Raw genomic sequence first — 72,089 nt, 5'->3', positions numbered from 1 at the left:
TTACATCTCTGTAGACCAGGAATAATACCAGAGAATGTGGAATCCAAATCAGGCTGAAAATAAAAGAAGATACTATTATATCCACATCAAGGCTAAAGCACAGAGAATAAATGAGATCAGGAAAGCAGTGACCTGCCAGCTGGCATTTTACTGAACCTGTACAGAGGGTAACAACCTCCTTCTTGTTCATTCTTGTACCTTTTACAAGCAATTAGATTTCAAAAAAGGAGTCATAATTAGACTTCTAATCAACATAAATTTCCTCTATGTGCATTTTGATGGATCAGAGCAGACCAATGAAGCCAATGAAGTCTCTCTTTTTATTTCCCTTTAGAACTGGATTGTCAATACATGAAAAAGCTTAGGAAGTTCATATTTCTCATTTTCTAACAGACCTTTTGTTAATTATTAAAAATACCTCTGATATCTTGAAATGCTTAGGGAAATGCTGTTTCTGGTACAGCAGAATATTTTCCTAGAATTAACACTACAGTTAGTGGTATAAGGGAAATCTAACAAAAAATCACTTACAAAAATATGCCTGGAAAATTAAAATATTTTTAAGTATTTCAAGACAGATTAATATATATATGAACCAGTTTCTATTCTCAAGTACAGTTACATTGTCATACAATTGGTATCATCTTGTGGCCAATCATCCGCTTTATGCAGCACATATATATATTAATAACAGTGGCCATATAAATACAAAAAAAATTACAACCTTCAGGACAATAGGGAAGACATAAAAAGTTAAGAAAACTGTATACAACTGATACTTCCTCTTGGTAAGCTTCCAATTTTTGTTATTTATTTTAATTCCCTTACTTTCTGGAATGTGATTCTCTACACATGATTTATTACAGATAAAAGCTGAATGTAAGTTAGCAATGCAAACCATTACAGATTAAGCTAAAATTTCTAATGTCTTATCGTTAACAGACTGCCTCATTTTTCCCAATTGTCAGCTGTGATCCATTTACTTTCTTTTTTTATTTTTCAGATCTCAAAACCCTGAAGTGTTCTGCCATTTTAAACATTTTCTGACCTTCATAAAGTCATTGCTTTACATTCTATTTTCTAGCACACATTCAGCATACTAAAATACTTCAAATTCTTGTGCAAGTTACAAAAGCTAGAAATATTGTGAAGACACACCAGAAAAAAAAAAAAACAGCAGATATCATACACGTTGAAGTGCTGCTCCTACATTTACATCATATTCAAGTATAATATATCTACACAGATGGACCTAGATTCTGGACTTTTAAGGCAGGGTGCTTGAAAGGTATGGCTATCTGATAAAACCATTAATTCTTTTACACCAGCCTGCCTGAATACACAGTTTTTTACTTCAGAGCTTAATGTAGAGTCCTGCAAGGTCAGATTTAGGATCCACACAAAACAGATGAGAAACTGGTTGTCCATCAACCTCTCTACAGATTCCCAATAAATTACAATAACATTATAACTATAAATATTATGTTTAATCTACCTTAGCATAAGAGTTTATCAGCCCTTTAAACATTTGCTATCAACAGACATTTCTACCTTCTCCTGGAAGAAGGCTTTTTTATTTTCATCAAAAGGTCTTTCTGCAGCTCAGGATGGATAAAACAACTCTGTATTCAGAGTTAATGACAACCATCAAGATTCTGTGCCAGAGCGCTACTTAAAAAAAAAAAAAAACAAAAAACCAACAAAAAAAAAAAAAAACAACAACAACAACAAAAAAAAACACACAGGAAATAATCTTCAAGAAAATACCCTTGTTCATGTTGTGATCTATTGCATATTGTCCTTTCTTCTGTGATAAAAATCACACTAAAAGATTAAACTGAATCATGACCCAAAGCAAGGTCACATTCTCACAACAAATAGCCAGGGGAAACATTTCATGCAAAAGGAAAAAAATCACAAAAAGACTGCACCCACTGAGTCTCAATGACAAAGGTGCCAAAAAAAGTATATAAAAAAATTTTGATTCTACAAAGTGAAGGACAGGTTCAACTTAGCACAGTTTCAATTTCTCAACAGAGGAAAAAAAAGTGTTCTTGATCTAGTTGAATTTCCTTACTAATCAGAATAAATTTTCATTATAATGATGCCCGATTCCATTTCTGCAGTCCATCAGAGTTTCTGTTATAAGCCCTTATTCACAGGAGTTTGATTTTTTATTTTAGTAACACAAAAGGCTTGGATTTGTGACATTTAAACCATATTTGGACCAAACTGCTTCAATGTAAGATATGTCAGTGCGCATCATGTCTCATGTATTTCAAAGTCATTTTTTTTAGGTTGACCAACTCATCCATTCTTCACAGACAGCCTTCCTTTTTACATTTATCCCTATTCCTGTGACTTCCTCCAGTGAAGTTTACTAGTTTTCTACCTGTAAAAAAGCTTTGCTATGGGCTCTGTACAGTTCTTTCTGTTATGAGGAGGGATCATTAAAGAAGCGATCCTGCATACCTCGGAGCTGCACATCTACACCAGAGATCTGGACTGGCAGAACAGCTATTCAGCTACACCAGTAAAAGAACTTGTACACACTTTATAGTTGGGAAGGTAACAGGTACTCTGGATCCATCTCAACATGTCTCACAGAAGAGCAACAAAACCAAATCAGACAATAGCCTTGTTCTCTTTTTAACTTCCTTCTCCCCATTCCTCTAGAAGAAGATTCATAATGAGAGCAACAGCACCTTGGGACAAGACAGTGGCATCGCATCAGAGGGGAAAGACCAAAAGAAGTGCCAGTGGTAACATCGGTTAAGAATGGAGGGGTTTTTATTTGTTTTTAGGAGATAGTGGTTTCCTCTTTCATAAGGAAGAATAAAAGTTGGTATATGTATTTGTATTCTTCCAAGACTGACTGTAAGTACAGTCCTGCCACAAATTACTTCTGCTGCCTAACCCAACCTACAAATACGCAAGAAATTTTGCATTTCTGGTATCTTTTGCTAATGGCTGACCAATAAGACATTTTCTCCTACTGTTAAAACAATTTATCTAGAACCTTGGAAGTGGGTCACACGTTGGTAAGAAACAAAATTAAAAAAAAAGAAAAAAAGAAAAAAAGAAAAAAAGAAAAAAAGAAAAAAAGAAAAAAAGAAAAAAGAAAAAAGAAAAAGGAAAAAGGAAAAAGGAAAAAGGAAAAAGGAAAAAGGAAAAAGGAAAAAGGAAAAAGGAAAAAGGAAAAAGGAAAAAGGAAAAAGGAAAAAGGAAAAAGGAAAAAGGAAAAAGGAAAAAGGAAAAAGGAAAAAGGAAAAAGGAAAAAGGAAAAAGGAAAAAGGAAAAAGGAAAAAGGAAAAAGGAAAAAAGGAAAAAGGAAAAAGGAAAAAGAAAAGGAAAAGGAAAAAGGAAAAAGGAAAAAGAAAAAGGAAAAAGAAAAAAGAAAAAAGAAAAAAGAAAAAAGAAAAAAGAAAAAAGAAAAAAGAAAAAAGAAAAAAGAAAAAAGAAAAAAGAAAAAAGAAAAAAGAAAAAAGAAAAAAGAAAAAAAGAAAAAAGAAAAAAGAAAAAAAGAAAAAAGAAAAAAGAAAAAAGAAAAAAGAAAAAAGAAAAAAGAAAAAAGAAAAAAAGAAAGAAAAAAGAAAAAAGAAAAAAGAAAAAAGAAAAAAAGAAAAAGAAAAAAGAAAAAAGAAAAAAGAAAAAAGAAAAAAGAAAAAAAGAAAAAAAGAAAAAAGAAAAAAGAAAAAAGAAAAAAGAAAAAAGAAAAAAGAAAAAAGAAAAAAGAAAAAAAAAAAGAATCACTACTGCATGAATGGAATTAGAACATTCATAATTAAGATTAAATAGCACTATTGTTTCTGGGTCATTTTAGGTACCTTTGAAATGCAAAAAGAGTGATATAACACACAAATCAAATATTTAAAAGGCCAGAATGAAATCATTATATAGATCTGAGAACAATATATATTTATTCATACAGAGAAAATATCCTTACTGACTCTCTGTTTTTTTAACGTCTACCTCCCATTTTGGTGATTCTCCTCTGAAACAGAGTAATTCCAAACACCAAAGAGGGCAAGTCACTCATTCAGCAAATCTTGGAGAGTCAGACCAAAAAAAAAAAATTAATAGGAAAAAGGGACTACTCACGTCCATTACTATTAAATATTATTCTATGTCCAAACAGCTCAATGGCTTCCAACCACTGTTGCCTTTGTAATTTATCTAGCTTTGATTCTACTCACTGGCATCACCTTCATGTTCACTTTTTTCTGTAGTAGTTGCAAAATTTGTTGTACATTTGAAATCAACAAGTGAAATTAAAACCTGCTATGGATTTTAAAGCTAGGATTAGCAAGACACACATAAGAAAGAGAAGTGCTATTACAGTTGTGAAAATGTGATGTAAGGAATAAGCCCCACAGGCAGCAGTTTGGTGTCTTGTAATATACATTAGGCACAGTAATAGCACTGTCATCAGCCTGTAAATCCTGTGTTCTTCAGTTCTTTCATCTTACTGCACAATAAGCGACAGAATAACTCACTATAACTCACTACCCAGACCATGTCTGAAAGACACTGCTAACTGCTCTGCCCAAAGAGAGGCAGAGTCATTCTTTATCAAAATTTAATTGCTGCTCATTAAGCATATACAACATATGGTTCATATGGTAGATTTCATATAAAACAGAAATTGTTTCTTAAACTAGTAATATTCACATCAGTGTAACAAAACTTAGCTCATTAGTTCCAGGTTAACTCCAGGAACCGCTTGTTCACCATAGTTCAGGTACCACTACACTGCTCTAGATTATGTATCATTAGAAATATTTCTATTTCTTGGTTAGATGCTCCTTAATGAATACAACAAACATATTCGAGAACTAGCCTGAAAAAAATAAACACTTAAAGTCTGCTACATGTAGAACTGGTTTAATAGCTACAATTGATCTACTACATTTAAATCCTCTATGCCACACCTTTTCTCAGATGTTATTTAACTTGATTTATTATTTACAGAATGTTTCATGCAAATGGCACATAAAAACCATATCCAAAACCTTGTTTCTAATCACTTCTCTACCTATATACCTGCAGGAGATTGCCTCAACATTTCCCACAGACCATTCCTTTATCTTCTCATTTATGTCCATAGCTAACAGAATCTATTTCCATGGTTATAAAATGTGGTCCCATTAATTCTTTCCTCAGACATATTAAAAAAATATATTAGAACTACCTATGTGCCATATATCTCTGACAGCCAAGCTTTAAAGTACATCTATATTCAACATTCCAGTTTCTATCGCATTTGAGACATGAGGCTTAAACATTCTGACTAGAAAAGAGAATATGTAATTCCCTTGAAGCTTGGTTCTAGTCATGTCATATTGGGCTATGTCATAAAACTAAAAGGAATGGGAAGGAATGTGACAGTAAAATCAGACAGTGTTATTAAGCCATTCTAATATTGCTTCCAACAAAACCTCACTGAAAGCTGGTTAAATTGAGATACTCTCATTGAAGACTCCAAATATACATAGGCATTAAAAGAGAGGTTATAATGCAGTTCTTGCAGAGCTTGCTCTAGGGGTTTCATACATGCAGGCCTCATGAAGCACTAGTACAATCTGAGTAAATGAAACCACCTTTGGATAATTAATATGTAATAATCCACTATAGTGTATTTTTTTTTCAAATTGAATATATAATTTCCTTTATTAACAACCCCTTCTGAGAGAGTGTGGTTAAACATTTATATTACCACCTTGACTTTAGTTGCATCATACAGCAAAATGCAGTTCGAGTACTAGTGCAAAAAGGGTAGTGGAACAGCATGCTTCCCATAAAAACACTGCAACAGAACCTACAAGCTGATTCTAGGTCAGATAAATACAGTTAAACAGGCAAACGTGGAAGATACAGATCAGAAATTTAAAAGTGTTGCTGCTTTTATAGGCAACTGCTTCTTGATTAACAGCAAGGAAGATTCACTCTTTCAGATGGGCTTATCAGTTGCACAACCACAACTTTCTTAAAATATTCCTGCAGTGTGAAGTAAAAGTGGTTCAGAGACATTTCAGAACAACAAGACACCAACAGAAATTTTAGACTCCACTATAAAAATCAGTATTCACATTCTGAAGCAAAACATCTATTGCAAATTTTCCCTTGTGCCTTGGACATTACACCAGGAATAGAAATTAAATGCAAAGACATGAAGAAAATATGAATCTGAGATGCAAGGTCAACAGTACCCTCCAGACGATTAAAATGCTTTCATTTGTGTTTTCAGCATACACCACAGTTCCTCTGAAATTACTGCCTAGTATAATAGCTTGACAAAACTGTCATATTCCATGCACTTGAGAAGTTACTCAGCCTTTATATGGCTTATGTTAAGGAAGTTGTGCCAAGCTTGGTGACTGAGAACAGTCAGCATGGATTTACCAGTGGCAAATCGTGCCTGACAAATCTGATTGCCTTTTACGATAAAGTGATTGGATTTGTGGATGAGGGGAGAGCTGTGGATATCCTTTATTCCAACTGGGCTTTCAGCACTGTCTCCCACAATGTTCTCTCACAGGACCTGTCACATTTAACATCTTCGCTAATGGCCTAGAAGAGGCAGGGCACTTGTTCATCAAGTTTCGAGCTGGCACAAAATTGAGGGGTACCCTCAGTTGATAGACATGAGAGCAGCTCTCCTGCAAGGAGAGGGTCCAGGACTTGTCCAGCTAGGAGAAGGGATGATGACAACAGCACCCCAGTGCCCATGGCAAGGTTACCAAGAAGACATAGCTACAACAGTTCATGGCAGGAGAGCAAAAGATAACAAGCAAACTGAAGACAACCCACTGGTTATAAGTAGAGACATGTTTTCACTGTTAGGATAGTCAGATGATAGAACAGGCTGCCCAAAGGGCTGTGCAGTCTCCCGCTTTTGAGGTTTTCAGGATCCAGCTGGATCAAGCCCTGAGCAGCCTGGGCTGACCTCAAGATTGACCCTGCTTCAAGCAGCAGGTTGGACTAGAAACCTCCTGAGATCCCTTTCAAATGGAATTATTCTATGATTCTATTAAATCAATATTCAGCGGATCACTTGTACACATTTTCCACTACAGGTGACAGCTTACAAAGTGTCCTATAGATGAATATGAACCAATTATCAGTATGAATATAAATCTGGTAATCAATATACTACAAGGAACAATGCAGACAAAATAGGTCCCAGAGCATTTTAGTTTTCTTAGAATCCACTACAAAAAAACAAGAAAAGCTAGAAAAGAGGCTGCCAAAGGAGGAAATTTTTGAACTCCAATCTTTCTGTACCCATTCATTTTTAATGAGTGATCATGAAAAATTTTAAAAGGTGCTTGAAGTTTATATTCCAAGTTCTACTTTCTGCTGTCTAATGAAATTATTTTTCCCCTTTTTAAACAGAAAATAAAGGTTGATAGCTGCTATAAAAACTTAGTTTTGTCATCTAACCATAACTTTAATACACTAAATGCCTGCTGGGAAGTACAAGACTTTCCAACAGACTGAAACAATTACAGATCAGCTTGGCCCTCTGTGCTGGTTTGACTGAAAATGGATTAATTTTCTTCATGCAGTTAGAAACCTTTCTTTTTCATAGCTAGCATGCTCATTATTTGGACTTAGTTTGAGAACAAGCAGCTAACACCCCAGCACAGAGCTAATGGTTTTAGTTGCTCTGGTCTGAGAGCCAAGGACATTCTGAGTGCTCTGCCCACAGGTGTGAGGCATCGAGGAAGTGGGGCAGAGATGGGGCAGAGCTTGACTGGTATCCAGACTGATCAATAAGACTATTCCACCCCATTAGCAACATGCTAATTATTTAAGAAGTCAGGGCTTTCCGGTTGGCCCTTCTTACTCTATCTCTCTCTCTCTGGGGGTAGCCAGGGAAGTTCAGCTGGGACGTTTAGTCCGGCATTTTGCCATTCTGCAGAGGCCTATGGGCTTTTCTGCCTTTTTTCCTCTTTTTTCTCTCTCTGGGATTGGCTTTAGGACCAGGTGTGGCTTGCTAGGACTGGCTGCCCAGTTGTGGATACAGTTTGTGACGAATTGCCTTGAGTATCTTTTATTTCTATTGTGTGTGTGTGTGTATCTCGTTATTTTATCTCTGTTTAGGTCAATCCAAGTTTCTCCCTTCCTTTTCAATTCTCTCCCCTCTTTGGGTGGGGGAGCTAGGGAGGGGGTGAGCAAGTGGCTATCATGGTTGTATTGCTAGCTCAGGTTAAACCACAACACCCTCCTTCCCCTTCCCACCAAATCATTCTCCATATATCATCAAAGGCTTCTTTGAGAGATTAATTACACTTTTTTTCTTAAATAAAGGGTATCAGTAGCATCATCAAGTCTTAGAAATTCTCATGTGTTGGGTCTATTTGCAAAATGCCTGACACAGGGACTCAAAGTCAGATAGGAAATACAGGACATCCACAGGAGCCTTCCTTTAGGAAAAGCCCATAAATCCAAGCTGTTTGACAATCAGATGAGGTGGGTTTTATTTCTGAAATAGCGATATAACCCAGGATATCCCATAACAGGAAAACAAAACATTCCCACAAATCTCATCTTTAGTATGACACTTCAGTATCAACTGTTTTATTTAGCCATTTTATTACTATTGAAAGAGCACAAATGACCTATAGAGCCTCTAAAAGTTCTGTATTCTCATTTCATACATAATGTATTTATTTGACGTATGTTAAATGGAAATATCCCATAACAAACAACAATGACTAAAAAAAGGCAACCCAGAAAACAATTAAAACTGAGGCAACATTCCCAGTAAATCACACATTATACAAAAAACTTAACTATCAAGGCAAATGTTTCTGCTAATTACAAAAACAGGCCCCTAAATGAAAAATGCTTCACAGGGAAGCTCAATATTACATCTCCGTTTCCACAAATCGATTGAAAGAACAGACTTTTACCTTTTTTACCGTTTACTAAGCAGCTGCACGATATTAGTGTAACAACTGCATTCTACACTTCCATAACTATGTCACACATGGATTGTGCTATACAACTGAAGTTTTTTCGCATATTGCTGAAACAGATTGTTCACATTTTAAAGCTCTTACCTTGACAGAAGCTCCAGGCTCCACACACAGGTGAATATACCATACATGACGTGGATAAGGCAAGGAGTCAATTTACTGCTGGTCAGGTCTCATCCTACTGAACTTCACTATCAGGACAAAAATGTTTACAGAACACTTACCCACTTTGACCGGTTAACATGTACACATACACACACACACAAAAAAAAGCCCCTGAAACATGCTTCCATGTCACAGAGCTTGAAGAGAACTGGCTTTCATGACCCACGATGTATTTTGAAATGTAAGCAATTCCCACACTATTCCATAATGGACCTAAGACATGTTGACATTTTCATGCAGCAAGCAAAATACAAGAACAGCCAGGCAGAAAGGACTCCTTGTCTATCTGCCTATTTTAATCTCATACCTACCTAAACAGGCAACAAGGCCCTTATTTTGACTTTCAACATACGATTCCTGAGATGAAATAGTGTTTTTAGATAAACTTTCACAGACTGCTCCATTACCACACAAGGTCTGTGCATTTTCCAGTAGAGAAAGGGAAAAGCAAAAACAAAAAACAAAAACAAACAATTAAAAAAAAAACAAACCCACACACGCAAAATACACAAACCTCATCAGCAGCTAAAATAATTTATTGTCACAAAAAACACCAATGCACAGAAAGGGTACTTAAGGAATGGAACAGGGATGTATAATGAATAAAAATCTAAGACCTCTGCTTCACTTTCTGCAAGGGTTGAGAATGCAACGGGCTGCACTCCCTGAAAACTTAGAAGAAAAAGGATGACCAAATGGAAATTGTCTTTGAATACTGACTTGTAAAACTGTATTCTGCCCTTAATACAAAGTTCTTACATGATGTTTTGCAAATCATTTAAATATATTTCCTGTGCTGCACCACCATTTGTGAAGTACAATACCACACAAATCATAGCAATTGTAATATAGTAGTTATACATTTTGCGTATCACTCAACTACTCTTTTTAAAATTTAGAACCGAACAGTACAAAAGTGATCATTTTGAGTCAGGTTAGGCAATAAGTCCCCTTCCAATGAGGTATTTAAGAAAAAAATAAACAATATTTTGAGTAAAATGTATCTCATCTGGACAATTACATGGAATATCTCCCGTGTGGACCATATGTAATCTCTGACCAGGACAGAACATCTACACAAGAAAAGCAATCGTCCTCAGTAACTCACAGAAGGTATTCCCAAATATCTGAGGATTTGTTTTACAAGTCTGTGAAAAATTATGGTAAGGAATTTCATGTTCCCACATGTCAGTAGAAACATCAAACTTGAGTGCTGCATTTATATTAAAACTAATGTAAGAAATTGACTGAAATTTCCTACTATTGGCCTCAGTGGTGCTGACTTAGACCTCAAACTTTTTATTTTTCTTTGCTCGCTGGCACTGTGTGCTCACCATAAATTTGAATAAATTATTGCATGCTCAATATTCCACATACTTACAGGGTGAACATCTACCAAGAATGAGTGATGGCAGGAATCCCTGCATAGTATTTCTCCTGCACAGTCCATCAAAAATTTTGACATTTTCAAAAATTAAAACAAACCCCAAAAACCTCAGTAAGTGACAGAATCAGGTTAACAGCCTTTGCAAGGTTTAGCAAAATGATGCCTAGTGAGGTAAAATAAAGGTACTGATGTTCTTGACACCACTGAAAGTAAAATACGATGAAAATGAGGAATTGGTGAGTCAGTCTCATGGAATAAAACATGAAATATGCCAACATGTTTGGACCAGATGATCCTTGTGATCCCTCACAATCTGGTATTCTGTGATTCTATGCCTTCGAAGATACTCACCACAACCAAAAAAAAAAAAACCAACCAAACACAAACAAAAAACTAAGAGAGCACTTAGTGCAAAACAGTAAAAAACCATTAGAAAACACTGATAAAATATTATTGCACAGTGCATCTAATAATTTAACAAATTATTTATGACAAAATACATTCAAAGTATTAAGTTTGGTACAAATTCACTGCAACAAAAGTAATTAAGATTCCTAAAGCTTATAAAATATTCAACACATTATATGATAATCGCAACAAATGTGGAAACACAGATTAAATCGATGTGCCCAGGAAGGTTGTGGAGTATCCCTCCTTGGAGATACCCAGAAGCCACCTGGACATGGACCTGGGCAACCTGCTCAAGAAGGGGGCTTGAGCCAGATGACCTCCAGAGGTCCCTTCCAACCTCTACCATTCTGTGATTCCATGATTCTATATCAATTCATGAGCAACTGAACAGCAACCAAAAAAAATCCTAATTTATATTTCTATGATAGCCACTTTACATTATTTTAGTATTGGGAAGAATAAAATTGTAAAATTCAGTGAGGTTTACTTTTTCCTAAGCCTTTGTTCCACTGACAGAACAACATAAAATGCACTTGACTGGACATATAAAAGAAGATGGTCCAGTCCAGACAGACAACCACAATTTCTTTCTCAGAAGAAAATATTTCTCTTACTCAACTAACAAAACAATAATGATCTCTAGCAAAGGAATTTGAATCAAAGATCTCATACACAGACATTCAGTAGCATTTACCTAAACAATTGTCTAGTCATCACTTTGACTGTAAGTCAGCTCCCAGCTCCATTAACATTATATTCCTTAAAAATGATCAATATTGATATCAAGTTAGTAAAAACTATACACCTGTAGTTCTCCCCAGAAGAATACCACATATTGTTCTGTACAATACTTATCTAAAAATATCAGGACAACATGTATACATCCTCTAGAGAAACATTGTTGTTTTGCTTTTAAAAAAAAAAAATGTAGGAAAAGCGTGTCATTATCCCATAGACATCCATTTTCTCCTACTAAATCATGACATGCAAATGAATCTATAATTAGTAATGACAATTAAGAAAAAGTAACATCTTTATATTTGATACTACATGGCAAATAAAAGCTGTTGAAACGTGGCAGCACTCACTACCTGAAAACAGGGCATGGTACTCTCAGGATGAGATTATAAATTAAGGCAATGAATGCTGTATAATTTAAACATCAGTATACAAAATTATCAAATATGACATCATAATGAAGTTAAAAAAAAAAAATCAATCACAGAAGCCTTTACGATAATGCACATGGAAATTATTGCACTTCCTCAGCAAAGCCTGTGGTGTTACCAATAATTGTTGTCATTTCAAAGACTTTTTAATGACTTCTTGTTTAAAGTTATAACCAAAAATAGAGGTATCCTTTGTCACTACATTAATACAGAGAATGTTTAGGGGATGCACTGGATCTTTAATAGTTAACAGTATTCTCAAGGCACGTTGCTCATGGTATTACTGCCTCAACATTTTGTTTCAGTAAAGGCTCTTGTGACTGGAACTGGATGCATATGTTCTCACTTACCTTATGTCTGGTGCAGCTATCAGCTCATTACCACTCACTGCCTCCTTAAATCATTCCCTTAGGTTTAAAACACAGACCTATTTCCATTCAAAATTACAAGTAATATAAGGCAATGTTTTGAAAATCTGTCAGGGGTGGGGGGGGACCTTGCCTTTAATCTGTAATTATAGCAAGGGGTGTGAATATGAACTATGGAACACTTTGAAGGAATGTTGTTTTATGAATATCAATCCTCAGTTTATTGGCTACAGAAAACAACATTTCAAATTGCAGCCAAGTAGCAGGAGGTGGGGTAGGGGGTTAAACACACAGGAGTTTCTCCTCCCTGGTACTCCTGACAGCAATAGCATTTGCTGTTTATTTACAACAAATAAATGACATTACTTTGAATGCTTACACATACAAAATAGGACTTCATTCTAAGGCAAAGTGAATAGGTCATAAATCACACCTTAAAAGTACATCTCGCATGAAGTCTGACAGTGCTTAAACACAATAATGAAATAGTTACTCTTACTTGCACAGATCAAGGAAAATACATTGCTTTTTGACAGATTTATCACTGATTGCTAGAAACATTATACAGTGCTCAATCCAGTGAAGTATTCAGGCATTTACTTTAAGTATATGTTTAAAATCTAATTGAAAGTGCCCAGATATTCATATGTAGGAAATAAATCATGTGTTGACTGTACAGAGTTTTCAAGTTCTTCCAAAAAAAAAAATCTTCAAATATCCTGGGCACTTCACTGAACCTGATCTTTGGGACTGCAAGCAAGATAGCATGCCTCCTATACATCCAAACAGCAGTGTTCTCACAAGTAATTAGTATTAGAGGCCCATATCATCAGGAATTCATTCAATCTACATAGTCCTACTACTGAAAGGACTAGAGACGGTCACATGTGAAAGTCACCGTTTGCCATGGCCTTTGTCAGCGGAATCAGAGCTCTGAGAATCTATTGAGCACTGAGAGCACGAAAGTGCTCCTGGGATGGCCGGAGTAGCAGGTAAGCTGAACGTGGGAAATGTCTGTCTGTGTGCACACATGCTGCAAAGATGACACATCACTAGTAATACACATAGAACCACAGAATAGTTTGGGTTGGAAGGGATCTTCAAAGCTCATCTAGTCCATCCCCCCTGCAATGAGAAGGGACATCTTCAACCAGATCAGGTTCCTCAGAGACCCATCCAGCCTGGCCTTGAATGTTTCCAGGGATAGCACAAGAGATTTGTCAGGAGAGTTAGAGCCATGTACTTATGACAGCATTTTTAGATGCAAAGGTGGTGTTTCACAGTGACTTTAGACTTATTCTAAGCTTTGTACTGCCACTTTATATGATCTTTGCACCCAAAATGGGTACATGCATCTCCACTAGATTTTGCTGCAAGGCAGAAGACATGAACAAGTAAAGAAAATGTGTTATGGAAAGGCATTAGGCTAGCACGTCCTCTAGGAATCTGGGGATAGCTGAAGCTGCTTTCTTCTTTAAGGTAAGATACAAATACATGTCCACAATGTAAACAAGTCTTTATTTTGATCCACATTAATACTTACCAGATGCAAGGAGATCAGAGAAATGCTCTGAGGCTACTGTTGTGGCCAAGTCTAACCTCCCAAGAGACTGTCTGAGAAATCTAATCCTTATGTTCATAAAACAAATGAGCTTGTGTGAACCTGCTCCCAGTAGCTGCCAAATTTAACTGCTGTGCAACTCTCAGCTACTCACACTACAAACAAGCTGAATACTGTTCCACCCTTAGTTTTTACCCTTAAAATAGTATCTAGATTTTCCTATGGGTATTTAAGTGAAAATAACATAATTTAGCATATTTATGATGCATTACTCTATTTATTAAAAATAATGGAGTTACTAATGTTTTTCTGAATGCTTATTTCACCTATTTCAGAAGTCAAACAGGCTTCTCTTTGCAGAGAGTTAAAAACCATAAAATGACAACAAAATGCCCACCACCCTCCAATTTTCAACCTTGTACTCATTTCCGGATCAGTTCCCTAAACCAACACTGACTCACAGACTTAATTGTTTACCACAGACACATATTCAGGCTTGGCATGGGGCCAGAGAATGAAGTCTCAGTATCTGCACTGAAAAGTGTCTTGTCCAAATATAAGAGAAAACCAATGTTCTTGAGCCTCTGTAAATCTGAAACCATGGAAACAAGGAGATCAATGCATTAGCAGCCCAACACTTGTCATGTTATAACATGAACTAAAGGGAGCAATTCTTACCATTCTAACTCACATTTCATTTTATTTCTTAGCTACACTCCTGTGGTTGTCCTATCCAAATACCTTTGAACTCTTCAGTTTCAGCACAGATTTTTTTATGCTTAATATACTTCACTGGATAATGAAGTATAATTATTGACTTCCATCAAAAAGCTAAAATTATACATGGAAAAATTAAGCAACTTTGGAAAATATCAGTACTGGAATACAAAGAACCATCACGAGGTCAGCCATTGGAGGACAATATAAAGGACCTGGATAACTGAGCACAGCAAAGAAAACCTCAAAGCTTGTATGACCTTGTGTGCATGACCCTAACATATAGCAGGGAAGCCAGCAAAGCAAGCAGCAGCTTAGAGAACAGTACAACCTTCATGCAAATATTGAACATTTTTATTTTAGCATTTTTACTTCATAATTGCTTAATGGCCTACTTCATTTTACTTTCTATGTAAAGAATGATACCTGAATAATAAGAGGCAACTTTAAAAAAATGGCATACTACATACTCGTGTTGTTGTTCCATGGGCTAAAGTTGAAAACAATTTTAGCAAAAACTGAAAACGGAAGTGCCAAGTTCTGGTTTCAAAAAAGGGGTCTGCATAGAGAACAGTGATCTTGAAACACACACACTTACAGACTAGAAAATACGCAGAAATTCACTAAATTCCCTCATCACATTTCTTCTACGTAGTCTTAGGATTTCAAAAATCTGACTCGCTAGCAACAAAGTAACCAGCTATTAGACTTTGCTTTCTCAGCAGTGAGTTAATGTTCAGCTTGGCTGACACTCATCTGCTTGAGTGATGGGCATTCAAAATACCTGCTCACCTGGAGCTTGTAAAACAGTTTGCTTTACGGTACATTTCCTTTCCTCTCTCCACGCACATATGAAACATAACATGGGGATAAATGGGGAACAGCAACTATTAACCAGATGAAAACAAAACATTTGCAGGTTAAATCTTACCAAAAATTTCTACTTTGTCATAATCACAGGGCTTTTTCATTCTAACTGGGCTCATTTTCAAAGAAATGCTTTCTGAAAACAATCACAATGATTTCTTAAGTTACAAACAAGAGAAAAACTAGTTGCTGTTTACTGTAGAACAGTCTCAGGTCATCCCCTAATTCACTATGTTTTAAAGAGGAATGAAAGGATTTTTCTAATAAGGAAAACATAGTCTCGACCAAGTATAGAGAATTGCAGCCAAGATGAGTAATGCCCTAAGGTTGGTTTTATGAAATCAAATATACTGAGCAGTCTTCCAATAAGATCTGTTATCACGAAGTTCTGCTTCTGTAGTCTTCAATCAATAATAGAATTGCCATCTTTGCCATGTGAGGAGGTGAGTATTATTCACACCTGCAACAGCCCTATTTGCACACAATATCTATGAGCTACAAAAGCTGCTTCAGTAGGCAGCCTCTCAAACTGTACTTCTCCAAAAGCGATGGATCCTACACCTGACAGGAGTTTTGGATCCAACTGCCAAATTCTCTTGAAAGATACCTCACCCACATACTGTTATTATGAGCCTGCTCTAATCATTCCTCCATCAGTCCCGCCTTCAAACCAGACACTGCTCCTAGTGCATTATCAGCACTAATACATGAGTAAAATGCATTTTCAGTTTACATGAGGTGTTGCAATTATGCAACATCATTTCAGGCAAGTTGACTGACATCTTGCACTGGAATGATTATCCAGGACGCCCACCACAGAAGACTGGCCACTGAATAGACAATCTGCACTTTCTTACTATGGTGGCCCTCTGGCTTCCCAGTGTGCCTGTTCATAACACCAACTGGCAGCCAAAGTTTTGTTCTATGCAGGCTTGATGTCAGAAATTTCATTTTTGGTTTGTACCAGGAGATATAATATCAGCAGGTCTGGATTTATGGGTGAAAACAGTAACGGCATATCTAGTTGTACAATTACTAATTAATTCTGTGCCCACTGCGCACAACAAATATTTTCCTAGAAAGTAAAGGATGATGATTAATAGACTGTTGATATCCTAATATCTTGCATAACCACTAGAGGGAGAAAACAGTGGCCTAAGGATAAATATCTGATTGTCCAGAGAGACAGGACTCACTTTTCCTCCACAATGTCACTGAATAGTGATTATACACACATTAGGATCAAGTATTATTCATGAATGTCTACATTTCCCTGACCTGTACAAAGAAAGGAAATTTTCACTTGAAGAAATAAACAATGAAAATTAATTGTTTACACTTGGATTGCATGTTTTGCCATAAAAAACTATTTTTCTTTCTCACCACGAGAGGAGGATGAAGATAGACTAACCCACAAGCAGATCAGAACAAAATTGTGCTGTACCACTGAAACAAAGATCCCAGAGCCTGGGTTCCACAAAGCAAGGGTAAGCAAAAGGAAAAAAACAACAACAAAAAACCAAACATTCAGTCTGAAAGGCACAGACATCTCTGCATAGACAGCTAGGTAAGAGAGTTTAAAGGAAAATAAATACAGAGATCCTAAATAGTCCCATAATCTCACAATTTCAGAGTAAGTTTGGGAGATTCTGTAATAAATACAGACATGACACTTAAGTGATATGCTAGACCTATACAATTTGCTGATTATGTAAAAAAGTTAGGATGTTTGAACTATATTCCAAACATTCTTACAAATACAAGTATTCCCTGCAATCACATCCGCTGTCAAGTATACTGAAGGAAATCAGGCACAATGGATGATTTTTAGAATAATAATCAGTATGGTAAAATAAGTCTAAGACATTGCCCAGCATATTAATGAATCATTCCTATTCTACAATATTTATTGCAAGAAGGAGGATTCCTACACTAGAAGCAATTTAGTAAGGTATGAAACAGCATTGTAAGTTAAGTCTTTTTTCTCTTTAACCTTGTTTCCCAACAAATGGTTCTATATCCTGCATTCCAGCATAAATTTCTCAGTCTTTCTAATCAAAGGAGATTTTTTTCATTTATTTAGAAAAAGAAGCCAGGCAATCAGCAACAAATATAGTTTTGATAGAACTACAGAAGCATCTGAGACTGCAGTAAGACTGCCACAGCAGTCTTTATTCCTCAGAATGATGCTCTCTCCATAGGTCCTTCAGGGGACCATGTCTTTCCAGCACAGCTTAAAGCTGCACACTAGAAACTTTGCAGGCAGCTTATAGGGCACTTCTTGCTCTTCTGCTTGTATTTTCAGGAAGGCAGTTGTTGTCTTCCATTCTTCAGGTTTGGCCTCAAAACTTCTCTTTGTGTATCAAAGACCATCAATCCACATTGCTAGTTTTTTATCCCACTGTTGATCCCTTCCTTAACTGTTATTCTGCAAAGAACTGTTAACAGCAGTCGATCTAAAACAACCATCCCACATCCCTTCCTGCCTAAAGCAGAATTTTATTTACAGGTGCTCGGACAGTGGTGCTTGGTGGCATCAAGTGCTCTAAAGTCTCAGATCTCTCTCCAGAACCTTCATTCTGCAAAATGCCAGTTCTCTTCCTTTATCCTCATGGTCTATCCCAGGTCAAATACTGAGGATTTAATTATCCCGTTACTCCTCACAATGTCTCCCAGTCCTGTTGCAGGTTTCTTTTCTTTCTTCTCAAAGAACAGCATTCCTACCAGTATCTGTCACTCTTTTTTTCAACCCCCTGATTTTATTACCCTTTTTTCTCCAAACACATTTATAGATTTGAGATACCCAGTGCAACACTTTATAAAGCAGCCACCACTGCTGCCAACTTTGCTATCTTACCTGAAACATGAGACACAACTATCATTTTTCTAAAGGTCACTCTTACAAGCAATCCTCAATGCATCATAATAATGTCTGGCTTATGTAGGAAAGTACAAAAATATTGCTTATAACTATTTTACAGGAAAGCACACTGTTACAGAAAGAATTGTTTCTATATCATGAAATGGCTGTAAGCAGAAATAATTCCCAGTGAGTATATGGAAGTGACCACAGAAAAATAGCTCATATAAAAAAAGTACAAGTCCTCATATTTTTAGACCGTTTTTTCCTGCAATTGTAAAATTCTAGCTGTAGATTTATTTCATTTTTTTCATTTTAAACCAGCCAAAATGTTTCAGCACAGCAATAACAAACCAATCATTTTTAAAAGTTAATTAGGTTGCATGTTGCACCAGCATAAAGCTCTAAGCCAGAGTAAGGCAAGTTTAGGTGGCTTAAGGCTTGGGAGGGTTTAGACACAAGTTAGGTCTCTGGAACACAATCTCTGTGCTCCATTAAAAGAATTTCCTGCCATCTTTGAAGATGAGCGTGCTGTAAACTGAAATCCAAGGTTAAGTCAATAGGACGAGTTTCTGGCTAGAGTGCAAACACACTCTGCATGAGAGCTACAGCTTGGGCATGAGACACTGATAAACAGTGCGCTGCCACGAGTATCAATTCTAAAGAATTGTCACTGTGTGCCCTGACGTAGCTAACAGTGGGCTTTGTGCCTCCTAGTTAAGAGACCCTGGGGCTTCATTACGCTTCCCTATGGCAGCTCTCAGCAACAGCACATGCAGAGCCACGACCAACCTGTTCCTTTTTACTTCTGTACTTCCAAAGGAGTTCTTAGATGCACAGATACATCACACAGTGTCCAACTCCAACAAATAGTACCAGAACAAGGTTTTAGTACTGCCATCTATTTCACCCTCCACACAAGATATTCAGGCACCATGAAAGCAACAGGGAAGAGCTTGAAAAAAAAAATCTCACCTAACAAATAAAAGGAATCCAACTCTAAGGTTTGAATGTAACACTGGGCAATACCAACTAAAGCAGAATAACATATGAATAGGTAAAAACATTACTTAATCACCAAGTGTAATCATAGTTAGCAGCCTGTACACAGGCCAAAGCCTCAACCACAGCCAAGGTGCACAACTGTCCCAGTTCAGTGCATGGTTCCAGACAAGGGGCCCAGACACAGCCTCTAGCAGGGAGGCATCCTTAGGGAAGGTGAGCTGCACCTTTCCTACGAGTTTCCTCTACCTTTGAAAGTTATTTGAATAAATATTACCATCCAATTGCAATAGTATCACCTTTATCACAAAACAGGCCAGTCCTGAAGTATTAAATTAGCTTAGAAAATACTTATTAACCATTTGACTTGGAAGCACATTTATACTGCTTTTTTGGATCTCATTGGCTGGGCACATAACAAAGTATAATACAGCCCAGCACAAAGCTGCTGAACTGAAACAGCCATGTGGAACACATGTCACTGTCACAGCTACCAATGCAACTTAACAAAATGGAGACAGCACATACCAGGGACAAGCAAAGAAAAAACAAAACAAAACACCATCCAAACAAACAAAACAAAAACAAACAAACAAAAACAACAAAACAACAAAACAATCAAAAACCACACCACACCTACAGCTATAAATTCCTGCACAAAATACCTGCAGTTATTGTTAACTGGTCTCTGTGTTCATGGAGAGAAGATGGAGTGTCAACACCTGCAAGATATTAACTTATAATGCACCAGCGCTCATAGTTTTGCACCAAGGAGCTGTTTTCTCTTTCAGACAAATTTCTGGTCTATATCCTCCTTTGGTCTGCAGCATTGGAGTGGCACATTCTTTTTATCAGAAGCTTTTACAAAGTGATATTAGTAACCCTGTCTGTAAACACCATTTAATTGCCATGGGACTGTCTGTTTTAAATTTACACTGAATTCCAGTAACTTACTCCTGTCCATGTACAGCCTTTTTCTAACCTGACCTTGAGGTAAAATTTCAAAGCCAAGAAAAGAAGAAAGTAACAAAAAACCCCTTCACAATTTACATCTATGAAGTGTTAGTTTACATTTAGATTTTAAAATGTTGAGCTTAAGACTTGCACAAGAATTTCATTTAAGAATTATACTTCTGAAATACAATTACAGTCTGAAAAGCTACTAGAAAGATTTTGCCCTCCTCCCCTTTTTAGCTGATAAATGCTTAAGAGATAAAATAAATATTTTACACTTCTGGGCTGCTCAGCCATGGAAAAATAACATATGTTTACAATCACATTAAAATCTTCTCACCCTGCACTGTCTTTGTGAGATTTCATATGGGCACTATTTGTTATATTTTAAGGCTTTATTTTACATAGCTTCAGTTCTGAAGTGTGTCTGTGGAAGTGGGAACAGGGGAAGGGAGATAATTTACAAATTTCTAGTTTGCTGCTGCCCTCAGAAGAGGGTATATTATTACACTTTTTATTTTATTCAAGCAAATAAAAAATAGGGTGGTTTGCTTGTAAGTGAGAAAGTAAAAGGACAAATATAAAAAGCCTCGACTCTGAAAATATAAATGGTACCCTAGCATCAATTAGAGAAGGTTGAGAGCTGGACAGTGTAGAATTAGTGACCAGTCACAGCTCATTGCAGGATGCTCACATTGAGCTTCACGTGCTGTAGTTGTGACTCACTGCACTTCCCCTATTTCCTACATGCTCAAACTTGAGTTACAAAAAGGAATTCAAACGGTCAGGTATAAAAACATGATACCAGTATCCCACTCTTTTTCTTGATCATCTAACAGCCAATTTTCTGTAACTATTTTTATTTCTAGATCTCATTTTCTGCAGTGTCACCATAACTTTCAAGTTTCACATCTCCAAACTTCAAGCCTCCTACTTCGTGGGCTGTGGAAAAGCAGGTCCTTGCTCTGCTGAGCTGTGCTCCAGGCAGCAGGAGGTTCAGATGCAGCAGGTGCTTCCCCCCACCCAAAAACCAACACTGAGTTTAAACTGTGGGAAGATTCAGTGCTCTGTACAAGCACTGCTGAGTATGAGTGCACTTACCCAGGTGGTGTATAACGTGGTCACCTCAGCAAAGTTAACAGGAGCAAGAAAGCCCTTTCGAAAGCCCCAGCACTGACTTACACCTCTGTTTGAAGATGCAGAAGTGAGTATTTTAAATGAATTTGACTAGTTCATAGTACATGAGTCACCAAAGAGCAAAATTTTAAACCAATCTATCTCAGAGCTAGAAAGTTTAGGTCCAACAAGTAAAATGGAGCACAGACGATAAATAGCAAAGGATATACAAGGTACCAGCAGTATTAATTTCTTTATAGTAAATAGCTTTATCAATCTCTTTTATCATTGCCTCTCTCATAGATCACATTTAGACAAAGGAAACCAAATAAAAGAATATTCTTAATCAGTGCTTTAACTACATGATGAATGTCTTATTTAAAACAAATGTCTATCCTGAGGAAAGAAAATCTCATTAATTTGAAAAGCTGCCTTATTCTACTTGATTGCTCCATTTAATAGGAAGGTAAATTAAATAACATACCATATAAAACCCATTTATCTTACAATTTTTACATGAAAAACAATCTTGTGTTATAGGTTGCTGCTAAGTAAACTTCTAGTAATGAAACAGCTATGCAGTACTTTCAGTTACAAATCAGTAGCAGCTTGTTTTGCAACATAAAGGATAACAAAAATACAGTTTGTGTATCAAAGGAACCTTTACAGCAAAGTACACAAGTATTAAAATGCTGGCCAGGACTACAATGCTGGATTACAACCTCACTAATCATATGAGATATGCAAGTAGATTCACCCGACACAGAGACCATTTCATTTTAGCACTGCAGCATTCCTAATGAATACCCTAATACAACAAGCAACATCAGTGCTTTTCCTTGAACAGTGGCTTTTTGCACATATGAATATGCTCATAGCAAAGCTTTTCCCAAGGTAGCTAATATTTCAGAGCGAAAGGAAATTGCATCCTTAAAGATGTTACTATCACAGAAATTTCTGTTAAGTGCAAAGCAGGTGGGGGAGTCAATCGAAGGTCAAGTAAGCTAGAGGTCAAGTTCCTTGTAAGAACACAGTTCTGAAGCTTAATTATTTTCAGGGAGAACTCTGCTGATAGGTCAATAGCATGAATTTTATAGCTGACAACACTCATAGAAAGAAATCACTTCCAAGGCTGAAGTGGCTATGGACCACTGAACAACAAGATGGCAGGAAAAAAAAAAAAGCAACTCTAGAAGTAACTATTTTTAGGCTCACCATTTAGAAACTTTTTAAAAAATGATACTTGCACGACTAGTAAGTAAAGCAGCCTAATGCATCTCAATCTCAAAAGCTGTTGAAATACACGGCAAGAATACAACGTTTTACAAAATACAGAAAGGTTTGAAGAAAAATTGACAGTAAAAGCAATCTAAAAGTTCAGCTTCATTCCACTGGGGGATTGACTTGAGCTTCCTCTGCCCCTTCAAATCAGTATTGTAATGGGCTGGACAAGGTATCTGGATTATAAAACATCCACTGATCCATGGTCTTCTCACACAAAGTGCTGCTGGACCTCACCTCCATTGTACTTAAATCCCCCTCTTTAATGCCTCCAAAGTCTATAATCCCTTAGTGTTTCAAAGATGCCTAACTATCTGGAACAAAGGCAATTTTCCCCAAATAAAGAAATGAGTTACAGTGCATAAAAATAAAGAGCTTGGCCTTTCTACCAACATGAAAGTTAACAGACTTCTTCATAAGGTTCTAAAGTTTATTCTTAAGATTGTACAAAATTGTTTGGATATTTTTCTAGATATTCCTGACTGTGCAATTCCAGACTTACAGGATTTTACTTTGAACATTTTAATCAGAGCAATAAGCTGGACTCTTCAGCTCTGATAACCAAATCAACTAAACGTGCAATCAAGGTGTCACTAATAACTGAAATTACAAAGAATCAAGATCAGTACATTTTCTCAAAAATCTCACGATTTTGAACGTGTATACATTACACAGTTCTACAGCTGTTCTACATACTCAAATTTGGAAATAAAAAGAGCTTTCAGCTTACTAATTATTTTAAAAGGCTGAACATGTATAACAACATACAGCACAATGGAGTACTCTTTGGAAAAAGTGGTGTGCTGTTCAGTTGCAATTTGTCAGTTCCCCTATTAACACAGAATAAAAATTAGGAGAGAGACAGGAAAAAGGCAACTGAAATAATTGGTTTTGTCTGAAGACGGACTTCAGATCCATCCATATAGATTGTTTAACTGCTAACAAAACTTATGGCAATTAGGAAGCAAGAATCAATTACAGTGTTATAACCTCAATCATCTTTTATGGAATACACAAGACCACGTGGGCACCTTCATGTAGTGAGCACAGAAACTTTTCCTTTTCACAGAGAAAGTGAAAGACTGATCAAGGGGAAATGCACTTTGAAAGTACTCTGAAACTACTCCTTCCATTCACTTGCTCCTCAGTAAGTGCTAAGACTTTTATTACTCTTGCAGATAAAGTTTAAAAATAAAAAATAGGGATACAGAGTTGGAGTCAGTCCTCAGCCAATTTGTACTTTCTCACCAATACTTCTTCCACATATTAACAAATTAGCAAGTTCTTACAAAGTACTAATGAAAGAAACCTCCCTTCCTCCACTTTCATAATCACAGGAGATGTATTAATAATTTTTAATTCCAACTGAGTAGTGCTCCCAATCTGCAGCTTCACAGCCCTTGTTTGCATTGACAATGTACTATTTGTGTATTCAGATCGAAAATCTGATTGCCATCTGTATGCACTGATTAGTTAGTAATCAAATAAGGTGCAAAATATATTCAAGTATGCAAATAATTGCATTGCCCAAATACTGAAGGCTCAATTAAGCATGGGCACCTGATATGTGTCCTTTATGTTCTACAATGAACAAAGATTGGGAAGACTAATACATATAATTGCACCAGTACACAGCTCTAGCAGCCTTATAATGAGACAGTAGTTTCAATTTTTTTCTAAAAACAGAAGAAAAATATAACAAAAATTCTTGTTGGAAATTAAATAGGAAATAAAGTAATCATTATATTTACATCACACATATATTTATCAATAGCTATATAGACAAATGAGCATATGCTGTGAGTTAGTGAGGCCCAATTCCCCACCCAGGACAACAGCTTATTCATCCTCTACACTTACTTGATTTAATGGAACTCAAAATAGAACGTACTATAATATCTCATAAGTAAAATTCAGGAAGACAGGCTCTCAGTGTTTTTGTGATTTTTTTAAGGCTTCTGTCTACAACAATATTTTTTTTTAAATCATAGATTAAAGGAAATACAATTTAAATTGAATTCCGTGTGTGTCAGACATATTGTCCTTTACAAAAAGGACAATGTTTATCTAAAAATCAAAAAGGTTAAAGTTGCTAAAAACAATAGAAAAATCAGCTTGTTCTCCAACCATTTGTTAAAAGCTATAAAGGTTCTCCCCAGTTTCTCAAACTATCATCATCTAAACACTTTCTCAAAAATTAAATGAACAGCCTAACCAACATCTTTCAGATAAGGTTCATTTCGTTAATCTTCTCTCCTGAGAAAAACGCATCCAGCCATGTTTAATGACACTTCATCTCTTTGTGACACTGTGCAACAGTACGTTTTATTTGTCTGGCCTGATAAAGCCCTACCCTACAGCCCTGATGATAATGTTAAGAGAGAAATCCAAGAGAGATACTATAACTGCTCAAGGGAAAGAGAAGAGGTAGATTTAAAAAAAAAAGAGAAATGCAAATGTTTTAACAACAGTAATAGAGATTGTCAAATAGACTACATGGTATGCAGTACAGAATTTCCTTGCAGTGCTCAAAATTCAAGCCTGTAAAAATAGGGGTTTTTTCTTACCATGACATAGGAAAAAGGATTAAACATCAGGTTACTACAACCCAATCCCACAGAAAAGTCTTCTTTCAAACACAGGCCCAGATTCTGCAAGCCATCCCTAGGTGTCAACACAATTGCCTGCATGAAGAAAGGTAGATTTAAACATTTCACTGAATTGAAGCCAAAGACAGCATAAGCCATAACCAAAAATAAAACATTTGCATTCCTCTTAATATCACACTGTGCTGCTTCGTCATCCTATTTGTGATGCAACAAGTCTTTTCAGAATGGTTAGCAGTGGATGGAGGTCTTTATATTTATTGTTATTTTATGGTTTTATAATGCTAAACATAATCAACTACCAAAGTAGCAAAATATGCTGTTGCACGGTAAGTCATTTGGATGGTTTTAGCATTAGTTTTCACCATCTCAGGGAATCATAATTTAAATTTTTACATTGATCTTGGACAAATGGGGCACTTTTAGCAAAATGAGACATTTTAGCTGGTTTAGGTTTCTTTGCTTGTTGGTTTGCATTCAGCAATCTGGAGAGGGACACGATGAATTAGTCTTGAATTACAACCTGTTCACAGAGACAGAAAACTGCAGCAGAGAGAAATTCAGCAAATAAAAACCAGGAGAAATATTAATACTAAAGTCAACAGTTCTGGGCCACTTGTACTCTGTGCTTTACTTCTAGACCTCTTGTACAGTCAAAGTTATAGATTAATAGAATGATTTTTTCCCCGTACATTCATGCTATAAACAGCTGGCAAAACACTGCTGGAACACACAACGGCTTAGTGATGTAGGAAAGAGTGTTTGTGGGAGATGAGAGAGACTAAAACCAGATGGGGCCAAGAGACTATTCTCTGCATTATGGCCTTTACATCACCGATATGACATTTTTTTTTCCGAGGATTTCTAAAAGTCCAAAGCCAGAGCTATAAACATCCTTGAATTTTCCAGCTCATTCAAACCAAGTAAAACTTCATTCTACCATAAAGTGGATATTCAGGTAAAAACAAAACTTCATGCACAGAAGCACAGCATTTGATCCATTATTTTCTCCCTTTTCCTCCTTTGGTGTTAGCACTTAGGCAAAGCCAGGAATTCTTCAGTGGGTTAGTTCTAGGAAAATATTAATAACTTTTTTTAACCTCCAACTTTAATGCACAGCATATGTTGTTTTGAGAAATTCTATGCAAAGCAATATAATATTACACATAATCACAAGTGAAATTAATGGAAGTGTAGAATGATTGGGGTTGGAAGGGACCTCTGGAGATCATCTAGTCCAACCCACCTGCTGAAGCAGGTTCACCTAGAGTGGATCACACAGGAACATGTCCAAGTGGGTTTTGAATGTCTCTAGAGAAGGAGACTCCACAGACTCTCTGGGCAGCCTGTTCCAGTGCTCTGAAAGGCCAACACAATGTGAATTGCATGTCTACAAAGCATGAAAATTAAACATTGACAACTAACATGGATTTTTATGTGAGAGAAGTAAACAATAAAGCTGAAAACAGTTCATGACTATCCTTTTTTTAAAAAAAAATTGCTTATTGCAGTTCCCTTCTTATAATCTAACACATTTTCAGCAAGGAGGAAGACTTTCAGGCAGATGTCATGTTTATAAGCTACACAGCTGGGATGGAGTTAATCCTGTACAGGCTGTAGGTGGTGTATTTTGGACCTATAACTAAACAAGTGTTGACAACACACTAGTGGTTTGGCTTGCACAGCATTGTGGTTTCCTTTTTCACTCTGTGTGGCTCAGCAAGTAGGCCAGAGGTGCAAAAGAAATTTGGAGGGGACACGGTTGTGACAGCAGACCCAAACTGACCAAAGGGACATTCCCTGTCATACGACATTGTGCTCAGCAACAAAAGCTCAGGGGAAGGAGGAGGAAGGGGGTTGTGGTTATGGCTTTAATTTTCCCAAGTAACCATTATGTGTGCCCTGCTCACCAGGAAGTGGCTGGACTTCTGCCTCCTAGTGATGCACAGTGAATAAATTCCCTATTTTGCTCTGCTTACACACGCAGCTTTGCTGCTTCATATTGACCCAGTTCTCAGCTTTTGCTCTTCTGATTTTCTCCTGCATCCCACTATGTGGGGAGGCTAAACCAATGGCTGGGCAGGTGCTTAGTTGCTGGCTGGGGTCAACCCACTACACCTAGGCACACTCAAATACACTGTTTTCCTAATTACACTCCCTGTGTTTCTTCTTACATTTGGGAATTTTGAATAAAGACAGATTGTGACATTTCTGTTCATTCTCATCTAACATACTCAGTTTAAAGAGCATGGATGATGATACAATTTAGAATCTGAAAAATTAGATAAATGTCTCAAGAAACCATGAAGCATTTATACCACCTGCTCTCAGCTACTTAACAAAAGTCAACACTGTAAAGTCATCATACCCAGCAACTGATTAACAAAGCTGAGGAAAATTTTCTAGTGCAGACAGTATGAATAACCCCAAAGTGTATAGTGCTTTACACACTATGAAACTGTTAGAATTTAACAGAATTATTAATGAACAACTGAGACCAAATAAGTGCAGATATGTGAAAAGTTTTAAAACTTGGCCTAAGCCTGCGAACCTGTGATCTAAAGCTTCCCCTCTTGTGTTTGATGAATATCATAGAAAATACTAAAATAAAAGTAATTGCTAATATGTGAAAAATATTATGGGATCTATACTTATTAGCCATAAGCAACTTAATTTCTTTATACTCCTTTCACATAAATTACTCTTGAAAGCCAAATTCTTCTCTAGTATATATATTTGCACAAATTGTAGCATAACAACATAAAGTTGTCCATACCTTTCCACAACATTATAAATTAAATTCAGGTATACTTTGAAAAATTTTACATTTCCAAATAAATCGACAGAGGTGGGGGCATGATTTGGCAAAAAGAGCTCATTTTACCAATTTGCTTTGCAACAAAAGAGACTGAAGTTCTGGGAAACAACAAATTCTCAGTTAAGTCTCCACGAAAAATATTTTAGAATACGCAAGTGAATGAAAATGTTATAGATTCCTGACAGTTTAGAAACAAGGATACTGAGAATTTTATGAGTATTTCAGTCCTAGATATATAAACAAATTGTTTGCCTTCCCTTGTTAAACCAGGAGTTATCAGTTAGCTACACAGATACGTAATGAGGCACAGAGGCTGCAACCTGTACCAAGTAAGTATAAAACAGGCTATTAGTGAAAACATGCAAGCAAACAAACAAATAAAATGCGGGATGTGGAATCCCTAGATGGATACACACTTGATATATAACAGCTCTACTGCCCCCTGAACAGCTCCAGATGAAGAGCTCCCTCTTAATTACAATAGCTTCTCTTTTCCTGTGCAACATGAACAAGGACAAAATGAATACAGAATTAGTATTCGTCTTGGTTACCAGACAAATTGTTCATTACATCAGATGACACTGCGATAACCTGCTCACTAACACAGGTTTAATTACTTTGCTACAGTAAGTTAATTAATTTTGTCCCTTTTCTCATTTAGTTTTTCTCATCTTTATTAGATTTGCTATCACAAGTAGAAATGATGTGGACATGACTTCAGTCTCTATGATGAATACCACTACCTTCAATTCTCTTCAGAAAATCATGTAAGCAAATAATTAGGGAAAAAAAAAAAAAAAAGCAGTAACAGTCACCTGTCTTTTAGCTATTCCCTGCCCTGATTTCAACTGATGTAAAAAAAAAGTAACTGAAATCCAAGATGTGCATATGAAAGCTGAATAAATAATCCAGAGTATTTAATGTCTAGCTTTAAACAACTATTTAAGTAATACGGTAATTGTTGAAATGTACTATTATTATTGAGATGACCATTAGAAAGCATGAAGTTGATTTATATGCAAAAAATTCATCACTTTGTAACACTGGAATCTGGTAACTTTTTCACTGAGACTGCAGTCTTCACCAAGAAAGGCACTAGCACACAAGTCCTTTCCTGTGGGGAGCAGCAGTGAACACAGGGGAAGAAGCTTCTGATGAACTGAAGCACAGTTACATGACAGGTTTTGCCATCAGCCTACTTGTGTTACGCATCTCTCAGCTCACCACTGAATAAGGTCACAAGAAGCGTGATTTACTTCTGTGCTTGCCAGTCTGAAAATGACAACCCATGTATTCTAATTCAAACCTCACATTTTTATCCAGAAAATGGAGAAAGGTTTAAAAAACTATTATTTTCTTTAGTGTTATTAATACCTTATTACGGCAAAAATAAACACTAACAGAACATCTTGTTTGATAGAAAATTTTAATGCAACACATAGTAATAAAATCCAGTTGGTCTGTTGTACTACCAGAACATAGGTTGATGACAACAGTACAAATATACGTCCCCAGTTTGGGGGAAAAAAAACCCTTTATTTTCTTATACAGCTAAATGCTAGGAGTTCTAAGGAATAACTGCCAGTAAGAACAAGTATGTTATCCAATTCATAGACGGGGGCTGACATATATATATATATATCTATATCTATCTATATATATATAGATATCTAGGACTGAATGTCTCTGGAGACATTCAAAACCTGCCTGGACATGTTCCTGTGCGACCTCACCTAGGCGTTCCTGCTCCAGCAGGGGGATTGGACTAGATGATCTTTTGAGGTCCCTTCCAATCCCAAACATACTGTGATACTGTGAACAGACAAGAACAGATCTTCTGTTATTCCAAGGAAGGGCAAGGCTTCCTGTCTGCATGCTACACTAACAGGAAAATCACACTTCGTGTGTGCCAGAAGACATAACTTTTTAATTTGAGATCACATATATGAAATACAGAACTCATACTACATATGTGAAATGTCAGTGGATGCACAACCTGACTGCTATAAAAGTAGATGATAGTGAAATCCCTCAAAAATATAAGTGGACTGATTCCAGTTCATCTGGAAACTGCATATATATATATGTATATATATTTGCCATCTCAAAGGTGTATCACAAGGGCAAATGAACCCACTTACTTTCTGATGGAAGCTGAAGTTTGAAGGGATACACAGAGATATGCAGCATTCCTTCTGAATATATCCAAGGTTAGTAAGTAATTTTCTGTCTCATGCCTATCTGGAGAAAACAGAACTGTTGGCTAGGACAACACTGACTGAACATGTTTTCATTCTAGCATACTCTGATAAAAAAAGGCCACATTTAAATGAAGTAGAAATCGGTACGTCCCATTGCTTTGAAATATCCCCCCAAGGCAAACCTCTTGCAGAATAGCATCTTTTGAGTAAAACTTTCTACCACTTCTGTCAGACTACAAAATTAGAACCATAGATTAATACAGACTGAAAAGCTCTCAGGAGATCACCGAGTTTAAGGATGTACGATTAGCAAAAATTCTCTTCTTGAGTTTTGAATATCTTCAAAGATGGAGATGACACAATCTCCCTGGGTAACCAGTTCTAATGTCTGACCACCCTTAATGTAAAACAGTTTTCCTACTATTTAGCTGGATTTACCTCATTGCAACTTCTCTCTGACGCCTCTTGTCCTATGACTGTGTACCCACCAGAAGAGTCTGCCTTCATCTTCTCTGTAACTACCCATCAGACAGTTTAGAACAGCAATATAATCTTCCCTTGGCCTTCTCCAGGTGAAACAAATCCAGCACTCTGGACTCACTCCAATATACCAACATAATTCTTGTACTTGGTAGCCCAAAATCAAACACACTATTTCTGATGCAGTCTCACAAGTGCAAAATAGAGGGGAATAATCACTTGCACCAACCTGCTCTCTGTGTCCTTGTTATTCCAGCCCAGTACGTACTTTGCTTTCTTTACTAAGAGGATACATCGCTTTCACATGTTTGGCTTATCTATGGGGACACCCCGATTTTCTGCAAATGTTTCAAGTCTCCAGACTGTACTGTTGTAGTTTGATTCCTGTAGATAATAAATTCATCTTCAATGCATGTTTTTAAAAGCACTTGGGCTACACCAGTATGTCATGCTTGAGCACTTCATACTGTCATACCTCCTAACAGCAAACCAGACTAGTTCTGTTTATTGGTATATTCTAGCATAAAATGGAAGCACAAAAGGCACACTGAACCGTCTAATAAGCCAAAGAAAAACCTGGATTTTCAAGTCAGGCCAAGACAGTACTGACAGAAAACAAGGTTACCATGCATCATCTCATAACCCCTAGATTCTCTTCGTGCTGGTAGGAAGCTAGGGGAAGATTGCTATGGGTTAACTCTCAAACATTGTAAGGTTACACCAACTTGAGAAACCTGGTACCATCACCTTAGAGCCAGGAGCTAAAATAAGCATTTGGGGCTTGCTTTTTTTTTTTTTTTCCTCTTTTCATTCTACTGGTCATTTGATATGGGATGTACAGAAAGTAAGATTTCTTACTCTTCATTTGGCTCAGATGAGTAATTTATTTAATGCTACTAAATGTCTTACCACTAAAGTAAGTCAAATTATTCTGTGGTGGAAAGGGCTGGAAGTAGTATTTCATTATGAGCCTCATCTCTGTTTCATTTGCTTTGTACTGCTTACCTAAATATAAATATCATTGTATTTGCAGGCAGAAGTTGGAATTATATATAACATGATATACTGGAAATTTTGTTTTATAAAATAAAAATATGCTGCAAAGTATTTGATACTGTAATTCTCCACTCCCTTACATCCTGTCTGTTCCCATACACCTGTAAGCAATGGGAGTGAAACACTACCATTTTAGTAGCATAAGTTTCCTATTGTTAGCAAAGACATAAATCATTCCCATGTCCCAAGGAGAGTTTCCTGAGATCTTGATCTCCATGCATTCCAGCCATTAGTCTTGAAACTGATTTTTAGTGCTAAAACACAACATTTTGTGAACATAATTGAGATTCCACAAAGACTGAGTAAAATGAACCTAATATAGCACTGTGGAATAATCAGAAGAATAAGCTACAGACACATCAACTATTGAAAGACAGCCAAATGGTGACATGGTGCTGACTCCTACTTCTTGCCTCCTCTTCTGCTAATGCATTTAAAAAGGAAAAACACATCACTCTTCCTTAATTGCAATTTTATGTATAATTGTGTAAGTTAATGTAAGTTCTGCATTAATTATGATATGTTACAGAATCACAAAAAGCAGAAAATCCCAGCATTGAATACTCTGAAATTTATTACAGTTCGGTGACATATACATAAGGATTTGAAAAGAGAGTTTCAGAAGAAAATTCAACTGTATACACATACAAAATTATAGAATAGCCTGAGCTGCAAGGGATCCACAAGGATCGTCCAGTCCAACTCCTGAATCCACATGGGGTAACCTAAAAGTTAAACCACATATCTAAGAGCATTGTCCATACACTTATTTAAAACCAACAGGCTTGGGACCATGACAACTCCCCTGGGGAGTCTGTTCCTGCACTTGACCACCCTCTCAGTGAAGAACTTTTTCCTAATAGCCAATCTGAACTTCCTTTGATGCAGCTTCAAGCCGTCTCCTCGTCTATCATTTTTACAAACATACACTACATCCATTTTATGTGTTATAAAGCACCTATAAAATGCCAGCTGTTTTTGTTTCAATATCTGCTTTAGCTAACAGAGTTATACAGATAACCACATTTCAACGAAGTTAAATACTAATAATCTCTATGGTTTTCTTGTTACTTTCACCTTCTGTTGACTTGTTTATCTATTTCAGAACAATGTAAATATACACTTCTATTCCAACAGAAAGGAGAGTTAATGAGATTACAACAGTGGTTAAGACTCTCATTTCTGTGGTGTTGATTTAATGCAAAGAATCCATTTTAAGAACTGTGGCACTGAAAAGATAATGCAAAACATTTATTGGTGCAGACACCGCAGTACTGCCAGCCTGACTCAGACGGTTGCCCTTATGGAGAGACATATAAACTTAGGAACTCTATTCATAGCCTTACCAGAATAATAGCAGAACAAGATCAAGTGAAACAGATGAATATGGAAAGGGATAATTCGGACAGCATCTGAGATGTGACACTCCAGACTCTTGAGTCAGGAGAGTCTTCAGAGTTCCAGCCCACCCAGAACTCTGTGCATCAGCAGGCAGCATGGGGAACAACAAAAGTAGAAGTCACAATTGACACCTCTTGGGAAATAGCACACTAAGAAGCTATACAATTAGATTAAAAAAAATCATATTTACCTGTGAGATTGAGGAAGTAAAACCAGAAACAGCATCTTCTGTCTCTTCTTAATCTGTACATATTTGTAGGCGCATGAGTAGGTACAATATAGGCCTAGGACAGGAAAGAACAAGTGCATTTTAGTTAAATCTGAAATTCAGATATTAAGCATAACACAATGTAAGAAACACTGCCACAAAGCTCACTCGCTGATCACAGAAAGTGGGTAAAATCAACTTCTGCAGGACTCAGGAGTGGGGAGAGGGAGAACCCAACAAGATCAGAATAAAAAATAAAAAGCCTTTAGCGTTTAGTTTGGTGGTTGGGGTTTTTCTGGTTGACCAAGCAAGGCTTTTAAAACAGAGAAAAGTAGGTTTTTGCTCCACAGAGTACTGAAAAGCAATCAAACCAGAGCTGCTGATTGCCAGTGCAAGCATTTTCTAATCTTTTCTGTGAAATTCCTCTAATCAAACGGCAAGTCCTATCTGCCAGGAAGGGTAACAATTTGATGCTCAGTCTTGCTTAAACAGCTAGAGTACAGCAAACCCTTCACAAAACAAGTGCTTCTATCATTTAATTATTCCTAGCCTGAAAATGCATTCTACTTTGAACACAAACATTGAGTTAAACGTGGAAAAATACAATATAACACACAAGTGCTCCCCCTGCTTTAGCTCTCCGGTTAGGTAACTGCTTGCAGGTAAGCTAACATGTAACAGAGAAGAACAACGAAACCTTTTCATTGATATTTCCACAGCCACGCGTTGGAACCTCCCTTTAACCTGCTGCATTCTTACATGGTGCAGCGGATTATAATTGAAGAAAAAGTACTGGAAAATAAGATTAAGATATCATACCATTATTCCCTGATATTAAGTCATATTTGAATGTAACCGATTCACTGGCAGAATGGTTACACAGAAATCTATTTAATGAGCACCTCTCCTGCGCACAGTATTCTGCAGCAGCAGAATAACCATTTTCATCCCTGCAGCTACATAAGTGGGGCATACATCATACTAGACAGTTTAAAAAAAGTAATATAAGATTGAGGTTCAAATTAACCCTTGAAAATTTAAGGACAAATACATGCCACTGTTACTGCAGTTCATTCAGCTTAATACCTCCTGTTGATGTATTTTGTCCCCAACTCCCTGTCATGTACAAAGTGCCTGCTTGGCTCTTGCTGCGAGATATATTTGCAGATAGTTTCCAAACAAGAGGATCTTAAAAGCTGAGATCACCTCTATGCCTATTAATTTCAGTGAAGTTAACTGTAATTTCATATTCTAGCTACAGATTTTTAGAGTAAATTTTTTTGCTCACATTTAGCATATTGCTTGACTATTCAGCACTGAGAGATTTCTAAGCATTCATTATCCTCCCCACAGATCTACAGCATTTGACAGATCAAAATAAAATGCAAGAAAAAGCTGTGCACCTTCTTAAATACTTTTTACATCGGGGGGTTCTTCTGACATTGAAATAGTGGCTACTATACTAGACTGAGTATGCCCCACTCTATCTTGGTAACTGCAGTCTGGAAAATATAGGTATTTCCTCCTCGCCGCCGCCATCCCCACCCCCAGAATCTCTCAGCAAAAAAGATGAAACCTGTTGAAATACACACTGAACACATTTTAACTAAAATATTGTCTCTCACAAATAACTGTGAAACTATTTGTAAAACACTGCTTAAAACATCTGAATTGCTGTTTTTCAATTCCAAAAATGCCTTTTTAATAATATATTTGTATATATTATATTATTTTGTATAGAATACATTTTTTAAAATAATATGCACTTCATATGAAGTTACTGTAAGTCAAGCTTATAACTTCAGGCAATTTTAGTTATGTCTATAAAGTAGGTATATATTCTATAATCAAAAACTATCATATGTGTTTAAGACTGTACAGTGTTAATTATATACATATATATGCCACTCCCGCACCTGCAAGCTTTTTCCATTCAAAACACACTTTTCTTCTACTACTATACATAATATTAATTATTTTATTATTAAGTCATCTATCATTAGTTTACTTTCTAGATTGGGAAAGGAGTATCTCGCAGCCAGTATGAGCTGGCATGGACCACTCAGAAGTGAGAGGACCCCTAGGAAACAACAGCATCTCTGCGTTGCTCCCTCCTGTGCTTTCCTGGAGAACTTCTCTTCTTGCTCACTGCAGGACTTGAATGTCTTCATAATACCCAAGGTACTATGCTATTAGCTGAGCACCTCATTAGCTACTGGTTAATGAGAATTAGCTGGCAGTTGATGAAATATTATACTGTTCAAGTCCTCTTACAATAATCTGACCTTTCATCCTTCTTGGTTTAGTTCCATTAACTGATAGTAAAATAATTCCAGAGTAAACCACTAGTTAGTCTTTTTGTTTAGAAAAGATGCAAAAGTCCTCAAGACTAGAAATTGGTGGTAAGAGATACAGGGTCTCCACAGGCTTTAAATTATGATTTCCAAAGTGCCACTCAAACAGCTACGTATGGAACTCTTTAAGGTCAAATGTTATTATTCAGTCCCCACTCCAATGTCATATTCAAGTGAACCCTCATCAACAAAATTTTGTTAATTTCTACCGTAAATTAACTCTTTAACACAATGAAGCTATTATAATGCTTTATATCCCTCCATGGGATTTTAGCACATCACTTAACTATTGCTATATACCTGTAGTGCAAAAAAAGTAAAATTGCTCATAGAACTTTCAAACATGCTAACTGAAATATTATAAATAGTTCACTAAATCTATTTTAATCAGATTAAAACTATTCAGCAAAAGAACATCTTTTGTTCATAATGCACTGACTCATTGTGGTTTAACTCCAGCCGGCAACTAAGCACCACGCAGCCACTCTCCAGTGGGATGGGGGAGAGAATCAGAGGAGTAAAAGTGAGAAAATTTGTGGATTGAGATAAAGACAGTTTAATAGGTAAAGCAAAAGCTGTGCACACAAGCAAAGCAAAACAAGGGATGCATTCACCCCTCCCCATGGGCAGGCAGGTGTTCAGCCATCTCCAGGACAGCCGGGCTCCATCATATGTAGCGGTGACTTAAGAAGATGAAACATCCCACCCTTTCTTCCTCTTCCCGCAGCTTTTATATCAAGCATGACATCGTATGTTATGGAATATCCCTTCGGTCACCTGGGGTCAGCTGTCCCCGCTGTGTCCCCTCCCAACCCCTTGTGCACCCCAGTCTACTTGCTGGTGGGGTGGTGTGAGCAGCAGCAAAGGCCTTGACTCTGTATAAGCATTTCTGCAGTAACAAAAACATCCCTGTGTTATCACGGTGTTTTCAGCACAAATTCAGAACATGGCCCTGTAGCAGCTAATGTGAAGAAAATTAACTCTATCCCAGCCAAAAGCAGCACACTCATACATATGAACTGTTCTCCCTGATGAAATAATATCAGGTAAAAGTTGCACTTAATTCTTGGACAAAACCCTCAAACAGTGAAGAGAAGATAAATCACTTACAAATAGTGTTTATAAAACCAGTTGCAGGGAAACTTGTTTATCAAAAGACTGTTAGAAAAATGTATTACTAACTTTAATTTGAAAGACTGTACTTACCCCAAATAAATCTAAGTCTTTTCTGGACCACCACAATTCATCAAGTTAACTTATTACATGGGAAGAATTTCCTAATTGCCTCCACAGTAATTTATTTAAAATGAAAGTGAAAAGAAATCTCAAATTAATCATCCTTTTCAATTATTTATTTCCCAGCTTAGTGGGACTACTTATCATTAAGATTTTGTACTTACTAGTACAAAAGACTGTTCAGTGAAGGCCGCTAAGCATCAAATTTAGTACCACATTTTGGCTATTGATACAGCTGTTGCCCTGACATTTTCAGTTTTCAGAATCATTACAAGAATCAAATTGAACTGGCAAGGACGAAGTTGTGAAGTCAAAATTTGAGTCACCTCTGATGACTAATCAGTATTTAAGTGCTAAGCCTGTATTCAAACCACTTTATCTTTCTTCTTTACAATTACTGAAAACTACTTCAACAATATGTAGTTTGATGCTTCAATGAATCAGATGCATTTGTAGGGGTATTTCACTTGGCAAGCAATGGAGGCATTTTTAGATTTTTATCATCTTGTTAGACTCTTTTCCTAGTCCCCAGAGGTGGTAATTCAATAACTGCAGGATTAATCCAGAAAAAAGCAGTCAGAGGCTAAAAGCCACTTGAGAGTTTAATGAATTTAAGGAAGGCTAAGCAGGCAAGCCAGAGGGATGTGCAACTTATCAGTGACTTATCAAGTGTTCACGGTCCAGTAGTTCTTGCTATTCTAGTTATGCACTATATCCACACTTTAGGAAAGAGCTATGCTTAGATTTATGGCAAACAGACCAGTTACTGATCTTTGTCTTCATATTTTGATTTGCAACAGAGGTTGGGAAAAAAAAAATCTTCCCTTTCTAAGATAACTGGGAAAAAAGGTGATCAAAACACTACAGACTGATGGGATATTCTTGTAATTAGCAAGGAAATTGCTAATTAGCAATTAGCACAATGCATACCTGGCTTTCAAGTGAGATGGCATTAAGGTTAAGTTTTAACTTTGTGATCCTTAAAATGGTCAGCACTGACAAAAAGGAAAATCTATAAGGAAAATGAGAAAGTATCAGCATTTGTCCCAACATCCAAATAAAACAATTAATATGTCCATGTCACCTGATATCTTTTGAGCATGAGATGGCTGTACCAGCTGCTCACCAGGGACACAGGCAGCTGCTGCAGGGTACACCTGGAACTCCTGAGTGGCCACATGCTGCCAGGACAGGCAGAAATCTCTCTCTTTTCAATGCATTTGGCTCCACCAAGAAAGTATTTTTAATGCTTATAAAGGGATAAAATCACTCCACCCTAACGGGTTCATTTTCTTTCCTGCAATGCACTGGAGAAACATCCAGGCCAGGCCTACCTGGAAATCATGGCTTTGCGGTCATTTCCCTGGTCATGCTTCCCTGCATTACCTCCCTACCCCTGCCCAACTGGCCACCCCTGCTGCAGGACCCAGAGGATACTTTGACTATGCAAAATCATGCTCAGAACAGGAGAATGAGAATTATTAAACCCCCTTTCATAAAGCTCAAACAAAGGAGCAAAATTAAATCTATACAGACCCAAACTCTAGGATCTCTGAATAAAATTCTTCCACAGCTATTAGACCAGGCTTAAAGAAAAGCGCACTCCCAGCCTTCGTTTTGCTGATAAGCATTCCACTTCTGCCACCTACCACATGGGAAAGAGGAGTCCACCGGTTATAGCTAGGGCACTGTGGTTGCAAGCTCCAACCTACTATACCCGTCTTTATAAAGAAAGTGAAAGTCCTCTGGGAGTTCAGGCTCAGCACTGAACCCTCCCTAGCACTGCTTAAGGCAGGTGGCCAATACAATCAGCAAGGACAGGATGTCATCAGGCAGGTCTGCGGGGGGGAAACGAGCTCCTGCCAGCTCTTGAACCTGGGCTTCGGTGAGCACCTCTTGCCACAGTAGTCAGTTTTCCATTTTAATTGCATGCCACAACATTGGCTCCAAATTACAATAAATTGTTAAGGGAAATAACACTTCAGCTATTTAATTGCTTGGGCCAGCCAGTCCGTGCTTTAAATATGGACCACATTTCAGGTAATGTAAGTTCTTCCCAACACTGGACCACAAAGGTACATAATAGCAAACTCCTAAGCACTCATTAGTGCTCATTTCCTTCTGCGGTCTACAAATGTAAAATCTAATTTGGTTGCACTTCATATTCTGCACTCATTTTGGCTGGGAACAAATGCTCATGTTAACTGGGGAAAAAAAAAAAAAAAAAATTCCTCTCTTCTTACCATCAAAACTGAAGTACATTGGTTTAAGAAACATACTCCAAACACATCCACAATTCCTCTCAGCTCAAACTACACATAATTTGATTTCACTTAGTCTTCAGTCATCTCAAAATACTTAAGCATGAAAACCTAAGTGAGTTGAACTGTCTGTGTTTCGAGCACAGAAACTGCTGAAGTTGTTGTTTTATGTTCATGGTCAAACAAATGAAGAAGCAAGCCTGGTGTTGGCTCTAGCCTGGTAGCAAGGTTACTGCAACTTCTTTAACCATCCCAAAGAGAAATTCTGATCAAGTGAAAAGGACAGATAAGCATCTCAACCTCAAAATAAAAATGCTATGTATCTGTACATAGTAGCCTGTCGATAAATATCAGCACTCTACTCCAAAGCAAATGGCAGCACACCATGAACAACTCGCAGAACTAGTTGCTTCTCTTAGTCAGAGAACACAGAGCAGGTACCAATCTCAGCCACACACCCTCATCTGTCCATGCATGTCACACCTATATTCCCCAAAAATGACCACACAAAGACAAAAAACAACATACTTAAGATGCTACATTTCACCAGCACTAGTACAACCCAGTGACACTGGTAACTTAACACAGACATCTAGATGAGGCTGACATGCTTCAAGTATAAAAAGCTACAGATACAGCTTTCACACAATTTTAGCTTGAATGTCTTCTAAATACATATTAATTTCTTCAGAGAATATGTTCCCTTATGAACTACCTCTATCTATTTAACAAAAGTTGTTTAAAACAATATTACAGTAATGTTGTTCATTTTAACTGAGACTTAAACATAGATGGTAAATTAGATGTTAAATACTTTACATGTAGTATTAAGTAAGGATTACTGTCCCTCAAATTCTACCACATTGTGTTTTTATACTCTTTGGATACTCAGCTATGGCAACAAATGCACTATGGATGCTGTGTACATGGCTAGCCTCATAACTAAAATGCACTTTAAAAACTATACGAGAAAAATTAAAATATCAAACGCTTTTTGTAAAAGCAGAATGTACTTCTTGAGTCCTTTTTAAAGAATGACCTTTACATTGATCTCTAGGATGAAGGGCTTCAAGCTGAGTAAACTTTCAGCCTCCCAAAGAAAAGGCTGAGATACAAGATAGTTTCTCTTTAGAAGGTAACATGTAACACTTGCCATGATCAGGATTTTCAAAAGAAACTGCCTCTCCAGTTCTCCTTTGTGCTTAGCTATATGTGAGAAGCTATGCGGTATAGAACAGGGAATGCTAACCTCATCATTAAGAAACCACTTCATAAAAATACAACCTATAAAGTTGCCACTTCCTGGGCAAATTAGAAGAGCAGTGTAGTATCCTCATGAACCAAAACAAGCCAGACCTTAAGACCCAAAGACTTGGGCAGTATCCTTTTAAAACTAGGTTTAGAGTTTTGCTAACAAAGGGTGAACTGAGCTGTCATGTTTTAAATTACCCCCCAATACAATAAATTAATGGAACTTTGTTTCTTTGTGCAACAGTTCCTGACATCATCTAAATTTTTCAAAACAATGTAATTTAATCATCTGGGAAACTCTACTTGCACTGCCATGTATGGTCTTACACAGGAGGCTGACAGTACTGGTTCGTAAGAAGAAAACTAGAAGCTGTAACAAGATTTCTCCCTTTGCCTTGACAAGCTGTAGATGCAAGTTCAAGGTCCATAACTAAGATAAATATACAAGGCTCAGCTGCGCTCACCATGGCATTAATTTTGTATCAGTGTAATTCCACACACCTAAATGGAGCTCCTCCTGGTTTACACCATCTGAAACTACTACTAATACCACAGAAGAATAGTGGAAACATACTTTTGTTTACAGTCCTAAAAAAAAAAAAGCATCAGCTTAATCAAGCTGTCCACATTTCTTTGAAATTCTGTTAAAATAAGATTCTAAGTCCAAAAATCACATTAAGTATAAACAACTATAAGCCCAGCATCACTTTGCTTCACTGACACTGAATTTACATAGGCATAATATCTTTTCCTGTGACACCCTAACTTCCAAGGATGCTCAAATTCTGATTCATAAAATGATTATTAATTTCAGTGAAAGGAAACCTGTATGAACCCCAAAGCATTTTGCCTTTCTGCATAATGAAAGCATTTTTGCCTTTTCCTTGGCACCAGATTTTTAATCAGCATAATAACTATATATGATTCATTCCTACTGCACTTCTTTCCAAACAGCAAAATCAGTTCTCACAACTAAATAGCAAATAGCACAGAATAAGGAAGGGATTTCAGTGGAAAAACAATCATTGAGTCACACAAATAAAAGCCAAGGGTCCTTATCTGTCATCCAGTTAATTTCCTTGCCCTTCAGCAAGTGAACCTTTTCCAACACATTGTTTATAAATATCCAGTGGATATCTTCTTTGTTAGCAGCTCCATGTTCTAAGTGCATTCTATATTAATTTAAATATTTGTAAAGTCTGCAATATTGATTAATATTTACTGTCTTGTCTGAATGTGTTCATATATATAAATTCACATACACATCCTAACCAAAGCCTGTAGAAGGCTGCATAATAAAGAAAAAAAGCCTACAAGCAAACAGATATTAGAATACACCGTAAAGGTTAACATGAACAGAAGTAAAATGGATCAAAAATGTAAAAGCTCAAGCATTGCTCCTCTAGTTTGACACTGCATCCATAGGGAAACTGGATTAATAGAAAGATGGAAATTCCCCAGGTGTGTTTGCACCACCACTTGGGATCAGAGAGCTATAATACCAGGACAATGACATAGCGCTGATATACTGGCTGTAGATGCTGACTGACAAAGATGATCATCATGGTAGGTTGTGTGCTTCCAAAAGAGAAAACCAAGGGCACGGTCCTATTCCTCACTTTTTCCCTAAATCTCTTTTTCTGCATATTAATCCTCCCACTCACAACAGGCAGCTGGGTCCTACTCAGCTTGAAAAGCTGCAAAACAAGAAAAGCTCAGCACCTTTGGCAGCACGAGCAGAAACGGTGACAACGCAGGGGTGAATTTCACACAAGCAGCAGTAGGGAAGACAGGACAGTCACTCCTCTTGCATAATAGCCTGCTGTTAGAAAAAAAGCCCAAAGCAGCAACAACCAAAAAAAGCTAACCTTCCACCAGAACTTCACACAATAATAGTATATCTGCTTGGAAAGATTTTACTTTATGCCAGACCTTAACAGCAAGTGGCACATAAACAACAAAATCCGAGCAAGCCTGAAGTCAGCCACTGATGCAAAACAGAGCCCCTGTTTCTGTGCACAGGTGAGTCATGGACACAGACCTCACGCTTGAGGTGCAAATTTGACATTAGTTTTACATTGCTGACCTTCCCACAAAGAGCACTGGAAATCTATGGATGTAAAGCACTACAGGGACAAGGCATAATTTCAATAGTCACAACTGATTCATGTCAATGTAATTGGAAAAACAGTCCTTTTGAGTACCACAGTAAAACAAAAACAGAAGATGTCATATATGAAACAGAAACAATATAAGGTTGGGATGATTCAACAGCATTTTTGAGTTGTAATCACCAGTGGAGAAAGTCAGTAACCAGATCCTCTAAAAATGAGTGTAAAAATCTACGTAGGATAGAAATATATGGCTCCCTGAAAGGTACTTTCTTTTTTAATTTTGTTTCTCCTTCTGTTGGAATTTGACGAGTCCTCCTACCATCTTGCTAATTTCCTTTACCAACAAAGTCACTGATGAGTTCATGAAGGATGTATAAACAAATTAACTGGAGGATTTACAGAAATTTGCCAAGTAGATTCTGCAAAACAGCATTAATTGCACTTATGAGCACTTTGTCCACCTCCTATAATAGAAGATGGAAGAAATAAGAACATTTAAAGTGAATACATGTTTATGAATGCTTGTGCCCTTTTACCAGGCTGCACCCAATATTGCCTGAATTTCATCCTGAAAAGATGCCCACTTACCCCACTTTCTGTGGATCATTAAATATTTAAAAAAAAAAAAAAAGCCAATGGGAAAATAAGATTTGAATTATCTGGATCTGCGAAGTTTTCTCAGCTGAGAATACTTAATGACAAGCTATTATACACACTGACAAGTGGGATTTTCAGTGAAAACAGAGAAAATCAGAAATGGCACAGTCACCATCTTAAAAGCCAATTCTCAGCTCCCTAAAACTGCCAAGACTTCTTACTTCAGTCTCACTCAGAACAGGTGTTTCTCCTAACCACATCATTCTGCATTTTCAAATTTCAATTCACCATTTGATTTGAATTATTAATTCCACTGCCAGCCATCTTCATTCATAATACACCCCCTACTGACAAGACTGAAGAAAAAAAAAAAAAGAGCTAGAGACTTACTGGATATTCAGCTTACTGGATATTCCTTACTAGGATATTCAGCTGAAATACAGAAGAGTTGGGTTTGAGAAGCAGTTCCTACAGTTATTTCATTATTTGCAAAGGAAGATAGGTCTACCAGGAGAGGCTTCCTGGTCAACACAAGTATTTATCATGATCTAGCTAAGGCAACTCCTTGCACAGCTTGGTTATTCCTGCAAACCCAACTATTACCATTTATAATTTTCACTGCTTCTCACAAACTTCAAAGTCTATCTTGGGGCTCAGAAAAGACAACATCCGAACATCAGCTTCAGCAATGCGGCTAACTGACCCTCACATTGGCTTGAACATGAACAGATTTTATCCCAAAATTGCAATTCTCACTTGCTTTGCTTACATTTAATAACTGTTACCAGTGCATCTATATTAGCAAACACCACCACTGCAAGGTCTTAAAATAAACAAATCCTTAAACTTACCCTGAAATAATTTTTCCCAAGTCTTTTTAAGAAAAGGCACTCAGCTCCATCTGCTGCCAAATTCAGAGCATTTCTCTCCAAGAGCAAGGACTGCACTACACAAAGGGAATTGTTTTCCACTTGTTAGACATCTTATATGCATGCAAAAGGCAAAAGTCCAAACTGCTGCTATGCAGGTGCCTATCAAAGCAAAAGGCATCCCTCTTCCTCTCCTCCCCACACATCCATTAATGAATCCCATTACTGCCCTTAGCAGCAGCAGTACCCATACTTGGAAGACTTGCCTTCAACTCAGAAGTAATGTATTGTACTTTGCCCTTGTTTGCTATGATAATTATAAACACAGAGGATAAAGGACACTGAAGCTAGGCTGTCCAACAAGAGTCAATGTTTTCAAACAGCCATGCAAAAATCAGTGGGGGAAAAAAAAAAAACAAAACCAACCAGTCTACTAAATATTAATCTGCTCTCTCACTCTGACCCTGTAATATAATTAAAAGCCACCAACTAATTACATTACTGTAAGTTACAAATAATTTTACAAATGGGTGTTTTGTACCTGATGAGGAACAAATTTTCTTAATACAAGCGTATTTTCTTTTATCTTAATGAAGCAAAGCTAGATTTACAGTGGAGTAATTCAAAACAGAGCAGGGACTGCATGCCTACAGACAGAGGTCTCTTTATGTACTTTGGTGGGGGTTTGTTCATCTAAGCAGAAGTACAAAATGCTTTAATAGCATGGTGGTTTAGTGGAAAAATAGAGCATTCTGAAACACTTCAGTTGCCAGCCGCCTACCTTTTGCTGTTTATTACGCTTCTGTTCTCCCTAAGCCAGGCATCAGAGGAGACAGACTTTTCCAACACTTTCTCCTCTTGAACAAGATGAATTGACACATCTACTTAGCACACAGTGAGGACAAATCCAGAGGAAACACACTTTTTCCTCTTGCTCTGCTGCACAGAATTTTTAACATAAATAAACCTGGGGTATATCTATTTTCCTAAAATAGGAGAAGATTTTGTTTGTTAATTTGGCTTTGGTTTATTTTTTAATTAAAATAAAAATTAAAACTGCATAGTTTGCAACCACCTTTCCAAAAGTCCTTTGCTGCCCTCACGTGTTCCACAGGAAAAGTAACTCTTAAAGTCTATATACAAAATAAAATAGCTTCTCCAAGAAGACAACAGCTTGTCTGTTATGAACAAGACATTGTCCATGGAAATAATTAACTGAAGAATACCTGAAAGGTTATTTCTTTCTTCTAGTAAAGCTGACTGGTTTAGAATATAATGATGATAAATTAAAAATATGGAAATGTATTCACCTTGAGATAATCATAATTTCCAAGCAATAGATTTCAAAGCTAGCAGGCCAATTTATTGAAAGTTGATGATGTTACCCTGGTGCAAAAATCTGAAATGGCTTATTTTATAACTTACTTTTCATTACAGCTAATTTCAGCATCTTTCTGCTGTTTACACTGACTGGCGAAACAACTTCTTTCCTGTTCCAGTATACTTTACCATGCAGAATAAAATCATGTGACTGTTGCATTAAGGCTTCTTTTACTCTCATGATCACACACCCAAAGCTACGGTTCCTGTATCAAGCTCTCCTTCGACACTCCTACCAGCCACTGTCCTGCGCTCCTCCCAATGGTCTCGCCCTGACACGGACACTGAGGCTGCTGAGGTTGAGACTGTCCTTAAAAAGGCTTCACCATTCACTACGTGTGTTACTGTCTTCATCCTGTCCACTCCCTATGCTGATCCCAGACCTCATCATATCAATATGAGTTTGCAATAAGTTGTAATAACATCTCTTATGCCAATCCTGGGTTTACAGTGACAAAATATGAGAACAACCAATAACATCTGCTTTGCTAACAAACTTTTTCATACTCTCACTATAAGCCATAAATAGCCTTCTTGTACCAAAACTGGTGACAGTTCACCCAGCCCTCCAAAGGGCATTCCACAGGCGAAGGAAGGCAAAACTAGAGCTGGATCACGATCCCCACAGATTTATTCAACCCTGGACATGAGCTATTTGGTAGGATCACATCATAAACTTTCGTTTATACTGCCAGTCTGTTCCTGAACTGCCATGATTGTTTTATGGTTAATCTAGCTGCCACCATGAGTGCCTTTAAAATGCCTCAAACTCTCAGTAACATCAGCATGTTAACTTCTCTCTTCACTACAGAAATATGTAGAAATCAAGGCTATAATGCAGAATAATGAATTTTCCTTTCCATCATTAAGAAAATCTACCTGCATGAGAAGTGTTCTGTAAATAAAGGCAACTGCTGTGGGGTGGACAGGAGTGAGCTGTTGTCATCTTATGAATAAAGTCTTGCTTTTAATTCTCTCTTTCCCTGACAGCTAACACCTCTGGTACTGTAGTCTCACTCCAGAAAGCCATTGCTGTTTAGTTGCTCATTAAAAAAAAAAAAAAAAAAAAAAAAAAGGCAGCATAGATACTGCCAATATGAAAATACTTTTGCCAGTCTGGTCACAGAAAAGAGCAAGATGCCATTCTATGTGAAGGGAGAAAGAGGTTAAGTTTTAAATGCTTATGTAATGCAGAGGACTCTGTAGTGCTGCTGCTAAAAGTTATTTAAATCCTTCTCCAGTCACCAGTGGGGAGATGCCAGACATCAGTCAAGCACTCGAACTGCTGAAGGTACCTGACCCTCCCTCCCCAAACAGGAGTTACCAAACACTACAAAATAGCCAGTTCTCAGAAGTCAGCAAGCCCAGGCACTTGAACAGGGGCTGAAAGGACAGAGAGGGGCACAGCTCACCCTGCCAGAGCCCACCTGTGGGGCTGCTCTGACCCACCCTCCACACATCTCAGCCAGTAGTTTCATCCTTTGTCTTTTACTTGCCAGCTCTGCATGTACCTACCAAACTAAAAATGAAAAATACATGGATTTCTTGTGGTTCATAAAGTATAATTTCTCTTTCAAACTCATATTAGCAGGTAAAATGCTACATGCCAAAAAAAAAAAAAAAAAAAACAAAAAAAACCCTGCATTGGCATGATTTTGCACCTCGCTTTTAAGGAAGCGCGTGCTCCGACACGAAGTTTGCTGTTACAAAACACAGCGACGGCAGCAAAACTTCACACCCAGTAACTTTAGACTTCAGTGTGAGGAAAACCTCGTGTTCCCCAAACACAGCACTGCAAGCTTTGCTGCTGGTGCTGTGGGATGGGAACACCTGGGCTTCCACATTATGGTAAACAAGTTGGCAGGGGGGAAACTCAACAGAGAAAAGTGAACATACAAGAGGTTTACATATACAAATGTTCTACTTATAAACATCAAGTGTGTAAAAACACCTGAGTAAGGATATAAACAAAAAGGATTATTAACTTGGGCCTGCATAATGGAAATTTTAGATGCCAAACACTAACCTGCTTGCTCAAGTATCAGCACATGACTAGTCTTTAAGACAACAAATGACCTACATGAGTACATACAGTTTTCTTCCAAACATTTTCTTCCAGCTGAACTTAACCAGACTGGACACCAGAGGCTGCAGATACTGGCTGTGCAGCTCATGAAGGCTCTTCTCTACCCACCAAAGCCTCCCCGTGCTACACCCCAACAACTGTTTCTGCCACCTGAAGGAAGCAGCTGCACCTCCTCTTTCCTACTCGCTGCCCAGTTTGTAGGTACCAACAACCCTTCCTCTCGGGGAAAGCCTGGCATTAACTGTTAACCTTGCAGTCAACTGAACGTTCAGCACCTCCTAGCCCCTCGTTTACAGCTCCGCGGCGCATCTCCCGCACCGAGACACACTGCCTGAAACACGGGCTTTTTCCAAGGGCTGCCGGGCACCCCAAAACACCCCAAAACCGGCAGCAGTACACCTGGAGGAAGCGGAGGCCCCCAGCTCACCGGCCGGCCACAGCACTCCCAGGTCCTGGGGCGGGCCGCCACCATTTCATGCCCCGCCCGGCGGGGCAGCCGAGCGAAGTACCAACCCCGGACCCGCTGGAGGAGGAAGCGGGAGACTGGAGAGAGCTCCGCAGCGTGGGGGTGCGGCCTCCAGGCCCCACCCCGGCATGACACGGCGGCCAGGGGAGGGGCGGAGGTGGCTGGGGACCCGCCAGGGAGTGGGGTCCGCTCTGCTGCGCGGCTGCGGCGCGACCGGTCGCTGTCCCCGGGCGATTGACGGGGATGCTGGTGCTGGTGCTTCTCTGCTGCCTGCTGCGGGCGGGCAGCGCCACCCTCCTGGCGCCTGCAGGCACCCGGCTTGGGGAGGAGGGCGGCGGGCCGGGCCGCCTGCCGTGGGACGCAGGCAGCCGAGAAGAAGGAGCAGCAGCGGCGGCCCTGCGGGTAGGTGCCCCTGCCCGCACTTACACTCGTCACCCGCGCTGCACAGCGGGCCCTGCGGCGCCAGCGGAGGAGGAGGAGGGGTGGCGGGCGGCGCTCTGTCGCTGCTGGCCGGGCGACTGAAGGGACAGAGGCGGAGGAAGGTGGGGCGCCTTCGGCCCCGAGTACCGAAACCCGCTCCGGCATCCTTCGCTGTTTCGTTTTCTCGGCCCTGGGGTGCAGTCGCTTTTCTCTTCTTCCCCGTTTCTGACGCCAGGTGTCAGCCTCGCGCGTTCCCAGTCGTGTCCCCAGTCGTGTCCCCAGTCGTGTCCCCAGTCGTGTCCCCGATGCTCTGCCCGGCGCGGTGGGGTGGCAGCCCCACGTCCCGGCTGCGCGGCGCTGCTGTCAGAGTCTTCCCGGGGAAGCGGGGCGAGAGGCAGCAATCGGGCAGGTCGGCGAACCCCTGTCCCCGCCGTGCCGGGGCGGAAGCCTGAGGGGCCGGGCGGGTGTCGGGCTCGCCGGGCAGCAGGGACTGTCCGAGGCTGAGGGACCGCGCCGCGAGTCCTGATAGCTTAAAGTGTGAGTTTTTTAGTGTCCTTAAGCCATAACACTGCTCTTTTGCTTTATAAGGACATAAAGCAAAACTGAGTTAACTCTTATCGGAAGTCATTTTTACATATCTCTGAACCACAAGGTTTGTTTTGCTGTCAAAGCACATCACATGAGTGACACAGTTTGTTCTCAGCTTGCCTGTTTTGTCTGTCTCATTTTTTTTACCCACTATGCACTTAACAAATGTTTTTGGTATCTTCCTTGGAGGTGAAATTAGTCTAATGCCTTTCCTATTGGTTTGATAGGAATCCACAATTAATCTGAGGTGAAGAAATTAAGAGATGTCTTTTATCTAAGTTCATGTTTACTGCTGCTAACCTTTGCTTTTTCTGCTCTTATTATTTGTCACTACTTCTAACTTAATAATGTCCACAATATTTCTTTCCTTCAGGAAAGCACTAAAAGAATTAGATTACTGAATTCATCTTCAAAAGATAATATGACTGCTTTCTATGGAATAAATCAGTTTTCTCACCTATTTCCTGAAGAGTTCAAAGGTATGTTTTCTGGCTGCTGCTAATGCCTTTTCTGTTATTTTTCCTATTATTTCCCAGAACCTTGTGTCTTTCATATTTACAGATTCTTCCAGTGCTGATAGTCAGCTAGTTTACAATGTCTGGTACCAAACTGTAAGTACTTCTGAAGGCTACAACAATCTTGTCTATGTTGCCCTAGTTTGTGAGGTTGAATTGCTCAGAGGCTGAATATGATTTAGTATACAGACTTTTCCTCTTTCCTGCTTTCCTTATTTCCTTCTTTCTTCTGACTGGGCCTTAAAGCCTTCTTCAGTTGCAACAGTTCTGAAATTGGAAAATACACAAAGTTCTTGAGTGCTCTTAAGTCTCTGTTCTCTACCCCAAAACAAAATTGACTACAGCCCAAACAATGCTATGACTTGCAGGAGCAATATGAGACAGGGTTTTTTTTACCAAGAAAATTTGTCTGGTACCTAACCTAATTTTCCCTTCTTGCTGTTCAAGTCTACTGTTATACGTTCTATTCACTGGGGGATTTCACATCTTTTTTTGGCTTTAAATAATTAAGCAACCTTTATTTTAGTGAAAAACTAGCAATTTGCATGTGTTTCAGGTTCTTTACATAATTCTCTTATTTTTCCCTCTTTGACTAAAATAAAGTCATATTTTTCCAGCCAGTAAAGTGTTCTGAAAACTAAAAAAAAAAAAAAAAAAAGGAAAACAAAACCAAACACAAAACAACAACAACCAAAAAAAAAACCCAAACAAACAAACCAAAAACAAACCCCAAGCTTGTTTTTTGGAGTGGTTACTGATCAGTAGGAATAAATCTCCATGCTTTTTACCCACATTCCCTTCATAGAATATTTTTCTTCTTTCTAGAACTATAGGAATATTTATATTCATTCTGGAGTGTAACTATAATTTTAAAATACATGGATTTTCTGTGGATTTGAGAATGAGATGTAATCTCATGATCATAACTACAGACCAAAGTTACCTCTATGGCTTCTAGTAAAACAGTTGTTTGTGGGGGTTTTTTTAAGTTAGTGGATTTATAGATGTTTGTATTCTGTGTTTAGCTATTTACTTAAGAAGCATACCTCACAAACTTCCCAGATACTTAAAAGTGCCAAAGGGAGAGGAAAAACCTTTGCCAAAGAAGTTTGACTGGAGGGACAAGAAAGTAATTGCAGAAGTGAGAAATCAGCAAACAGTAAGTACTGGTGTTTTCCTTTCATGGTTCTCAAGCACTACTGCTCAGAGGCAGTTCCAGCAGGTACGTTGTAGAGCACAGTGAAGGTTTTGGAAGGGACCAGCACTGCACCAAGGCTTCTTGGAGCGCTGGCACAAGTATGGACAGTTGAACATATACAAAGTCATGGAGCATTTTATGCAAAGCGAGATTAAACTTAAAACCATGAGATGTGAAAGTTGTGCATTTAGAAGTTGTGCAAGTATAAACCATGTGTAATATATATTTTTTGATCTAGTTAGCTAAATCTGGAAATATTTTGCATCATGTGTAGTTTATATTTTCATGAAGAGACTGAGGTAAGTTTAGTACTTGACCTCATCCCCCCATTTCACCTGGATGACTGTAGATCTTTTGCTGTTGTTTTCTCTCATGACTGAATGCTCTTGGCTGGTCAACACCCGTATCTTTGTCATCAAACAACTCAGGGGATGCATTCATGATAGAAAGAGAACCAGACCCCACATGATTACAGTTTATCTCAAGGTTGTTATGGCCACTGGTAAGAAACAAAGAAGCTGTTAAATCCCAAGTGGTTTTCTGCGCTTCACGTAGTATAACCTGGACCTTGCCTAGGAATGAATTCCACTTCCTATTTTAAATGCCACAGTTTAAAGAGCCTAGAACTGGAGTACAGATTCTTACTGTCTAAGAATTTTTCTATTATGTTTGATTTCAGTTTACTGTTTCTTAATCTGTAATCAGATATGTTTCTATAAAATTCTTCAGACTATAGGAAGTTGTAGACTGTCTTCTTAAGTGCATCCTTTTCAAAAACTTACTAATGTGGTTAAAAAATAATTTCATCCTCAAATCCTTCTTTAAGAAAACAGGTATCTCACAGTAAAAAGCATCCTCAGGCCTATATTAAAAGGCAAAAATGAGTCAGGAAGGAATCCTTAAAATAAGACACCTATAATGCATTTCTGGCTTTCAGAGAGCAGTACAAGGCGGGGAAAGGAGTTCAATATTTTAAATTGCTGAATAAATTTCTGTATTATTACCTTAAAAATGAAGTTCAATGATGATGTAGTAAAGTAAGAGCATTAGAAGACCCTTTTGACTCTTCCTGTTGGGCTTCAAAGACAAAGTTGACTTTTTCTTTCTCCTGTTTCCCTTCTCTTTGTACCAGTGTGGAGGCTGCTGGGCTTTCAGCGTTGTGGGTGGTATAGAGTCTGCCTATGCAATTAAAGGACATAATCTGGAAGAGCTCAGCGTGCAGCAGGTTATTGACTGCTCATACAATAATTATGGCTGCAGTGGGGGATCCACTGTTAGTGCTTTGAGCTGGCTGAACCAGGTTTGAAACTTTTCATAAATCTTAAACCCTTCCTTAACTTTCATAATGAAATTCTTTTTTACTGGGAAAAAGTGGTGGGTAAGATGAGTGTACAGCTCATCTGATTTTATTTTTTTTTAATGTATGTGTGTACATGTATGTATATATTCATATACATTGTGTGTGTATATATATATGTATGTGTACTTAGTCTGGAATCAAGAGACAGTTTTTTCAAGCAGAACTTAAACTTGATTGGAGTTTTACAGTCTCTATATGTTCTTGTGAATGTAAAAAATCAATCTGCAGGGATTGAAAATAATGTTCCTTGAAAGCTACAGTATTTCCACTGATTCCAATTGGAACTGCAGACATACCGTACCAGTCGAGAAAGATCCATTTATCCATGCGTTGTTTTGTGGATTTGAGTGTCCAGTTTAGTCACCATATCTGGGGAAAAGGAGAGATGTTGAGATTTTTCTGCCTTCAAATGTCACTGGTTTTTGTTGCAAACCCTGTAAAATCATGCAGGAGCGTGAAGAACCTCAGGATGAAATTGACTTTGTTTCACTTGCCACCTGAAACAATGTTGTAGCTAACACATTTCATTCATGAAAAATGCAAAATGTGTGTTAATAATATATGTAAGCAGAAACATTTTAATATCTTTGAATATCTAGGACAATAGTTTGAGTTGCAATAATATAAAAATAGTTCCATAGTTTTCTGAAGTTTTGAAAAAAAGCTGATTGTCCCTTTTAAAAAACTCTGTAATTCTACCCTTAAAGATTCATATAACCGCAGCTAGTAACAGTCTAGATAACTTGCTTAAGTTTGCGTTTCAAGAAAGACAGAGGGTATCCATCTGGAGTCCTCTGAAGCAAAATTCTGTCTTGTTTGACAACAGAGGGACTCCAGATGAATTAGACTGGAGGAGACACTGTCACAAGCAAACCACTCTGCAGAAGACAAGGAAAGTATAAAAGGTTGACGCAATAGCTTTATAGATGGACTTTGAACTGTGTCAGCCATTATAATACTTTATACACTAGCATGAGGATTTGATGCTAATAGCAGAATTGGACTGAACTTCAGTGTTTTATATACCTGTTCTAGGGATATTTGTGGTTCTTCAGCTGTCCCAGGGAAGGGATAATTTTGTGTGTGGATGTCATTTGAAGAGAATGAGTAGTCATTCATTAAATGAATGCATAGTCTCTGTGTCTTGAAATCTATGAAATTGCTTATGAGGCTAGTTCAAACCAGAGATACCTTTTACATTTTTTTTCATTATTTAAAGATTTCTGAATCCCTTCTGGAACTTTCTCTGCAAAAAAAAAAGAAACTAGAGATAGTATATATCTTATTTCCCAACAGGAAATTGTTATATCTAGTCTCACCAAGAACACACTGAATTTCGAGTGAGTTCTGTGGTCATTTTCAATGTGCTTTGATCTGCATAGTGTTAAAGTCAAATGCATTAAATTCTCATTGATTTATCTTCTTGCAGACAAAAGTAAAACTCGTGAGAGATTCCGAATATGCTTTTAAAGCTCAGACAGGACTGTGCCATTATTTTGGTCACTCAGATTTTGGAGTTTCAATAACAGGATTTGCTGCATATGACTTCAGGTAGCTGTTATTGATTCTTTTTATTTACTGTACCTTTCCTTCTGTTTTCGCTGACTGTGGCGTAAGCAGGAGCCAGTAGTGCATTGATCAGCCAAAGGTCATGAGGTTGATTGCGTCAGTGTTGTAACTGTTCATTGCATTAATACATAACACTTTTTTGGGTTATGACACAGTGAATCCACTCAACACTGCCACCACTAACCTTGTGCAAATTAGAAAGCTTAAGTCAGTGTTTTGAAATTAGATGTTTTCAGTTGGCTGTGTTTAAAGTAGAACATTGAGTTAGTTACCACTTTAAATATATGCTAGGTGAACATTACATTGCTTAAGTATCAGAAAAGGTAAATCCTACCAATAGTAACTGGAATTTGTCAACAAATTTAGAAACTATTTAGTTACTTCAGTATTCATCCATTTACATACCCACCCACATCCTCTTCCAGTCCATGACTTAGCAAACAGTGTTGTCAACTGTATTTTGTAAAGACAACTAATTGATAGTTTTTAAGATTTCTGTACCAAGAAAGTTTGTTCCTAATTTTTATCGGTACAATAAGCTGAACTTCAAGACAAGAAATTTAATTTTGAGTAGGGATTGAATTACTGCCAGATAGAAGTAACTTAGATCAATTACGTCTTTGCTAGTCTGTATTTGCCAAGTTTAGTCATTACACATACCATGCAGTGATAAAGATTTCCTGTTCCAATATATTAAATAAGTAAAACTCTATGAGGATGCTAATGGTGATGTCTGATAGTGTAATGTCCTGTGCTTTGATAAGTTTGAGACACATATTTTAGTCCATTATTATGTATGATATCAAAGGTACTTCTGCATGTCGCAAGAACTAATAGGAAATAATAATACAGACTAATGTTTTGTCCAAAGCTGGTTTTTAATTGAGTGATGGATAAAAAGTGCATAGTGCTCACCATTGCCCACTGACTTGACCCAGAAACCTGCTTCTTTTTAATAGCACTGTATATTTGGGTCTACACCTTTCCCATAGTCTGCATGTCCTATATTTGTATTTACTGTGTTGTAGTATATAAAATACGTATTTATTGATGTATGTTATGTGGTGTGTAGAACTTAGAAGAAACAGTTTAGTTATTTGATCTTTAAATTATATGTAACAAGTAGATTAACACCTCTTCAGTTGCTTTAGTGTGCTAACATAAGTCACTTTGCCTTATCACTGACTCCTTTCACAGCGGCCAGGAAGAAGAAATGATGAGGATGCTCGTTAACTGGGGTCCTTTGGCCGTAACAGTAGATGCGGTCAGCTGGCAGGATTATCTTGGGGGGATCATACAGTATCACTGCTCCAGTGGAAGAGCAAATCATGCTGTTCTCATCACTGGTTTTGACAGAACAGGTATGTTTCCATCAACTGAACTTTAACATGTTTTTTCTCTTACTTGAAACTTATTTCCTGTGGGGCAAGTGACTAAAATCCAGATCTGGATGTTCTATTGAGAGCTGTTTGATTTGGTGTCACATCAGTTCTGGAAGTGCTCTCTGATCTCAGGAGGAAAACTCTTTGTATCTGTGCTTCTTCAGTTCTGTGGGACACAGCCACAAATACGGCTTTACACCGGCAGAGGATATATCCAGTCCGTTCAACACTGGACTATTAGCTCTGTTCTCTTTGTGAACAGCAGTAGGTTTCACTGTACTATATCATCAAGCCATCAGAAACTATGAGATATTAAAATGGTAATTATCTGTGTAGAGTGTTAGAAGTTTTTTATGATTCCCATATTTCATGTTGTCTGTTGTTTATGAAAATGTCTCTTCCAGGTAGTATCCCTTACTGGATTGTACAGAACTCTTGGGGGCCTACGTGGGGAATAGATGGCTATGTTCGTGTTAAGATAGGGAGCAACGTCTGTGGTGAGTCTGACAAAAATAATTCAGGTGTTAAAGCGCATATGCTGGGATCTGTTCCTCCATATAAGTAAAGCAATATAATGGGATCCTCAGAGAGGAAATATGAATCATTGCAGTGTTTTGAAAGAGGTTAGATGAGTCCAGGTGGAAAAATACATATGGCAGTTGCTAGTTCACCAGGACATATAGTTGAATAACTGAAAAACACCATGCAAAGGTAGAGCCATATAAGGCATAATAAATAAAGTGCTCTTGTACCTCACCATGTGGAGGTAATGGCACTGTAAAGTATACGGTTATGTATCACGGTTCTAGATTAGTGCCATTGCTATACTCAAGTGTAGGTAAACAGCTGCTGTCCTTTTCTGTTGGGTGCAATTATCTCTGGGCTCAATTTAGCAAACGAAGGTGGAAAGTGGATTTGGCCATGCTTGGGAATTGTGTACCCTGTGACTTTTCTTGTGGGATACAGGTATATACTTTCAGTGCTAGCTCTCTCTCCCACCCTATTACCGTTAGCATGAGACTTTTCTTGGTGTTTGAGGGCGTTTTGTAGCATTAAGTACCCAGTTTCTTCTGAGTTACTGAATATGGAGGTAAGGCAGGTGAAGCTCCTGTTTACCAACAAAGATTGCTGAGCCAAATTGCTGGGATTGGACTGCTAGATAGTGAATGGTGTGTGTCCATTGAGTTTTTGTCTGTTAGATTAACACTGTAGGTCCTCTGTTGGCTTTTCCCTTCCATGGATGTTTCGCAGTAGCTCTCGCAGTAATTGTAAAAGGTGTTAGATGTTATAAATCATCTGCAGATAAAAATCGATAATATTCAGTTTCCCTACACTCAGTGAAGATCAGGACAATGTATCCAATCACAGCTTTCCCATGTTGCTGAAAATTTTGTTCTCGTTGTTGTCATCTAAACAAACTGTTTGGGAAGAGAAATTTAGAAGTAGTGATAATTAAAGTAAATTAATTGTAGAAGTAGTCTGGAAGAACAGCTGTGTTATTTTCAAAAGCCATTCTCTCAATAAAGCAGGATCTTTCACATTTTCTGTAGTGTGTCCCACAAGAAGAATCCAGGAAAGGCCAGTAGTTGCTGTTTCCTGCACAGATGTCTTCTGATTTAGATGTGCTCTGACAACACTTTTGAGGGTATAAGAGCCGTTGCCCTTTGATACTGACACAGGCTGTAGTCAGACTTCGCTTTTAGTGCTGCAATGAGCACACCAATGCAAAAAGAACTGAGCATGAATAAAAGCCCAGTTCACCCTGTGTCTGTGTGCCAAAATGCGTCTAGTAATGGGATTTGTGACTACTAGTCTCTTGCTGAGCTTTCAGAGCTGCATAGCTTCATGTCATCTATCCATTGCTAAGGAATATGATTAAAAGGTAAGAGTATATTAAGGTTTAGGTTGCTTTTCAGCACCAGATTGGGCCAATGCTGTATCTTCAAAAAGGATCTAAAGTTTTGAACATGAAAGCAGGGGAGGCAGGATTGTAAAGCACAGGTAAAATGCTGCGAGGCAATAAAGAAATAGAAAGGTTGCAGCTGATTCCATACCCCACCCCCAGCAGTTCACCTGCTGTCATGGCATGGAGGAGAGAGGCCATTGTATGAATGTGAACTCTAGGAACTTACTTCTGGCAGGTGTCCACTTCCAGTATTTATTAATTATTTTTTTCTGTTTGATTTGTAGGTATAGCAGATACAGTTTCATTGGTATTTGTTTGACACTTACTGGCCCAAGACTGATTAACATTTGGATAATAGTTTGACACGCACTTTATGTGAAGATTTACTTCAAAGCAACATTTTCTAAAATAAGAAAGGACTGTAAGGGCAATTCCTGCTTTTAAGCAGTACAGGAATGAGTTGGTGGGAGTTTTTAAATGTGGTTTTATTTGGAATGTGTGTTGCATATCAAAGCTCTCATGGAATCAGAAGACTCTGAATCAACTGCAGAGTACACAAAAAGACGTTACAAAGATGGACTAAAACTGTGAATGTGAAGTCTGTCCAAGTGTTGAATACTACTCCATTAAAAAAAAAAAAAGGAAAAGGAAAGGAGTGATGAAAAATAAGGAATTGGATGAAATAATCAATAGTATGACAGAATATAATCAAAATGCTTTGAATATAAGAAGAACCATGATTAGGTCTGCTTTTATTGGCTAGGAAGGAAGGGCAGGTGGAAGAATATATTCTCTCTGTTTTGCTTTGATGCCTCTCTTGGCTTTTCTAGCACCTCTGACAAACACATTTTGCCTCCTTTTTGTGAAATCCTACTTTTTCTCTACAGCTAGAATAGTAGAAGAGGGAAATAGAGAGTCAAAGTTGTTTCCTGAGCATCCACTGTCTCTGAAGTGCCGCAGTCCTTCAGTTTCAGTCTTCAGACCTTCATCGGGTAAATACAACTTCAGAGCTCTCCAGAGCTGGGAGTGTGTTTTGCAGAGTGCCTGAAATGTTTGTTAGATGGATAGAAAAGAAGTAACTGTATTTGAGACACACTGAGGCAGTTCTAGTGGTTTAACATCCTGTGTCCTGGGAGGATGTATGTGTTTGAAATCAGCCTTTCCGTGCTTTGAGAGCTGTGTCAGGTCCATGCCTCTTCTCTTCTCTACTTCATAACTAAGTGAAGCCAGTGCAAAGCAGAAATTAAAAACCTTATTTATTATAGAAAAAAAATGGTGAGGGTGGGGTTTGTTAATATATATTGAGCACTTTTAGAAAATCAGCAGTTATACAATACTCCAAATAGAGTGGATGTTAAATTTCCATACATTAATTGAATTAATATAGGTGGGACTTTCTGGCAATCAAAAGGCCCTGTTGACCTGTAAATTGCATTTACAGGCAAATGTAACTAAGATTCACAACTAAACATGTAATTCCAAAATGCTTTGAGTCTTTCATCTTGAATGCTTTACCTGTATCCTTTCTAAAGCACTACTATGAAAAATATTGAATCAATTCTGTAGTTTTTTGCATTCAGTTACTGTACCATGTCAATAGATCACTGCATTATTATCTTTTTATGACAAATGCAATCATTGTAAGTATTATAATTTTAGTCCTTCTGCTTCTAAGTGTTAATATTTTAAATTAAAGGAAGACCAAGTGCTATGTTCTCACTATTTCACGTTCTGCTACTTACTGAATTTACTGGGTGAAAACTTCAGATTAACAAGAGGGGAAGTCTTCTGTAGTCTTACAGTCTTCTGTAGTATGGCCTTCCCTTAGCAGTTTACAAACAACAATAGCACGCCTCCGCAACTGGAAAACAATAGCCAAAGGTCCTAATTGACATTGTTGAGAGTAATGTTGTTATAGTAGTATCAAAAACCGACGTTCCACCAGCGTTTTTGAGGTGGTACTACTAAGTATTAGTACCTAAGTGCTAAGATAAAGAACAACTCACCAGAAATTAAGGCCTACAGTGTATTTCCAAGGGAAGCATTTAAAAAGACAAGAGTCCATCAATAAGAAGACAATACAGCTTTATCAATATTCTATGGCCAAATTTGCCTTGCTTTTATCATGTATCCATTTTATCCTTATTTCAATGAAATTTTTAATAAAAAAACACTTTAAATGCCTGTTGTATTGTTGTTTGGACTTTATGCTTGCTTTAGAAGAAGACTTAACAAACGATGAGCTTTAATGCTGCTTTATTTGAAGTGCAAAGTAAGTACTTATTTATATCTGCTGTTCTTAACAGTATTTCTACAGAAGGGATTTACATTCACAGGTAACATAGCAACATGATTCCTGATGTATGTAAAAGTTCAAGCTTTGGTTTCTATGGATTCAGGACTTACTTTTTCAAATGTTAATGATAATTCTGAGCAATCTTCTCTAGGTGTAGCTTTTAAGAAGCCAACTGAGAGTTAATTTGGTCATTGGGTTGAATTAGGGTATCATTTTAGTCTTAGGGTAGGCTAGCTCAATACAGATGATTTTTTTCCTACAATTAAGTTACTTCTATAAGCCAATCATTCTATTCACATAGCTGTCATACATAAATACATATTTACACACCCACCCTCCATGAGAGCAGCTGTTGTATTTGAGGGTCAGCACCACTCAAGGTGAAAGTCCTGAAGTTCTTTGCAGCAACCAGTCTAGAAAGGCAGGCTAGTCAGAGTCGTCACTGCTAAAATAGGAGCTGTCACAGTATTCCGCTGTGTAAAGGAATTTGTGAATGGTTGGATTCATCTTTGGTATCCAGTGTCTGGGCACTAGAAATGTTGAAAGATTGAACAAATCCACAAACACCTTGTATCTGTCACTGGAAAAGACAATCAGAACAATTAATATTGTGATAACAGCATAGAAGGACATAATTTCAAAATCCTCAGGAATCATTCCATCTCTTATTTCTTTAATAAGGTTTCTGCACTAACTCTCCTCCTGAATACTCCAGAGCAAAAATCCAATCCTAACTGTTTCTAGGCTTTAGCAGTTCAGATGTAAAAAGGAAATATGGTTGTCGTAGTCACATCTTTCTTCTGAAAATGCAGAGTATGTAGGCTATGATCTCCTGACCTCCATTGTTGTGGTAGATACAAAGCATAATTTAGGAAGAATGTTAACCTGAAATTAAGGAAGAATGAGAAGCCTTGCTGGAAAAAAACAAACAAACAAACAAAAATCAACATTGAACCTTTAGTCTTCAAATTCAATCTGTCTGCTTTCTCTTCCACCCCCTATTATGATGTTTGTGATGGGAATTGTTGCCCATAGTCATACATGGCAGTCACCAGCTACATACAGTTTCTCTTTGAAAAATAAACCTCAAAGAAGCTGCTCTTAGCAGAAGATTCTTTAAATAGCCTTGTGCTTTTTGACACAGTGTTGTTCGGGACTGTCAGGACATAGCTGCAGCTAAAAGGCTTGAATTGTCTAACGAGCTGAATCCTCAAACTTTATATAAAAAAAGTTCCACCCATTCAGAGGGTTCTGTGCTCAGGCCCCAACCATCCCTTTTAGGTTCCTTTTCTGCTTCATCCAACAGAAGGAAACGTGTTTCTGATTGTTGCCTTGCACAGCTTGACAGTGTTAATTACTACCAGCTTCGAGAATATATTAAATCCTAAATTGAAGTAGCTTAGGTTGTACAGTTAGAGGTCATGCTAAGAAATAAAGAAAGTGTCATCACTTGGACAGTAGAAGGGACTCACTTCCAGCCTGTATCACCTCATTAACTTGGACTATCCTGCACACAAACAAAACAATGCAGGCTTAATATTATTGCTGTTACAGTCATGCCTAGATCCTTTGACTGAGAACTATAACTGGCACTTGGCATCAGTGATCAAAAGGAGTTCTTTTTGCCCCAAAAGGCTTGGTATTTATATATGTCAACCTGGTAAGTAGAAGTACAACAGCCAGGAGGAGTCCCAGAAGAGAAACAACAGCCCTCCAGCCTCCAGCGAGCTGCCTGAAATCTGTTTCCTGGCATTAAGAGTATCTACAAACTGCATTAATTGAAGGCAACGTATTAATCTTACCTCACTGTTGAGCGCAAATATTGGTAGCCTGAGGAGCCTCCAGTGCCAGCCTTGCTGCCAATCATTCTGTGCACCATGCAGACGTGGTTATCTTAGCAATGCAAAAAAAGGACAGGGTGTATGTTCAGTGTTAAGTTATAACCAAAGGGTAACATCAAGGTGTATCACTGAAATATTAAAGATCGTACAGAGATCTTTACAGAGATAAAGAACTAGTAGGTCTTCAGCAATGCAGGAGTTAACTATGCCACTCTTCAGTCAACTAATATAAAATTATTGTTAATACAGAATGAATACACTAATTATTATACACGATTATGCTCTGCTAATACAGAATTAATACATTCATTTATGGATCCCTAGATATGGAAGAAGCAGAAGGAATGTTTGCATATGAAGAGCTGTCATGATGATGTTTTGGCAAACATCGAACTAATATAGACCTGTCCCTGAAATGACATTGTTCACCTAACTTAAAGCATGTCATAGAAGTGTAGCTATAGCTATGTATGTAATGATCACAGAAGAAGCTGCTCATCTTTCCTCCTGGTTGAAGTACAAACACGAAAAAGTCATTCATAAAGGATGATCTCAGAAGCTCAGTTCTAAAACTCTGGGTACAACTTGTCTAAAAGAGGGTGAAACAGAACAGTTCAGTTGCATCTGAAAGAGAAAATGTCACAGTCCAAAAGGGAAACTTACATCTCCATTTGGTCATGAGCACATCGATATCCATAAGGGAGGTAAGAAGCTGAAAGGGAACCTGAAAGCGAGGCTCCTCCCTTGAAAAATGAAAGAGAAGACAGTGAGATCTCTTATGAAACGCTGTATTTTTCAAAGTATTGCTCCACCAATGCGTAACAATGACTTAATATATATTTTCCCTTAAATAGTATTGAAGTGTCATTAGATATCCTAACACATGCTCCTGCCATGTAAGTCTCGATCTCTGCCTTTTCCCTCATACTTGGAAAAATACTCTAAATCTTTCTAGGACACTTTGTAGAACAGCGTGAACCAGGCACTGGCTGGTTTCAGTCTGAGGAGCAGCATCTGGTCAGACACAAACCAGCTGCCTGCAGAAGCCACGTAACCTTCATCCTTGAAAATATTCAAAACTCAACTGGATGTAGCCCTGAGCAGCCCGATCTGACCTTCAAGCTGAATCTAACTAATCTGGGTTTTCATGGAGGATTGGATTAGATTACTTTCCAAGGCCCCTTCCAACCTAAATAAACCTGTGCTGCTGTCCTTAACCTTCACTGCTCCTCCTGTCAGTAATCATTAAAGATATAATTTCTAACATTACCTGTAGAAGTAGATCATCAAGGCACCCTTCAGTGCTTTGTAAGACAGTCGTCTGTCTCCTGCAAAATACAGGTGTCCTTATTTGTTACTGATTCTCCTGCAAATTTAATGCTATTATGTGATCATAAGTATAAAAAATAAAAAGTGCATATTGACATATATTAATAAAATCTACCTTTACTAAGCAGGTGTTCATGGCGTTTTTCATCAAATAATGAAAGCAATACATCTTTATGTTTCTGGAATTCAGATAATAAGTCATCTTTTTCTTCTGATTCTGGTTTGGCCTTTGATATTTAAAACAAAAACTTCTTTTAGAATTCAACAGGGCAAACTAAAGCACTTAAATGATCCATGACGTAACTTCTATTTTCATCATAAATACTCTAAGTTTACATCTTAAATGTAAGAACTGTATTTTCAAAAAGGATTGATGAGTCACTGAGTCACTGTCCTTTAAAAAACACAATTAACACAAAATGTACAATTAAATAGTTGTCAACACAATTCAGATGAATGAATGTTCAAACAAACTGGCAGCTTATCACTTTTCTTTTGGTCTAGAGGCCTCAAAAGCACTTAGTCTTCCCTTGTTTGAAATCTGATTTTTTTTTTTTCAAGGCAAAAAAGAAAGTATCCTTGCACAGCTATGGGTAAGAAAGTTGTAAATAAAAGAGTTTAGATGAGTTTACAACTTTCTGAACAGATATTCTCAGGAAATCAATTTAATTCCTGTGGTGGTTTTTTCCATTAAAAAATGTAGTTAAAGCTACAGGCCTTACAATATTCAGGGATTTTCTTGTACTCATTTGCCAGTGTAATTGATTGTAAAATGATCACATAGCAACAAAATGTCACATACTGTTAAACAGAAATGGACTGTTTATAGTGACACCCCATACTCACAGCTCAGGGGCCCAACTTTGTGTTTACTGTGAACTGTAGATGCAAGTATCAACTAAAGGTGAAGTTAAAATTTATTTCAACCTTTCCATTGCTACCATCTCTTTAGTTTCGCAATCAAAATCACCCATGTATCATGTTTTAAACTGTCTAAGGTGTCAAATTACAAGCTTATATTTCCTTCTTGCAGACAGAGACTGCTGAAGATTGAGTGGGAAACTGAGTGCACCAAAGGTCAAATTTATGTCAGGGTGTCATTTTGCCATCTGTCTTTGTTTATGGCTAGATGAAGAGTACACTATATACCTGCACCAAGGCAAATTCCTCTTCTAGACCTTTTAAAACATTCACTTCAAATTGTCCCCAGAAATCAAATCCTTCTGCCTCGAGTCCTGGAGTTCTTTCCAGCCATGCCTTTAATAATAATAACAATGTGTTCAAACATTAACAATGCAAGCACGTTACCCTAGAATTACATGTTATAGCAACATAAATTATACTGGTACAATTTTTCTGGTTTAATGTCCCATAGAGCTTTTTATTGCTGGAGGAAGCACATCCACATAGAAGATTTCTACCTGCATAACGGTGCTGTGCAAACACACCCACAGGTTGCAGATTAAATAATCAGTGTTGGAAGACAAAAGCTGGTCCATTCTAGCAGTATCTTTAAAACCAACTCCCTCGTAGATACAGAAAAACAGTCTTATTCCAGGTATATAGGATAATTGTAAAGATACATCTCAGGAAGAAGATATAGATGCATCTATGCAACCAGTTTTTATCATGTCAGACAGGCTGAATACTGATCAAGCAGTCTGTCATTAATTTACACCACAGTATGTGATGATACAAGACACAGATTTATTTGGCAGATAGCAAATCATTCTCTTTGATTTCCTTTTAATAATGAGACTGAAATTAGGAAGGAAAAAAATTAGGAATCTTTATGGTCCAACTCCCTTTAGAGATCACTTAATTTAGCTCCTCATCTGAAAGATACAAGAGCATGAAGTCTTAATCAATGAAGAAAAGCTAGAGAAATTTCTTATATATTCTGCATCAGGTGTCGTCAGGCAAATGGATAGGACTAATAAGAGTGGATGCTTTTATTGAGGTTTATACTGCATTATTCTCCAGAAAGTTATGTTAATTTTGTGTATGAAAATGACAAGGGAGTTAGACAAATTACTGACTCATTCATAACTCTAAAATGAAGTCATTCAGTCAAGGTAAGTGATAATGAAACATTTGTTAAACATCTTTTCTTCTTTCCATTTTGCATTGTCATTTTTCCTTTTGTTTTTGAATTCCCTGGTAGCCATCACTAACAGTGGAAATATTTTTAGTTTTCTTCTAAAAAGGGTTCAGCATCATGAAAAACAATGCAAATGAAACAATACATTTGTATTCTTAGCTCCTATTTCCGCAGTGCAATTTACTAGTTTAATGGACTTTCCAGACAAGAGGAAATGCTGTGAAAAATCAGTTGGTTTACTAATGACTAACTCTCTTTCATTCAAAATTTGGTAAAAATCCAAAACACAACTGACTAGGAAATTGCCAGCACTCTTGATTCTCTCAAGGAAGAAGAATTGGTCACTGATACCAATGAAGGACATTCTTGGGAAACAGGGGAAAACGAAGCAAGGTCTAAGACAGACATTGTTACCTCCACAAGTTGCAGTAGCGTAGGTTCTTGCTCTGATTTAAGCAGTAGTTCATAATCCTGTCCCTTGAAGTTATCACGATAATGCCTTCTGTTATAGGGGACTCTCAGACTTTGGGGAACACCAATTTTGTTCTCTAGCAAGCGAAACTGCAGGCTCTGGAAACCTGACGCTGGGCTTAGGTAGTATCTTTGGGAACAGAAGAAAATATGATACAAAAATGTAGGATATTATTTCACAATTATGGGGTTCTCTGGCTCTCAAAAAATACAGATATTTCACATTTGAAGATATCAGCTAGATATCTGAGCATTTTTAATATGGTTACAATTAAGAAAAAAGAAGCTATTTTAATGCAGCTACAATGTATGTATAAAATATTCTCATTTTCTAGCTCTATATTGTTTATGCCTGCACAGATATACACACACACACACTTGTGTTTGTACTGTGTTTTAAAATAGCAGCATTATGTGTGTGACAAACAAGAAAAAATGTTAGTGCATGTCTTTTCCTTCCCAGACAGAATAGGCAGCTTCACTCCAAATAGCTATTACAAAAATTTCCACATCATAAAAGTGCAAATGAGTGCATTTTAAATAGGCTTGTTATGCAGAATAATGTCTATGCATACAATAATGTTCAGAAAAACATTTAGTGGGTTTTGTTTGAGGAATTCAGTAATGGGATCCTTTCAGAATTAAATCACATGACCATGCTGAAAAAAAAACTATTAGTAAAAGTAATCTGAAATCCCACATGGCTAGATAGTGGTACTGGCAGGCCCCAAGCCTGACAGTGTTCAAGAAGAGATCAGACAACACCCTCAGACACATAGTATGAACTGTGGGGTTGTCACATGCAGAGACAGCAGTTGGACTTGATGATCCTTGTGGGTCCCTTCCAACTCAGGACATTCTATGGCAGAAACAGATCACTGATCTGTTCTTATGTTTATCAAATGACAGTATGTTGTTGAAAAGCAGAAGCAAGGATGCATCAAGACAGATGATTAGCCCATGGATTTCCTCTGCTGTAGTATAATGCTAGATGATACAGATGTTTCAAACTCCCAAGAGAAGCAAAATTGTAGTTTCATGTGTTTTTTAGTTACGTATCATTAAAAGACAGAAAGGAACGGATGCTAAAAAATGCAGGAGTGGATGGGAGGCTGGATCACACTGAGCTAATGAGCCAGATGGGTCAGGGACACAAGCAGAACAAGAACAGGAAGGCAGATGAGATGAAGCTGTCCGACAAGGTAGGGGAGTGGAAGGACCATGGCGGAGTGAGGCAAGCCAGGGGATACCAAAGAAAGTCTGGGCAGAAGGCAGAAGAGCTGCCACCCACTGGCCCAGCGACACATTGGGCAGGTAATGGAGAGCAGAAGTTATCAGGGAGAAAGAGACAGCAATGGTTCCTTTAGCCACTTGAAGCCTCCAGCACTGCAGACCCACTGAAAACATGAAGCAAGGAAACACTGCAATCCAAGACAGCTGAAATACCTGTTTGACAATCTAAAGAGTGCATTTCTCTTACTCAAGCACTTCTATGATTTGCCATGGAACTCAGCTGCAACTGTACAGTGCTGTTTCAAATAAATTGTTAACAGAACTGTGAGCTGTTTCGATTGTTTCAACTTTTTAGTTTAAAGCCAGTCAGCAGCACCACACAAACATCAACAATTAACTTTTATTTCTTTGCAGAGGATGCTGGACTCACACTCAGGCTCAACTTCTGAATTGACCCTTGCACTCTGAAGTCACAGTTGCCTCTCAAGGGTGCACTCTCACCTTGCTGGATGGTGCAGGTATTCCATGCTGCCTGGGCACATGTGAAATTGGCAATCAGTTCTAAGGATGGGAATGATCAGCTCATGGATTACTGTGGAGGAGTAGTAAGTATTTACCTGAAATCAAAGAAGTCCAATGCAGTCATAGTTTCCAAAACTGAGAACTGTTCCACAAGTAATTTTAGAATCATTGAAATTCTGTTCATTCGAGTAATAACCTTCAGCATGTTCCTTTCATCTCTTACCTGTAGAAAAAAATAAAGATCGTAACCAGACAGAACGCTGTTCTCTGTATATTCTGCCTCTTCATCTCAGGTCTCTTAACTGTTGTACATCACTATAGCTCCCAAGTCCTTTCACAACATGACATCCACAGCAGCAGCAGAATCTCATATTGAACAGAGAGTCCTGTTTTTAACTGGAAAACAAACCTATAATTTTCAAACACTGAAATCTCTTTTTATCTGACTGATGATATATTACAACTAGGCTAAATATATAGGATTTTTTTTCTTCTCTACATTTCTGACTGAAATAGAAGTCACCACAAGAAATCAAATTCTAGATCAAAATACTTTATATCATTATCATGTCCAATTACTACAATATGATTTTCAAAGATAGATGACGTAATATATTATGCTTTCTATTACAATCACTTATTTGATAATTTCTATTATTGTGAAGGAACAAGTCATAAGGCAGGTGTGGAAAGTACTTAAAAGTTCAGAAGCAAAGTAATCTGAGAGATACATCAGGAAAGCATGTCTAAAAAGATGTTAATTAGACATGTGCATTAGCAAACAGAGATGACTACATCTGGCAGGACGAAAAAAATGTTAAATAGAAAACACAGAAGTTCTCTTCTGGATAAGCCAAACACTTTGCCTACAGCTTTAATGGGATCAAGTTTCCCTCTAAGACCAGGGCGCACAAGCGGGAAGTGCCAAACTACAAAAATGACAGATTATAACCGTTTCCTTAATCATCTTGCTGTCTACTTAACCTTAACATTGACATTTTATATTCTGATTATAAGCAAAGTTTCATTTTTCACAAAAATAAATAATGAAAAATTATTCTGCTTAACTGATTTTGATCGGTTGTAATTTGATACAACGTTCAACTAAAAAGTCAACAAAATCATTAATGTGGAGGACAAATAGCATCTTAATTCAGCATTATGATAAAAAGGTTCCTTCTTTCAGTCTGGTCTAGTTTCAAATTTTCTTCATATACACATACTGATGATGTTATTCAAGGTATTTCTCAAATTACATGCAGTCAGCCTTATTCTGTGGATGTCATAGAATCATTTTGGTTGGACGAGACCCTCATGCTCACTGAGTCCAACCATAACCTAACTCTGGCACTAAGCCATGTCCCTAAGAACTTCATCTATATGTCTTTTAAATACCTCCAGTGATGGTGACTCCACCACTTCCCTGGGCAGCCTGTTCCAGCGCCTGATAACCCTTGCAGTGAGGAATTTTCTCCTAATATCCAGTCTAAACCTCCCCTGGTGCAACTTGAGGCCATTTCCTCTCGTCCTATCACTTGTTATTTGGGAGAAGAGACCAACCCCCTCCATGTCATATCAGGTCAGGAGTTTTCCTTTGTTATCTGTTGTTAGGAGACATATTTAGCTTTAAGTGTTCAGAGATGTTCAAAATATCCCTGTTGTACTTGTAATTTTCAGGAATTCTCATTGTACACTGTCATTTATTATTGCTCTTCTGCTGGATTTCATAATTACTGATACAAGACTTCCTTTCATATAGCAGATATTGGATGGAAGAATATAGTCTGCAGACTTCAAAAATTTGAACAAAGGGAGAAGTGACATTTCAACATAAAAATACCTGCTAGCCCTCTGTTTTCAGTTTTGCCTCTGAGCATGCTTATTCTGAAGTAGAATACTCCCAAGTTAGGTTTCAGCAGTCATCCAGTACTAGTAGGAGAATGTGAGAGCATTTTGGCCAGTGGAATTGGTCTTGGAGAGTGATCTATGCAAAAGCCAGACTTAGGAGGGAAAGAGACATTGCAGATGAAATGTCTGCCATTCAGCCAGGTTTCATTGGGATTTTTTTTCATGCTGTTTTTATAAAAGAGCATGTGTTGCTTTAGTAATCCCAAATATATCAGGCTGGAAGGCAGGAGCCAAGAGAAAGAGAGGGCTGAATTTTCCCAAAATTAATATTTGTTCTTAACTTACGTGGCCATTTTGAAAGATCACTCGCACAGAGTCCATTTCCCACAGAATCTGCTTAAACCAAAGTTCATAAGCTACAACAAGAAAGGCACTGTTAACATTAACTTCAACATTACTTTGTTTTTTTTTTCATAGCACTGAAGAAGTAAAATTCTTTCATTTTGATTTGAAATGAATAGTCTACGTTTACACTGCTGGTGTACACAAAGAGGCTGATACACAAACGTATTGCCTGTTGCAGTGTGCTGTACGTTATGTAAACTGTTATATGAAATAATCTAGCATCAAGAACGTTAACAGATTTTTTTTTTTAAAGCATGTTATAACACGTCAGGTATTTAACATACAGAATGTTCATTACAAGAGGGGAAAAATAGAAAATCTAGATCTGATACTCCAGTAAAAGCTAACTCCAGAACTGCTTACATTTTTAATGTCATCTACATGTTTCCTATCAATAACAGGAAAAAATCACCAGGTCAGTGCCTGCAAAACACGTGGACATTAGCAGTTAGGGAGCACCTAACAAGTATGCAGGCTTCTAGAGACCCTCTAGGTGGTTAAAACTGGACTGAAGTTTCAGAGAAGGCAGAAGCCAACACACAAAATTTGCCTACAGTAAACTTTATAGCGGCCTTTATTAGTCAGATGGGGATGAATTTCACTACCTTAATTTCTCTAGAAACAGAACCACCCAAATTTTGGCTTGCCAAATCCAAAAGTTATACTTATGGCTTCTTAGGCACAGAGCTGATTACAACCTTACAAATTATATAGGGATATATATGTGAATATTAACACAAATAAAGACAGAGCAATTGTAGTGATTGTGTCTAAAATGAAAACAAATTGTGTATTGCACATTTCAGCATTAAATAACACCCTGTGGCAAAAGCACTGGTCAACCACCACTGAACTCCTCCCAACCACTTACCTTGATGCGTCACAATGAAAAGATGCTCATCATGGATTTTTTTTCCTTTCTTCTCACTCTGAAGTTCTTGAGCATTCAATATTTTGTTTAGCTTAAAAATAAAGATAAGACTGTTCTGTAAAGCTCTTAATTCTGCTATTAGTAATGGTATTCCTACTGTGTAGAACTAATATTTAAGGATAATATTAAACATATCTATATATAGGCCTCATATTCCAGGTTGTATGAGAAGTTAGGCTAAGTGGTCTCAGGTGTCAAACTTCTTTTTAATTTTTAAAAAATCTTGCCTAAGTTGGTATAACTATTTCAACTAGTAAAGCTCAGAAAATCATTTTTAAAGTATTTTTAATCATTAAAAAAAAAAAAAAGAGAGAGAGAGAGGAAGCAAAATATCCAGCACATTTTTCCATATCTTATATGAATGCCATTGTTTAGGGAAAACAGAGATCAAATAGTTAAACTCTCTGTAATCATGCAATAACATATCTGCACAAGAGCTCTGATTTGAGGCTGTACTAGTTATTTCAGTTCTGGCATTACTAATTTTTTTACAGAGTCAAATTCACAATCTCATCATTCTTGCTTTAAAAGAAATATGTGCAAGATTCCATCTAATACATCAGCAAATTAGACTTCTGTTCACAAGTACAGAGTAATTCCACTCATTTCAGTTCCTGATGTCACCAAAAAAAAAAAAAAAAAAAAAAAAGGAAATGTCTGATTCTTTTCTTACTTCTGCCAGTTTATTTTTACTTATTTAAAAATTCTTTTTAGTTGTTGTGGGCTTTTTTATTCATTATTTTTGTACTCCCAATTTCTGCAATGTATTTTTCCAGCCTGGGGTTCCATGCAATAATTCAGGGAAGTTGCACACAGCCTTACTGACATGGGATAATTGCCAAGTGGTGACTGTCAGGCCAAAGAAAGACTTTTCTGGTGCACCACTTCACAGTTTAGGTATACCAACACAAATTAATTCCCGGTGAAACTCCCAAAATAGCCAGCTTGCCTGCAGTTTGAGAAGCCATCCCACAGTCTATCTCCGACCCTCCCAGCGGAGACCAGCACCTGTCTTAGTGACTGCCAGAAGAGTCAGTCACAGGTCCTAGCTCAAGTCTTAGGAGTAACCAGGGCAGTACACATTAAATCATTGAACTTACCTGTAGGTAATCTCCATAGACAAGTCCACCTTTGCTGGCTTTATTTATCCCTTCTTGTGATTTGTCTTCTTTTTCATCTTCCAAAGATAGCTTGTTAAAATTAAATCTAAGAAAATAATTAGGTAAATATAGAAACTATTCAATTAAATAATGATGAATATACCTGCCTTTTTACTAACAGATGCATCTAAAATTGAAACAATGCTTTGTTTTGAGAAGATGAACCACTGAAGCAGGCTTTTGACAAAAACAGTACACCTTGTCCCAAGTATCTCTTGTCACTGTAACAGCTGGTAGCATTACATCTAATTCATCAGATAACAAGTGCTTGACAAGTCCCTGTACAATGCCTTTTCCTTCAGCAATCACTACAGCTGTCTGTCAATAATCATTAATTTCTTTCTGAGCTTACATATTTTACATTAACAAAATATCATTTGAACTGACGTTATGAAGCAAAACACAGGGATGAGGGACTCACGGGTAGTTGTTCCCTGCGAAGGGGCACCCGCTCATGATTCCAGGATCCAAACTCGCCAAGCTGTGCACCAGGGAATATACTCTGTTACTGTTCCCAAATCCACTGCAGCCACTCTATATGTAACCTTAGCTCACGGCCTAGGCCAGCCCCCAAATTCTCCTCCTTAGCCCTCAGCCCATCCCCGCTATTCAGTAATTACAGAAACTATCGCAGCACAAAGGTCAATAATTTCATGTTGTGTTTGCTCTCCAGGATTTTTTTTTTTGGTCAGTCAAAACAGGAATGGCTGGCATATTTGCTTTGTCCTATGAAAAACACTTTTTGTAGTTTTTACTGCAAGATTTCCATCAGTTGCTTCTTTGGGGAT

The 72,089-nt window shown here is 37.7% G+C and overlaps 2 protein-coding genes across 2 annotated transcripts; one reads left to right on the top strand and one right to left on the bottom strand.

Moving 5' to 3' along the window:
* Positions 1–48,354: 48,354 nt before the first annotated feature.
* Positions 48,355–59,342, top strand: CTSO (cathepsin O; the record flags this gene model as incomplete). The annotated part of the gene is given in 9 exon segments (XM_082051164.1): positions 48,355–48,429; positions 48,431–48,628; positions 49,608–49,713; positions 50,775–50,908; positions 52,080–52,247; positions 53,737–53,858; positions 55,074–55,237; positions 55,663–55,755; positions 57,449–59,342. Coding segments are annotated over 9 exon segments (1,095 nt in total). The 3' UTR covers positions 57,484–59,342.
* Positions 59,343–59,737: 395 nt separating this feature from the next.
* TDO2 (tryptophan 2,3-dioxygenase) lies at positions 59,738–71,757 on the bottom strand (the record flags this gene model as incomplete). The annotated part of the gene is made up of 12 exons (XM_082050558.1): positions 59,738–60,040; positions 61,263–61,353; positions 61,965–62,044; positions 62,572–62,629; positions 62,746–62,857; positions 63,780–63,887; positions 65,146–65,332; positions 67,053–67,180; positions 69,151–69,221; positions 70,082–70,172; positions 71,242–71,347; positions 71,723–71,757. The coding sequence occupies 12 exons, from the start codon at positions 71,755–71,757 to the stop codon at positions 59,887–59,889; spliced, it is 1,221 nt and encodes a 406-aa protein (XP_081906684.1). The 3' UTR covers positions 59,738–59,886.
* Positions 71,758–72,089: the final 332 nt, after the last annotated feature.

This window comes from Streptopelia decaocto (assembly GCF_964273445.1).
Source record: "Streptopelia decaocto genome assembly, chromosome: 4".
Taxonomy (NCBI): Eukaryota; Metazoa; Chordata; class Aves; order Columbiformes; family Columbidae; genus Streptopelia; species Streptopelia decaocto.
This window is presented reverse-complemented; position numbering and strand designations above follow the sequence as displayed.